Source organism: Passer montanus, unplaced genomic scaffold (assembly GCF_014805655.1).
Source record: "Passer montanus isolate IOZ18808 unplaced genomic scaffold, ASM1480565v1 scaffold12, whole genome shotgun sequence".
In the NCBI taxonomy this organism is placed as follows: domain Eukaryota; kingdom Metazoa; phylum Chordata; class Aves; order Passeriformes; family Passeridae; genus Passer; species Passer montanus.
The window spans coordinates 2,037,111-2,109,199 of record NW_024358722.1 but is presented as its reverse complement, the minus strand read 5'-3'; the positions used below and the strand labels follow the sequence as shown (position 1 = coordinate 2,109,199).

At 41.6% G+C, this 72,089-nt stretch overlaps 2 protein-coding genes across 4 annotated transcripts; one reads left to right on the top strand and one right to left on the bottom strand.

Annotated features, from left to right (window-relative positions):
- Positions 1-30,465: 30,465 nt before the first annotated feature.
- On the bottom strand, positions 30,466-68,015 carry ADSS2 (adenylosuccinate synthase 2). Of its 3 annotated transcripts, none has more exons than XM_039697756.1 (13): positions 67,604-67,937; positions 52,859-52,961; positions 50,335-50,403; positions 49,539-49,589; positions 47,160-47,226; positions 44,047-44,154; positions 43,705-43,786; positions 41,906-42,032; positions 38,972-39,126; positions 38,414-38,538; positions 37,363-37,460; positions 32,595-32,744; positions 30,466-31,784 (listed from the first exon to the last, which is right to left on the bottom strand). In XM_039697756.1, exons 1-13 carry the CDS (start codon positions 67,763-67,765, stop codon positions 31,732-31,734), a joined length of 1,350 nt encoding a protein of 449 aa, XP_039553690.1. In that variant the 5' UTR covers positions 67,766-67,937; the 3' UTR covers positions 30,466-31,731. The 3 variants fall into 3 exon arrangements, 2 of the variants coding, with proteins under 2 accessions (XP_039553690.1, XP_039553691.1); XM_039697757.1 differs by lacking the exon at positions 67,604-67,937 and adding an exon at positions 55,181-55,207; XR_005626374.1 differs by lacking the exon at positions 30,466-31,784 and adding an exon at positions 35,531-35,693 and having other exon boundaries at positions 32,614-32,744; positions 67,604-68,015.
- Positions 67,802-68,500, top strand: LOC120496870 (translation initiation factor IF-2-like). The gene is made up of 2 exons (XM_039697686.1): positions 67,802-67,889; positions 67,936-68,500. The coding sequence occupies exons 1-2, from the start codon at positions 67,802-67,804 to the stop codon at positions 68,484-68,486; spliced, it is 639 nt and encodes a 212-aa protein (XP_039553620.1). The 3' UTR covers positions 68,487-68,500.
- Positions 68,501-72,089: the final 3,589 nt, after the last annotated feature.

The following is a 72,089-nucleotide window of genomic DNA, read 5'->3' as shown; positions in this document are numbered from 1 at the left end:
GAGGGGAGCAGGATGGACAGCCTCGCAAAGCACAGACCCTCTGCTGTCACCAGGGACCCCTCCAGCAGGACTGTGCAAGCCTGGCTTGACAAAATACACAAAGCAGGATGGGGAGTGCATGTCTGTGGAAGGCCATCACAGTGAATAGGCCTGGAGACTGTGTGATCACAGCAGCAGCTGCCAGGGAGGTCTTTGGCCAAAGCCCTCATCACCCTGTGGAGCTCTGCAGCACCCTGGAGCCCTGCAGAGATGGAGCCAACATGGAGCTGGAAAATCAGACATCCTCATCATTGTCATCTTCTTGGGATGCAAATATCGCGTATGTTCATTCCCAAATGCACAAAAGGAATATTTACTGGTTGCAAAGCCCTTTTTGTATAATGTTTGATTGACAGTTTATAATTCCCATTGAGTGATACAGTGTTATTCAGATTGCCTGTGCTACTAATATGCTTTAAAAACCCCACATTAATTGTCTTTAACTATAACTTTGTATAATTTTGATCCATTCTTTTTTATTTTACCAATTCTGTGCTGCTTTTTGCCTCTTGGCAACATTCATTGCAACCCACTTCCCATTCTTCTGCTGATGTATGTAAGTCCATGTAACACAAACACTGAGATTCCCAGACATATCATGATCAATGTGGGAGTCATTAAAGTGGGAAGGAAACCATGACACCCAGCTCTTCTGCTGGCCATTCCTGAAGGCCACTCATGCTGACATCCAGTGTCCAGGGAAGACTCCACAGCACCTTGTCCCTTATAAGCTGGTTCCCATCTTCATTTATGTGTGTGTGCAAACATTCATATGTGCACAATTCACACATAACCCTCATAAACATATTTCTTTAGAAATATGTACACATAACTTCAGTTTTATTCCTTTCTAATTGGGTTGGGCATAACCTCTCAATCCTTTGAGTTTAGGGATTTGGGCATTTAAGAAAATATCTTTCAGCAATAACAATTAACATTTTTCTTGTTTTCTCTGCCAGGTTATTCAGCCCATAATCTCTATCAATGTAAGCACCAAATGTCCCTAATTAGTACTGGGTTTTAACTTTTCTTTTTGCACCAAAAAAATGAGGTCATGATTATCTGGTACTTAACCAACTGCCAACTTTTATTTCCATTATTCATTTCTCCATCTCTCAAGATGGCATCCAGTGGAGAACCCCTCTGGGAGCAGCAGGGCCACCTGACTTAGGAGAGGGTCTCTTCCCGTGCCTAGACTGCCCATCTCCACCACAGGCACTGCAGGAGAGGACCTGCAGAGGCTTCCCCTGCTCTCAGTCATGCTCAGCTGTGGCCATGCCAGTTCAGCAGTGTCTGTGGGGCTTCCAGCACTCACCTGGTTTGCAAGGCAGCAGCCACCATGTCCAGCCCTCGGGCCCTCCATGCCCTCCCTGGCAGAGTAATCTGGCCCTGAGGATCTTGGTGGGAAAGGTTTGCTGCCTTCCACAACTCCCCCAGCAAGGCTGCTTCCCTCGCTGTGAGGAGGGAGACTCCTCTCCCCTTTAATCCCTCGGCCACAAGTATCTGGGGGCTGCTGGGCAGCTGGCAGGCACCGCGCCGACACCTGTGTGCCAGATCTGTCCAGCTGTGCCCGTGACACGCCATCCATCTGCAGCACTTCTCACGTGCTGCTGCCAGTTCCTTTCCCTGGGGCCAGCTGGGAAGGGAGACGGGGTTGGTGGCAGGGAGGGAGCGACAGTGAAATTTTATAACAATGCTTTGCCTCCAGATTGATTCCCTCCTGTTGTCTCCTTGCACGGGGCAGGACTCACGGCTATTGTGACCCGAGGGTGCCAAGCCCAATGGGGCCAGGTGGTGCTGGCTGCTCCCTCCAGGGCCTGGGGCTGTGTCGTGGAACATTCCTGGTGGCTCCTTCCAGGTCAGCAAGGGTTTCCCAAATAGATAATGTGGCTGAGATCCCTGGTGCAGCTACCCAACACTTTGCATGGCTCAGGCACTCCAGGGATTCACTGTGTGTTTTGTTTTCTCTGCCTTGCCCTGCTTTATGCCCAGGACAGTCAAGGCCAGCAGCAAAACTTTTCCCCTGACTTTGCAAGGACCAGCTGTGGGCCCAGGACTCAGGGTAGGCAGCGCAGGAGAAGCAGACCACTGCTTTGAATTAATTTTGGAATCTCACATTCACTGGAAACTGAGACCTACATGATTTTCCTCATCTTCAAAGACTCGCAGGAAATGAAACAGTGCTTGAGCAGTAGTGGGCTCTTGGAGATTTGATGGAAAAGTTTTTTGTGACTGCATTGAGGGTCTCTGACCCACCACCTGGCATGCACAAGGCCTCTCTCTTGGCATGTGCCTCCCAGGGTGGCCACTCTCTGAATGTGCACCTCTCACTTGGGCACATGTCCAGGCAACTACAAAGGGCCCAGCAGAGAAAAGAGGATACTCCAGAAAAGTGCAAGATGTGGATAACTTGGTGCGAGCCAGGCAAGCAGTCACAGCGTGTACTGGCAGTGTCACCGTGGCCTTGCTTAACCCCTCTCGGAGCGAGGCTGGATGGTAATTAAAGGGATTCTTCTGGGTGCCAGTGAAGCTGGTGATGTTGCTGCTGATCTGCAGCAGTTCAGTGGAAGATTTAACAAAGAAAACACCCTCGGCTTCCTCACAGAGGGGTTCACCCGTCACTGCCATGACCTGCCCTCCCATCGCTCACCACACGCTGGGGCACAGCGAGGCGTTTGCAGGCACGAGGTCCCTGGAATGGACAGATGGGAGCAGCCAGAGCAGCTCTTAAGAACCTGCTTCTCCCCTGATGGGAATCCTCAAGTGCTTTTCCACAAACTCAGCCACCACCCAAAAATTCTGCATCCTGCTCCTGCTTTTCTTTGCAATCAAAAGGCAGGAAAATTCCTCCTCCTACCACCCCTGCCCTGAATGGAAAAGTTCCTTCCCCCATGTTCACTGCTGCACTTCCCAAATGCCTTTTGCTTTCTTGCTTTTCTTTAAATACTTGCCCCAGTTGTCTTGTGTGGGTCAAACATGAACTCACTGGTTCCTACGTCATCATGTTCCCAGCTCAGTGCATCCTTCTCCTCATTGTCATGCAGAGCATAATTTTCACCTGTATTGAAAATTCAATATTGGGAGCTTTTAATTCCAAAGATTTTGATTTTTCAATAAAAAAGTGAAAATGAATCTCGGCAGGATTGCAGCAGAAGCGTTGCAAATGAGCTGGTCACATAAGGCAGAGAGGGAAGAAAAACAAGGAGAAAGAGAAGGACAGAGTAAAGGATAGGAAGACACAGAGACTGCCCTTCCAGAAAAGAGCGTAAATAATTCACATGAAAAATATGACCAGCAGCAGTGATGAAGGTTTTTGGGCTGCTCTGCACAATCCAATGGAATACTGTGCTGCTTGCTTGCTTGCTTGCTGCCTTGTGAGTTGGCTGGACCATATCCCACTGCCTCTGCATCCCTGACCACACTGCTTCCTTCAGTGCTCATGTGCCAACAGCTCAGTTTAGGCCTCTCGTGTATCTGGGCCCCTCATATTTTGCAGTCATTCTATAGCATGTCTATAAGTCCTTGTCAATATTATCCTCATTAAATAGGATGGGACTTTTCTAACAGGGTTAATTGGATTGGTTAAAACAACAGAAAAGTGGTATTTTTAAAAAAATAGTCTAATAACCAAAGTTAAATATGGGTCTTCTTCCCCTATTATTTCTAATAAAATAGCTTATATTAAGTATTGTTATGTTTCTTTTTGGTCTTTATAACTGGAAATCTCAGTGGATAAAAGGGAAGGTGTTAATCCTTTGTTAGCCATGAATATATTTTTTTCCTAGTTCTAGTGCATTACTGGAGACTTGTCTCCTATCCAGATGAAAATCTGAAGTCTCATCTTTATGTGGACAAGCAGAAATCAGCTTGCACACAGCAAGGGTAAAACACAGCTTCCCATCTTTTGCCTCACCCTTTTGCAGATGGATCCCTGTTCCTGAGAGCTCTGCAGAGCCCCATCCCTTCCCCCAGACACCCACCCACCCCTCCATCTCTCCCTCCATTCATGCTTCCATCCGTCACTCCTCACTGCCTCTCCACAGAGTCACCTGGGCAGCGACTCCTGTGGGTGCCTCCCCCGGGCTCACATCCAAACTCCCTCTCTGCTGCTTGCAGATTCTTTCTGCATAACATCTCTGAGATATGGCCTTCCTTACCCATCTGTACAGCTAAAACTCTTGTCAAGACTCTCAGCATTTCACATCTCAATTACTGTAAAATCCTTCTCCTTGCTTGGCAAATGCAGCCTCATCCAGCGCTTCCTACTCCATCTCCCTGCCCAGCCACTACCGTACCCGCCAACCACAGCTTAAAATCATTTATGCTCAAAAGGATCACACACAAACACCTCCTGCAAGTTATTTTTCTTGCTGGCGATCACAAAACAACAGAGATGGCACACGCTCCCATCTGGATGTAATTTTACAGGTGCAGCCCTTGATGTTAGGAATGGCGAGCAGGAGCTGGCTCACACTTCTCACGTCACACCGAGATCAAATAAAGCACCTGGGGCCAAACTCGGCCGTGAAGTATCCCTGCCTTCAGTTCCTGCTGGGAATGCTGTGCGGGGCTGGCTGGGGCTCAGAAAGGCCCCATCCCGCAGTGGCACGTGCCATCCCCCAGCACTGACCTGTCTCCAGCCCTACACCCCCTTCTGCCTTTTGCCAAGCGGGAGTTGCTTCCCACGGATCAGCCCTTTCCCATACTGTGTGTTTCATACTTACAAGCCCCTTTGCTGTTGCTCTGTAGATTCTTATGTTCTCCTCCCTCATCCTCTCTTCCCTGAGCTACTTTTCTTCTTCCTTCTCCTCCTGCTGCTTCTCTCTTCCCCTCCACCTTGTGAGGAAGCCTGGAGCTGGCTCCCACATTTCACTCCTATTTATTTTCACGTCTGTGTGTCTTTTACTTGGTGTTTTCTATTATGAAGATGGCAGCAAACTGAGAGTTTAAACAATTTGGCTTTAGGTGCTTTAATGAAAAATTAACAGTTTAATACTGGCTTCACCTTCAAAAGAAGAACATTAATGTTTAATATTTAAACAATACATCTTCACAATAATTCCACCACATTTTACATAGAGAACCCACAGTAAATGCCTGGGGTAAAGCAATAAAAATCCAAAACTGTAACACTATTTACTGTTTTAACCATATCTTTCACAGTTTATACAATTCTCCTTTACAAAGAGAACAAAATCATTTTTTAATGACAACTCCCCCTGTCCTCTGCCACTGCAAAAGGTAAGAATATTAGATTTCAGATCACAGTCCTGGCTCCTTAAGCCTTTTTAAGACCAAGGATATGAAAATCTTATGCAAATGAGTTGCCCTTTAAATGTATCTTTAGGAAAAAAATGCAACAACACCTTACTGAAGAATGATTGAGTTGACATTTCATCTACAACACATGCTGTCCAGGTAGAGGTCTCAAAGAAAATCGTCAAATGATACAGAGTGGCTCCAGCACCCATACATTTGTGACATTTCCCCAGATGGCTGCACTAAAGGGATTTCTCACCTTAAAACTGAGCTCTGCCTTTTGCGGTGGTCAGAGCATCACCCCACGTGTGCCCAGACTTGCCACAGGACCTTTCCTGGAAAGGGCAAATCCATCGTGAGTGCCAGTACTTTGGGGCAGATGTTGGTGGTGACACCTGGCCTCAGGAGGAGCTGTGGGTTTGCTCTCTCTCCATTTCCCCTTCAGCTGAGGGACAAGACTTCTGTAAGCTCATTATTTATGAATAACCTACGCAGGGCTCTCCCTGATACCACATAAACAACTTGAGAAAAAAACACCTCGCAAAAGAGGAAACATCAATTACCTTGTGTTGCCTGGATGGGCTTCAAGATCCCTTTGCACATAAAATGAGAATGATTTCTTAAACTGAGAATATTTAATTGGAGAAAAGATTCTCACTTCAGTAAATCTTCATCTATAAAAAAGCATGATCCAGCTGGATAGCAAGAAAACAAATCACATGCACTGTAATACAGAGGAAAGCATCTACAATGCTTCCAGATGCGTATTACAGGAAAATAATAAAATAGCAGCCCTGGTAGGAGACATCATGTTTGAAGTAGATAAAGAAGAAAGCTCTGTTGACGTGAACCCAGAAATAAAGCAGAGGAGGAAAGCACTTAAATATAAAAAGTAATTAAAGAAGTTAAGTGTCTGCCTTGATCGTGCTTCCAGAAAGTTTCTGGGTCATCTGTCCATGCAGTTTTCCTGCTTCCAAATCTAAATTCTGTAGCATAACAACTATTAGACAGGAAGAGTTGGACAGTGAAACAGGATGCAGACAAGGCTTCTGAAGCCAAGAAAAGAAACATCTCCTGACAATGCTGATTAAAATGTCTCAGTGCATTCACCCAGCACACACAAGAAGGTAAATACATCATTAGAAAAAACACTGGAATGTGACTTGCTCGGGCACTGAGCTGGGACCCCTGCTTGCACGAACCCCCTGCTATCCCACATGCCATGAGGTCACGCATTAGGATGTTTTGATTCCCCAGGTAAAAGATGTTAAGATCAAGAAAGCTCTTCTAAAAGCTGCCATGTCCAGACAGTCATGGAGTATGTGTGCTGAAGGTTAATGTTGTTTTTTATCATCTGTCTTCCTGGAGCAGCTTGGAGAAGTGTTTGCATGAAGCCTAATAGCTTCCAGGTGTCACCCCCCAAAGTCCTGATGTCCCAACACAGCCAGAGTCTTCTTGCTGACGGCTCCCACACACCCTCAGTCTGTGAGGCTGCACAGAGGCAACACAGAGCCAGCCCCTTCCACTCCTGCTCCCTGCAGCATTACCCAACTGCCTTTTTGGTTCTGCAGCTCTCTGCGATACCTTTCAGTTTTCCACAAACTGGGAGCACTCCTTCCTGCTCTTCTCCCTGCGAACTGTGCCCTCCAGTCCCAGCAGGGCCGGTTTCCCTCCCCCAGGCAGGCTGATGGGCTCTGGCTGGGGGCCATTTTGGCGGGGTGGGAGGAAGCACCCTGCTCAGATCGCAATCAAGTGGAGAACACGCCGTCCTGTAATTATGCAGTTGTGCATGGCACAGCGCAGAGGGTCCTGCAATTCAAACTGCAGCTGCAATTCAAATCACAAGTAAAATGAGTAAATTTTTCAAGGGGAAACAGTGACACACAAGCCCTGGCTGCACGATGCCTAATTCCACTTTCCTTGGCTGCAATTTATTCCCCCAGCAATTGCTGCCCCATCTGTGAAGTCTTCACCAGGAGGAAGACCTCATGTTGAGGACCTCAGAAGGGCAATGTGGGGACACTGTAATGCTCAAGAAACTCGCCTCTGTGCTGGATGGCAGTTTTGTAACAGGCTCAGATTCTCGACGGTCTGTGTCGCGTTCAGCAGCAGTGTTACATGTGCAAGATAAAGCCTTGTAACTCAGCTTTCTCACTTGTTTCCAGAAATTTTCACTTGTGGCAAGTACTATGAGAGGGAGATGCTGCTTCCCTGCAGGGGCAGGTGATACCTGCTAGTTTAGGACGGTTTCCATTAGCATACGAGGCCAGGAAAATGTCAAACTAGGAAGGAGAAGAGGAATGGCCTCAGATGCACTCGCTGCACTACTCTGGTAGGAAAAGCATTTACTTCATTCAGTTGCTTGTCACAGCTTTTTTGTGTTGGAGCCATACACAACTATGCATTTAGAGCCAATTTTTGCACACTCTTGCAGGCCCTTCACCTTGGGGACAGGAACCTGGACTTGCTGTTGGTGCACAGCACAAATAAACAGGGTTTTATCCAAGAACTTCTTGCTGTTTTGTAAGTTTGCAAAGAGCTTCACATGAAAGCCTACATTGTTTTGAAGTGCTAGACATTTTCCTGCTCTAAAGTTTCTAACAGGGAACTTCTGCTTGGTTTTGGATTCAGGTCTTGTCGGTTCCTTGGCTGCCAAAATGACTTTTGTGAGGCAGATAAAACTTGGAATAGATCTGGTTCAACCTTTGCAGCCAGCTCCTACGCCTATGAAGTTTCTGAAACAAAACCCAGAGTCTCTGCGGGAAGGAAAAAAAAAAAAATTCCACCTCCAGCACTTTCGATTGTGGTTCAGCTCTCAGTCGGGTTTTATAGTTTGGTCTCGTCGCAGCCCTAAAATCGCCCGGCGAAGCCCCCTTTTGATCCGGCCACGGCTTTAATTCTTTTTCCCTTGGGAGCTGCGAGCCCCGGGCAGCGCGGGCAGGGGGGCGCGGCGCTGACAAAGGGCCGAGCGCGCCCGGGGCCGGCGGGAGCGGGAGCGGGAGCGGGAGCGGGGGCGGTGCGGCTGCTCCGCGGGCCCCGAGTCCCGGCACGGCCGCCGCGCTGCTCGGCGTCCCGCTCGGCACGGCGCGCCGGCGGGATCACCCGCACAACGCGGCACAAAGGAACAAGAAATAAAACCACCAAGGCGCGCTAACGCCCGGGGCGCTACTCGCTCCGAAAGCCCCGTTCAGCCCCGCTCCCTCCGCGCGGTGCCCGCTGCCCCGCTCCCGCGGGGGCTCCGGGCGGAGCGCTCGGAGCGGGCGGCCACGGCACGGCACGGCACGGCACGGCCGCGCTGCCCCCGTGCCCCGGCAGGCGGGGAGGAGCCCTCGCGTCCCCTGGGACGGGCTGCGGGGTCGCCCCTCCAGCTGTTCCCTCGCCTCGGGCGGGAAAGGACAGACAGAAGCAAGCAGTGAGTGCAGCCCCCGGGGGTGTGTGGCCGGCTTGGCCGAGCCCCGCCAGCACCCAGCGCTCCCGAGGGGTCTGGCACGGCAGTCGGGAGCCCAGGGCTTCTCTTCTTTTCTTACAGAACCGAACCTTTCGAGCCCCACTCGCGCAAGGGCAGCCTGGGTCGACCCCCGCACCCAGCTCTTTCCCGGGGGCGTGGAAGGCGTAGGGATGCCCGAGCTTGTGTGCTTTTCAGGGTGCAAGGGTGTTTTGCCAGGGTGCTTTTCGTGCTTTTTCTCTTCAGTCGTGCTTTTCTCTGCAGGGGCAGCAGGAGAGCTGGTGTTCGGGCAGCTGCTGTCACTTTGCAAAACTTTTTAACGTTCAGCCCGTGTCCAAAAATACAAAACATACTATTGAATGTGTACGTACAAATAAATACATATTATAAATAAATATTTTACATAAATATAAAATATACTTTGGTATGGGGACAGCTTTGGAGGCCTCTTGGCTTTTTCCCTCTGCAGTTCAATAACATCTTGGGTGCTTGTGGTCTGGTCTTCCCTGGCCCTTTGCCTGCCCCTGCCCCTGCTCCCTGCTGCATCCCCCTCCCTGGCCTCATCCCATGCCCACAGGGCTATGTGCAAAGCAGCAGAAGAGCAAAACCTGATGGGTTTCCCTCAAGGAAAACCCAAAAGTGGCCTTAAAGAGTAGAAAGTTGCATTTGTATAACTATGCACCTGAACTGCAGAGGTGATACTGTGGGAACCATCCCTTTCCCTCTCTCTGGCACCTTCATCACCCCACCATGCAGGAAAAGCACCTCACTTTTACAAAAGCACAGCCCAACACTCAGCCACAGCCAGCCTTGGTGTGGGGAATTGACACCACTTCCCACTGAGCCTTCACCAGCGAGCAGCCAGCACTTGTCAGGAAGGGTCAAGGCTTTGCATTTCTTCACTCCAGAAATGAGGAGATAGAGGGAGGACATGGTAATGAGGAAAGACAGAGGCAGCTTTTCACGCTGGCTGGAAGCAGAGAGGGAAGTGGCACTCGCAGTCGTCGGCAGGGAGAGTGTCACCCAGAGGGGTGCTGCTTCTTGGCTGAGCAAGCAGGCATTTACTGTGCTCACCCTTTTTCTGGGAAAGGGCTTTTAAACAAGACCTGGGGAGCAAATGTGCAGGTGCTCTTTGCAGAGGTTTCCCTGCCTTGGACAAGGATCAGCAGCAGTGTTTGGGCACCCACACATCCATGGATGGTTCCTGAACAAGTGAGCAAAGGGATTTATTTGGTGGTTGTCTTGAGGGACCTCAAAGTGTGTGCATCTTGAGATTTGGGAGCCTGAGGAAAGCAGCAGCCTGGTAAGAGTCCCCAGTAGTTTCTCAAAATATCCAGCAGAGCTGCAGAACCAGCAGCAAATGCAGGCCAGAGCTGGTGCACAGGCAGGTGTTCAGCATGCTGAGCCTCTGGGCTCTGCCACTCCGTATCTCTGCCCCTTCCATTCTCCCTACAGCCCAGACCCAGCCCCTGTTCCCTTTGCCTAGAATCTCTTCACCCAAAATGATTGCTTGCTGATCTCAGCCTGCAGGCAATGTTTGCCCTCCAAGGAAGTCATGCCCAAGCAGCTGTAGAGTACACTGTGAAATCACCACACCTATTTCTGGGTGTTTATGAGCTCTTTTACCTCTTTTGTCCTTCCTCTGCTGAAACATCCAGCTCTACGATAAAGCTATTTCTGATTCCTGCTCTGTGTATCCTCTTGTTTGAGTCCACCAAGACTCAGATGCTGATGTACAAATACACAACAATATTGTATTCCTTTTTTTATGTGAAAGAGAACTGGGAAAATCACCTACAATGAGGTCTGTTTTTCCACTATGCAAGGTAATGTCTGCCTTGCCCTGCGTTTTTTCTTGGAAGTCTGAATGGATGACAGAGTTTGTCAAATTGAGACAGAAGAGGAAAAAATCAGGTGAAAATTGATTTGCAGGGAAGTTACTTAATCATATTTTTGTACTTTTCATTGTGCCTTGAGCTTTTGTTTATATCTGCATATCTCATATATTTGGGAGTTGCTGAAGGTACATGGCAGCTCTATTGATGCATCAATTAAGGACCACAGTGACAAGTGCCATGCCCTCTGAGATGCCCAATGAGCTTTCCAAGACAAGAATCAATGTTCCTGGAAAATGAACCTCAAAAGGAAAACAAATGTTGTGACTGGGATACCTTTTTAAATTTTATCTAGAAAAATTAAAAAATGCTTTGCTCTTGTGGTCATATATCATGAGCAATGAAGCAAGGGTGAGCTTTTATTGTTTTCCACAAAAAGCTGCCTCCAAAACAGGGAGCAAGGGTGAGCTTTTATTGTTTTCCACAGAAAGCTGCCTCCAAAACAGGGAAAGAAGAGCTGAAAGACCAAAGTATGGAGGAGGAGGAGGAGGAGGAGAAGCAGAATTGTGCATGCCAATGCCATGGCATCCTGAGCAAGCTTCCCACAATTACACAGAACGATGCAGACACACACACGTGGCTGCCGCTGAGCCAAGTACGTCCTGAGTTATGCAGAGCCCTTGTGTCCTCCCTGCTGTGGAAGCTGTGCTGGACCCACTGTGCTCATGGCCTGAAAAACATCATCTTAAACACAAGGCAGCAAGACACCTCCTGGGGCTGAAACTTGCTGGAGGCTCTCTGGGGACAGGGACCTGTCAACCATCCTGAGGCAGCGCCCACCAGCTCCTGCCAGGTGGCCCTCAGGACCAGCAGCAGGCAAGCAGAGGGACCATGTGCAGGGACAAGCCTGTGCTATAGACCATTCCCAAATCAGCAGTGCCAAAAACTGCCAGTCTGGGAGGATGGGCTGGGACAAGTGCAGGAGGGGCATGGAATCCAGGAGAGGAGGAGATGGCTGAGGGTACTGCAGACCAGAGAATGCAGCCATGACATGATCTCCACACCAACACATGGCCCAGAAAGTTTGCGTGGGAGACTGGGTGAATCAGGAGAAGAAAATAAGTCACTGAAGGGCTGATCCATGCAAAGTTACTAACTGTGGCTCCATCCCTGTGCTGCCAAGCAGTGGGCACAGGGGAAGCATTGCAAGGCAGGTGCTTGCCACATGTCTGCTGGTATTGGAGGGACAGGCTGGACAGACCACTCTGCTCCAGCACAGCCTGCTCCTGTCTGGGCAGCACTGCACCTCACAAGGGCCAGCACCGTGGTCAAGGAGGAGCAGGGAAATGCCATCACTGGAGGTGAACAGAGCCAGACTGCAGGGGAGATAGCAGTGGGTGAGGCTCAGCCTGCGTCGTGAGGGAATGCTGGGCTCCTTGTTAGCTCCACGTTTTCCTTTCCTCTCCCTGCTGGTGTGAGAAAACGCACGCTGCATTTGTTCGGCTGCCAGGAATATGGCAGCTCAAGCACCATCTTGTTAGCTTTGCTGTGTGTCTTTTCCCACAGCATTGCTTTAAATAATGAAGGGAGTCATGATCCACCAGCTGGATTAGACGTTATGAACTTATCTGGCTCAAATCCAATGGTGATATATTTGGCCTCATTATTTTATGCACAAATGCCACAAAACAGCACAAGATTTTTTTTCCTAAATACTCTTTTTCTTTTAGCACTGACATTTCTCTTATTTGCATTAAGATTTGCAATGAACAGCCTGTGCCAGACCAAATTTGTCAGATACTTCTGCTTTTATGGATGGTTTGTTCCGGGAAATCAGGGTTGGAATTATATGCCCTGACCTCAGGGATAGGTCAGCAAGTACTCCCAGGATGGAGAACATCTTCTCACTTTCAGGGACCTGCTGTGGAAGAAATGGGGGTCTAACTGGTGACTGCCTCATGGTGCCATGGCCAGGACATCAGTTCAGGAAAATAGAAAATTGGGTCCTCATGTGATGGGGCTTTTAGCAAGCGTGTGAGCTGTAGAGGGAAGATAAAAACATTCAGCCTTCTTTATAAAGTACTCAGAGGCTTGCAATTAAATGTAGGTCTAGATATTTATTAAATGTAGGTCTAGATGGAAGAGGTGGGAAGTGCTGTTGCATGAACCATGCCCGTGCTGCTCCCAGCACAGGGACCCAACAACGCCCATGCAGGGTGACAGATGCAGTGGGCAGGGAAACAGACACACAAGACTTTCCATCCCCTGCTGTGGAAATCAGCCCCACATCACTGGGAGACAGAGACAGGGAAGGCTTTGCCAGGGAGGACAACTGACTGCCTGCAAAAGGCAGAGATACAAGATCAGAGGTCAGGGATGGATGAGAAATGCTTTGAGCACACAAAGATTAGAGGGCAGAAGCTTTCACTGTGGATGCTTTGAGCTTGTAACAATACAGATTCTACAGAGTCTGGCCCTACCTGAGAAGCATGAAATTGCTCCAGACCAGGCTCTTGATATTCTAGCAAAGTAAAATAAAAAATTCACAAAGAGATACCTTTGTAATTCTAGCAAAGTAAAATAAAAAATTCACAAAGAGATGCCAGCCACCTGGGATGTAAATGCCCATCAGCTTCAAAATTATGATTTCTTAGTGATAAAAGTTCAAGAAACGAGGGTGTTGTGTGGGATGCTTTACCTAGCCATCCTGGCAAGATCACGCTGTGTTACAATTCAATTCAGCCTTCAGGCAATGCACTCCCGCTCTGCTTCCAGAACCAGTCAATGTCTGCTCTGAGTATTTCATCTGACAATCCAGAGAAAACAGGAGATTAGAGAAGCAGAAACTTACAGCATTTGGGGGGGGGGGGGGGGGGGGGGGAAGAGTCTTTTTTCCCCCCTTTAGTTTTGTGTTTCATATAGTGTTAGTCCTGTGCATACCATTGTGCCAAGTCTGCTGTTTGAAGTAGCTTCTGAGAAGTTAAGACCAAGTTGGTGAGAATCTGGAAAAAACACGAACACAATGAACCTGAAAAACAAAATCAGGCTCTCCCTGTTTTGTTTTTCATTAAACAGAGAGAGGGAAGAGAGTGCTCCACGTATTCAGCCATTCAAGTGCCATGTACTCGGATACCGTCTGGGTGAGCCCAAGCATCGCTCTGCAAATATTGACAGTCTCTTCATTTAAGCAAGAGCCCTCAGAGTCTAATTTTAAGTGTTCATTTTGTCTATTCCTCAATAAAAGTCAGGCAATTAGGGGAAGAACAAGCCTGAGTGTGGTATCTCTTCCAGACATTTCCACCCCGTACTACGAAGCACCTACTCATGACACGGCTGCATCATTGCTATTGTCAGAACCAAGCCTCCTCCCCCAACAGCTCAGCTTCTACATGGATGTTTTAGTCTCTCATATGAATCAAATTATTTAAGGTGAAACCTAGAAGTGCATTAATATTTTTTTTAGCATACTCTGGGACATTTTACAACCTCATTAAAATGCCTGCTGAACTAAGGATTTCTTCTCAAGGTGGTAAGCGCCGTTCCCAGGCACTTCACAAACCAGAATGACACGTTTGGATCTTCTGAATTCGCAGTGGAAAAATTCCCAGCTCTGGAACAACATGCAGAAACTGGTTGATTTCCTACAGTTTAGTAACATTATTGGAAAACTCAGGGCAGGAAGGAGATAATGCCTCTTTCTTGCAATGTAATGAGGAAGTGGGATTTAGGAAGCTGGAGTGTATTTCCACCTGCACACACACACCCCCCACCTTGAATGTGCTCAGGACGTGGGTGTTAGTCCTGCAAAAAGCACCACTGGATGTTTAATGGCCACAGGTGGCTGGGATTTTGACTCCACATCATTTGCAGACAGTTCAATAAAAGAAAGGCCAGTGAGCTTTCTCTGCTGGGACAGTACCTAATCCCGTGGCTCCTGACGTAAATCTCAGGCCATCTGTGCATTGAGATGGCCCTCTCTCTTTTCCTGGGTTACAGAAATGAGATACAATAATTAGATCCTTTGAGCTGAAAGGACACAGGGCCATGCCTGCTCCTTGATGCAATGATATGAGGCGACAGGCAGAGGTTTCAGCAGCATTTTAAACCCGCCAGATAATCAATACGGAGGCCGAGGAGCAATGGTGGGGTTTACAGCTAAACAGACAAGGTGTCGCATCACGTTTGACCTATTTCACAGCATGAGCATCACTTCTGCCCCAGTTGTCTTTTAAAAGATATCAGAGGATACTGCTACCGCTGCAGAACCAGAGGTAAACATCACGGTCATCCAACAAGGTGTTCAGTGGGCTCCCTCAAGGGCTAAATTACCAATCCCCAGTGCAATATTTCTGTAATATTTCTTCAACACTGAAAACAAAAACAGTCCAATGGTTCAGTGGTTCAGGGCAGACTGTCAGCAGGCCTCTGTTTTCACATACCCACTGGTCCACCCAGTCACTATCCTAAGTGTGTTTAGGTCCCTCCCAGGCAGCCTCATCCCTATGGAAGGAAGGGGCATCATCTCCCATTCCCACCCTCCCACAGTCACTACAAGCTGACTATTGCCAAATTCAAGCCCCTGCCAATCTGCCAGACTGGAGTAGGCAGGCCCAGCAATGTAGGAGTGTAGTCATCTCAGTTTATCTTGTAAAATGGATCCTTGCTGCTGGAAGAACAAAGCCGTGCTGATGAGCAGGTATTTGTGTGTCGGGGTCCTGCCCCAAAGAGGGGCATTGGCTCACAAGCCTCCTGTCCCAGCACCTATGGAAGGTCAGTCCCAAATGCCATTACATGCCACAAGAAAGAAGTTACTAGGTCTGGAGACTCCAGCCATTATCCTGCAACTGTTGTGCTGGAGGTATAAGGCCGCCAGGTCAGTAAAGGTGTAGGCAATGAGGAACTCATCCAGGCTCCTCATATATGAGGATGAAGGCAAAAGCAGCCATCGGGGCATTTTTCCAGATTACCCCACTACCTGAATGGCTGGCACTAAAACTGGTCCCCAGTTTTCATGTTTCAATATATAGAAATACACAGATGATAGATGGTTCTTGTTCCCAATGAGGGCACAGATCTGCCTTGGTTGAAATCCAAGAGCGTGCAAGAGAAGGACCATCCCTGACCTGGCACAAAGTGCTTTTGACCACTGGGACTCCATGCACCAAGTAATTTCCTCCTTAGCAAGCTGATCTTACAGTGTGCTTCCAGAATCTCTTGCTGCAGGGCAAAGTTAAGGTCTGCACCAGGATATTTAGAAACAGAAGCAGCAATTTGTATCCCTCCTTTAACAAACAAAGCCTTCATTCATGCTAGATTGAAATATGAATTACATGGCTTGGATCCTCATCTGCCATCTAATGAATTCTTCTCCCAGTGCTACTGGCCAGGAAACAAGACATTTTGGATATATGCTGTTTCACCTCTGTATCTGATTCATAGCCACTGGGACTGGAAGTGCCTGAAGAGAATTTTCAGCCTCTCTGAGCCTCTTGCACGTGAAGAGAGGTGAAGGTGGCAGGAGAAGCCTCCTCCTTTCAGGTTTGCACACCTTTCCACCCTGCTCTCCAATGCTGACTGGGCACTGCCATTCAGTGCAGTTCAGGGCATCTCCTCATGTCCCGTAAACTCCATCCTGTCAATTGCAAAGTACACAAACACGTTTCAGTCCCTGAATGGAGAAACTCATGGGAATTTCAGATTCAGTTTGAAACTAATTACAAATAAATGCTGTTAGGCAGATGAGATTCTGCAGGTTGGATCTGCAACTGCATGTCCTGTTCCTGGGTTACCTCGTGTCTAATGTGCTCCCTTCAGCAATTTCTCCATTTTGTGCTGCAGAAGGCAGGTATCTGCTGCTTCAGTGCTTGTAAATCTCCTTTCCTTCATGGCACCTGCTAACTCTGCTCCTGAGGTGCTGCAGCTCTGGGTTTCTGTTTTCTTCTCAGGTACCCATTCAGACAAAGGAACCAAGCTGCAGGGACTGAACATCTTTGAGAGCATCACCTTCATCAAACTGGGCAGAAAGTTTGGAATTCCTGTGGAGGGAACTAACAGGATGATTGTCTTGGCCTTGTTTCCACATGAAACAAGGTTAAAGAAAAGCCCCACAGATACAAATTTATGGAAGCCTCTTTCAGCCTTAGAAGAATCCTTTTCCTGTCATCCCCAATGCAGCCAGCTGGCGCTCTCACCCTTCCTCTGCTCCTCACAGAAGTGTGCCAGACACCGAGACTATGACCCGTGTCTCTCAGCACTAAAATACTCTCAATGTTTGGACTTCCCTCCCAGCCACTGTGTGTCCCCAAGGGGACCATCATCTTATTTTACAGTAACAGACCAGTTCAACCTGGTTTTCAAGTTGCTTCTAGCTCCTGGGTCCTTTCCCCTTGCTGCCACGACCAGAAAGCCAGGCAGGTTTCTCTGGGGTGGGAGCTGACTTCTGCACCCTTTGTTTGCTTCTGCCTCACTGATCCCCCTCCAGCAGGGAGCCACTATCCCAGCATCTTTCCGTTCTGTGATAAGGGCAGCATATGTCTGGATTACATATCTGGATCAAAGATCCAAGCTGTATCTTTAGGAATCGCCAAGAAAAGAACACTCCTCGATCCAGCCCGTGTGTTGCTTCTCCTCCCTGGTGCCAGAGCGTGTGATTTGAAGGAGGCACCACCTCCTGCCTCCCGAGGAGAGCCCTGCGCCAAAGCTGCGCTCCTGCCCGAGAGCTGGGAGCCACACAGTGCTGCTCCTCTTCTTCTCGGGGGTCAGAGCCAGGCTGGCACCCTCCTTCGCTTTTGCTGCTCAGCTCAGCCCTTCCTGCAGCGGCGGGTGCTTGTCCCTGGCGGTGTGGGGGGAGCCAGAGCATCTCCAGGTGTGCCGGGGTGACTGTCCCACTGCAGAGCTCTGGGATGTTCTGCCTGGGTGAGCCCCTGAGTTTTCCCAGAGCCACTGTTTGTGTTAAACCACTTGCTCTGTTATCTTCCAGAGGGAATTTTTTTTTTTTCCCCAGATGAGGAACATTAATGCCATTAAAATAATAAGAGATTTGGAGCATCCCTCTGTTTATAGAGTGATATGCCACAGTGACAGGCACGATATAAATAGCTAAACACTGAAATAACCAAACACTTAGGCTGATGAAAAAACTCCAGCATTTTTCCCATTCCAAATTCTTTAGAGTAATCTGATTTGACCTCCAGCACAATGCATACTTTAATGATGCCTGAATAATGACTAGGCAAGGAATTAACTCCCACAGTGGGTTAATGCATTCACTTTCACCCAGAAGACCTAGGCTCAAATCCCAAATAAATCAAATGGATTTGTGATCTCATTCCAGTTCCTCACAGTCCTTTGTTCACACTCTGTGATCTGATAGCGGCAGCAGCCCCTGCCTGCCTCCTGCAGAGAGGGACCAGCCTTTGGGGAGCAGAGATGCTGTGCGTTGGGGCAGGTGCAGCAGCAAAAACCAGCAAGTCCCTCTGATCCAGGGATCTCAGCTACTGAGGCAGCAGGGACAGGGGTAGGGAGGGCTTCCACAGATCAGCAGTGTTGCCACACCACTTCCTGGGTATGGGACATGCACTGCTGTCAAGCACCTTGATGCTAAAAAAAACATTATTAACTTTTTTTTTAAGCATGACTGGTACTCAAATATGAAGTGCCTAAGTGTAACCAACCACAGGTTTGTCTCTCCAGGTTGACACACAGGAGAGTGAACATAATTCACATAGCCTCTGGCAGGGTCGAGGGAAGTCTTCAGTAGGTGCCTGTGCTGACAGTATTTATGCATCTTATGAAGATGGTAGTGTCAGCAGGGTGGGATGAAACCATGCACTTATCAAACAGAGAACATGGAGAAAAGATATTTTTCTGGTTCTGGTTTGCTGCATTACTTTTGTGATCATTGCTAAGGTCACTTGGATAACATTGGGTGGCATTTCCAAACCCTGTTACCAAAAGCCAGACTGCTGGCACCCATACTGGAGCCCACAAAATACAAAATACATCAGTGAAAGCTGAAGTTGTCTACAACTGTGAAAATTACATCACTCCTGCCTAGGCACTCCACCTTTGTTTTAAAAAAAAATTGAAAGGCTGCTTTGTTTTCTTCTGTTTTTTTTTTTAACTTCTCCTACTAAGGCTGTACCCAAGTCACAACCTGTTACACCACAGACAAGTCCCAAGGAAATAACTGAGTGAAAATATTCTTTTACCTTTCCAAAGGTGGGCAGCAAAACATGAAGATTGATGGAACAAAGGCAGCGTATCCATGCAAATGTAACTGGTATTGTAAACACTGTGAGGGTCGTGTGCTCCATCCCATAGAACACAGAGACACAAACATTAGTAGATTTCAGCATGGAAATCTAAAATGACTAAGTGTTTTAAGAGACTAACATGGACAAGTTTTAACAAGTTTAACTGTGCCTTTTTCTCCAAGAGCCATTGACTGCAGCACAGAGGCCCCCAGAGCGATGTGTAGAGAGTTTCTGAGAGATGAGTAGTGCCAGCCACTGAAATTCTGGTTACACCAGCAGCCATGGAGGTTGTGCCATCATTTAAATAGTGACAGGATGTCATCCTGTGTTTTCAAATTCTGGATGCATGTGTTAACAATCCAGTCTTTGTGATGATGCCCACTACTGAAACACTAAGAAAAGAGTTTAGGTTTCAGTTAGGAAACCAGAGGAATGCTGCTAGCACCAAGCAGGATTTCCTTCCTGTGCTGACTTGACAGCACACAGAGAGAGCAGCTGTATTTCACATGTGAGATATACAGGACAAACCAATGCAGCTGAATGATGAAGCCCCGATGATGTCTGCCAGCTTGAACAGGCGCAGTCCTCAGCCTTTGTCACATCAAGCCCATTTATTAGCAGTGGTGGGGGGGTGTGCAAGGAAGGCTCTTTTCAAGCTGTAGCTCAGCAATTAATTCTTCTGGGCTTAGCTCAGTAGTTGTGAGCTGTACCTGAGGCACAGATGCTCTGTGCTGACAGGAGTAAACTGAGGCACGGAGGGATAACATGGCCTCTCCTCCTGATCCCCAGGAGCAGTCACCTCTGGGAAGTGATTCCAGCAGGGCATCACCCTCTTCCTACCTCCTGAGCTCCTGTGGCTCTTGCCTGGGAAGTGCAGGGAAATCCATGCTGCATGTCCACATATGGAAAACCATATCCAAACCCACATCCACTCTGTCCCAGCTCACCACCCTAGCCAGCACAGCCAGTCACCAAGTGGATACAGGCAGGAAGCAGGAGCCGGTAACCACTGAGGTGGGCTGGAAAGGTGGCCAAACCCAAGTGGTTTGTGAGACCCGAGTGAAGCTGCCAACCCCTCTGACCGTCTGGGTACCTCAGCAGGGAAAACTCTGCCACGCTGGAAGCGCAGAGCAGCTCCCAGGAGGTGACCCACGGAGGCTGCAGCAGCAAAGGGTGCAGAGGCTTTTCAAACACGGCGCAGACCTGCGGAGCCCGGTGGGGTCAGCCCGGCCGAGCAGCCAGCGGGGACAGAGGGGACACAGGGGACACAGGCTGGCAGAGGTGCCGCTGCCGGCCCTCAGCGATGAGGCCAGCAAAGTGCAGGGCCAGAGACCAAGCGCAAACTCAGCACCCGCAGGGGCCGGGAGCCAGGAGAGGCTCCCGAAGCCTTCCTCTGCCGGGGGGGATTGCGGCGCTGGGCTCAGCCCGGCACCTCGGGGTACAAGCCCGGGGGTGGGTTTGCGGCAGGGCTTCCTGGAGCTCTCTGCCTGCCTGCCGAGGGTTTCCAGAGGCCAGCAGGGCCAGGCAGGCTGGCAGCCGGGGAGTCCCTGCCCTGCCCGGGCCCCGGGACCGGCGCCGCGCCCTCGGGAGCCGCGCACGCCGCTCTGTTTGCGCTCCCGCTGTTTACACACACGAATTTAAAGCATCTCCCCCGGTTTCTCCGCAAATTGCCGCATTCAGATGAAGTGGCAGCTGCTGTAATTAAGACACAGTTAATTACATATCCCCTTAATTGCAATGATAGGATTTTGTCAATTTGGTAAATAAGAATTGTTAGGTTTCTTCCGGCAAGCGCAGCCCGAGCAGGGCTCAGATGCGGCTGCCTTTGTCTGCGGGCCGGGCCGGGCCGGGCCGGGCTCAGGTGCCGCGGTGCCCCGCTCCGATGGGCTCCGGCCCCGGACAGCCCTTGCGGAGGAAGGTGTTGAGCCTGACATCCAATGCAAGAACGCTGCTGGGAAACTTCAGGGCAGGGCGGGTAAGGAGAGGCAGGAGAGGCAAATTTTCTCAATTCTTTTTCTTTCTTTAAGAAAAGGATAATGGAAAGGGGTTGGATTCCTGGAATCTCCCTGCTGCTGGGCACAGACCATGGCTGTCAGTACAAGTACTGTCACAACCTTTTAAATTCCAGCTCTGCCCCCAAGAATGACTACCAAAAAACCCCTCTGCCTACTTCTTTATTTACTGTGTCTATTTTTCTTCCTTATTGACTGTGCTGAATTTGAGAATTGTTCTTCTAACTCGTGGAGTCCAGGGCCAGCTCGAGCACATGCCCTCTGTCCCTGGCTCTGATATCCTGTGCAGCCCCACAGCTGGCAGGCTGCTCTCCCAGGGACAAGACTCCACCTGCACCAAGACTACCACGTTGATATAATTTTGTCTGAAAGGAGAAAACAGGAAGGGTTGCTAAATGCCAGGGCTGAATCTGACCATCAGCACCTGTTTCTGGATGAGGGCTGAACTGGGCTCCCACAGGAATGGACAGAGCCTGGAGGGAACAAAGCAGTGGGTGTGAAGAGACCCCATTCCTTCCTGCTCTGGAGGCTGCTTGGTGCCAAGGAGATGTATGTCCCTTTTGGAATTTCTTTTTAGTGGTTCAGTACACAGAGCTGTCATCCATATTAATTAATGAACTGTGGTCGACTGAGCAAGTATGTTCAGAGTGCTTGCACACAAAAAGAAAAAAATCATCTAACTACGGCCAATTATCTAAGATCACCCTAGACTTAGTAGTTAGCTATGATTAGCTTGAAATTAATGAAAATAGTATGTTCAGAGTGCTTGCACACAAAAAGAAAAAAATCATCTAACTACAGCCAATTATCTAAGATCACCCTAGTAGTTAGCTATGATTAGCTAGAAATTAATAAAAATATTGTTTATTTGCCTCCCAATTCTTCATCCAACAGGCAGACCCAACCTTTCCGCTCATGGGAAGCAGCAAGCACCACCTCTAGAGGAGCAAAGCAAACTGGTTTGGCACAAGGCTCAGCAACCACAAAGCAAAGATCAGGATATTTTTTTGACAGCATTGGCAAAACTGTTGGTATCAGCTCAAAGAGTGACATATTCAGACTTGTAGGATGTTTTCATAAGCCAGCAAAGGAATGTGGTTAGATGAAACTGCTTTGGAGTAGGTGCAGAATTGGTCAGGCAACAAACAGACAAACAAATCACACCTAGGAAGTGATTCACTTTCAAACAAGCAACTCAGTGAATGGGTCCTGTTTCATGCAATTCAAATTTTTAATCAGTGAAGTCAGCAATGGTAAAAAGAATGTCCTTAGCAAATGTGCAGGTGATGCAAAGCTGAAAGGAGCTAAAAGTACATTAGAAAGCAGGGTAAGAGTTCAAAATTATTTTAACAAATTAGATAAATGATCTGAGAAAAATAGGCCACAATGCACTAGGGCTATGGCAAGTTTCTACGTGTAAGAAAAAAAAAATCAATAAAGCAAATGTAAAATGGACTGGAATATGAATCAGCAAAACTATGACATTGAAAAGCTGGAAAACATCATACCACAATCCATAATTAGATTTCCTGATACAAGATACTTGATGTCATCCATCCCTTACACTCACATGCAAACATCAGTGGACAAACTGTGACCATTTTCAGGTCCCCAGGGACAGAAAAAAATAAACTAAACACACTGCCTTGGACATCTCTAAAAGTGACCTCCAAGCAGAGCCTCAGAGAATTGATTAGGCTGAGTTAAAAACTGGGACACAGCAAATACTCAAGAGTGCTGCAGGGAAAAAAGGGCAATCACCTGTCCTCTGTATCCATAGCAAACAGCCCACAGAACAGCAAAGTCTGAACTGGCTGAGGAGAAATCTAAATGGCTGGTAGGAGAAGTTCTCCAAGGGTGAAACACTGGAGCAATTTAACAGGGGTCTATGAGGTCTCAGTAAGGGTCTCTGTCACTAAAGGCAGAAATCCTCCTCCTATCCCAGAACCTCATGGTCTCTCCTGGCTCTAGGACTCTGTGTCTCAGAAGAAAGAAAAGCTCTTCCTTCTTCCCTGCCCCACCTTGTTTTTCCTGAGGTCTCAGTAAGGATCTCTGTCACTAAAGGCAGAAATCCTCCTCCTATCCCAGAACCTCATGGTCTCTCCTGGCTCTAGGACTCTGTCTCAGAAGAAAGCAAAGCTCTTCCTTCTTCCCTGCCTACCTTGTTTTTCCTGAGGTCTCCTATTCCAGTGCTGAGATGTAGGTCGTAGCTCATATGACAGAAGGGTGCATAAAAAAATCCAGACTCAAATTACACCAATGCTTCTAATTCCAGAAAGGTTAAAGAAAGCTTTACTTTCTGTCTACAGCTAGGAAGATGCCCTGCAGAGTATGTCCAGTAAGACATCAGAAAAAGATTTACCCTTTAAGAACCAACCCTGGGCTCCCTGCCATGTCAGATCTTTTTTATTTTCTCACCCTTTGATTTTCTTTAAACATCACCAGTTAGGAGATGCTCCTACACTCAGATCTAGGAGTAACTTGAGGAGAATGCAACCTGAGGACCAGCAGGTACTGCAGTCTAATTTAGCAAAGTGCAGCAGCACTCAGGATGGTGGCTCAGGTGTGCAGGGGCACAAGTTTCCAAGCGATTTGTTGACAGATCCTCTCCCCTGTCCAGTTCTCAGTCTCCCAAGACACCACTCCATTTTGTTGTGTATATAATCAACTGCAGCATTGCTCATAACTTGGCTCAAACAGCATTCCAAAATGCACTCACTAGGCTGGCACCTGTGAGAATGCTCCCCTTGCCCCTTGAAAAGCAGTAAGGAAAAGAGGAACTATCACAAAGCCAGCCTAAGCCAGCCTGGTGAGGCAGAGGGTCTTGCTCCCAGAAGCTTAGCAAGGCTGTGAGACTGCTCCCCTTGCCCCTTGAAAAGCAGTAAGGAAAAGAGGAACAATCACAAAGCCAGGCCTAGTGAGGCAGAGGGGTCTTGCTCCCAGAAGCTTAGCAAGGGAAAGGGAGCCCAAGCTGACAGCACACATGACTGTACTGCAAGATTTGCCTTTCCTGATCTTCATTCCATAATTTATCTAAGTCTGTAACCTACTGCATGGACCAGGAAAGGTAAACTCACATTGCAGCCTTGGTCTTCGCCCAGTCTGTAAGCAGAAATACCACCTACTTAAAAAGCTTTACTGGAATGGCCTTCCTTGGTTCTCAAAAGCAGTACAGACTTCATCCTGGAAAAAGAATTCTCTTTCAGTGTGTTAAATCCTTTGAAGTTCAAAACCAAGATTAGGCTATTTTTTAGTGGTTTATTATTATTTAGCAAAACAAGTAGATTACAGATGGTCCTGCAATTTTAATTGTATGGCTGTGGCATTTGGACATAGTGCTTCCCCTTGACTGCACGTGCTCCCTGCAGGTCCCCACATGAAGTATTTAACTTCTGCCTCAGGTTTCTCTCTTCCCAGTGGGGCTCTCTGTTAAGACTGGAGCCACTCTTGCTCACAGCATAATGAGTTTTTTTAATCCAGCACGTTTGAAAAGCTTCTGAGACTTGTAACTAAAGTTTTATGTGCAAAGTTACAAGAGAAAGATGTAACCCAAGCATTCTAATAGTAAATTTAAAAACTATTTCTGGATGTATATCCAGGGTGGAAGATAAATTCTGAAACAAGAGCCCTTGAGTTGTACACCAGGAGACAGGCAAGCCACCCAAAGTTTGGAAGAAACCTTGTAGATTCTGTAGTAGACACAGTCTACTGGCATCCTCTCAGGTAGCTGGGCTGGCAACCTGAATACATGATTCCAGCTGGAGGAAGGAAGATGCAACCTCCCCCTCTTCCCAAAGATGAGGGATGAGGAATGCTTCCCGCTGAAGCCACGCCAGGGTAAAACTGGAGAAGAATCACCCCCGGGGACGAGCTGGGGAGAGGAGAGGAATCTCTGTTGGTGCTGCTGACTATGATGAGGACAACAGTTGTGCAGAACTGGCTGACAGGGATATGGAAATGTTGGTAAATATAACAGTGATTCTCAACAGCTCATATTGTGTGTGAGTGTTGGAGTTGTCACTTTTGTATGTTGTATAGCTACATTTTCCAAGATTGACTGAAATTATCTAAAGCATGAAAATACATTCTTTTGTAGACTGGATTGGATAAGGAGTTTTTATATCGTGCTCTGCAACTAAGTGGAAGATGCAATGGTCTTAGTTTCAGAAAAAAAAATTGAACTGTGGATGTGTTCAAGGAGTTTCTAAGATGGTTGTGTCATGATACTATTCAAAACAATACTCCTACTTAAGATCTCTGGTGAGAACCAATTTTAACATCAAACTCCTGGAGCTGCAATATTAATTCACACTCCAGTGAAGTAGTTGCCATGGAATAGCCAAAACATAATTCACTGACTTTGATGGGCAACAAAACACAGAAAACATCTACTTTGTTTTCCAAATACTGGTGAGTCAGTGTTTTACACACAGCAGCCAAATTTCACTCCTCAGGAGGTAGAATAAATTATTACTTAATTGTGACAAGCAGACCATATCAGACCACGGATATAATGAATCAGCCTGTGAAGGAATTCTGCCTTGAGTCACAGAACAGCACATTTTTGTCCTGAAATAAAATACTCTTTAAATAAGTCAACTGGTTCCTGCAGTAGTTTCTACTCTTAAGACCTGCCACTAATAATGTGCAACTCATTCTAGAAACTCCCGTAGCTCTGCACAATTTAACCTTCTGTAGAACCTTTACTATAATAGGCAGACACTGTTTCTGTTCTTCCTGGGGGATTCCTAACAGGCATGCTATCCCACAGTGAATTTTGCTATCAAAATGGAGATTAATACATTCAAGCTGCATAAGCAAATTATTTTAGATTCAGCAGCAGCTCCTTAACAAAAGCACAAGCAAACAAAACACCCAAATATTTCACACCAATGCTTGTAGGAATTTGGCATGTTACACTCGGCAAAAGCTATAGGAATTTAGCAGATTCTGCACCAATTTTGCCACCAGCCTCCTAAACCACAGAGCACACAGTATTTGCACGGGTCAGGCTGTCAGCTGCATTAAAAAAATCTATTGAATATTCTCAGCATTTCAGAACAGTACTTTTTTGAGAAAAAAAAATAAAGTCTGCCCAGCTTTTATTTCTTATATGAAAAAAACCCCATTAATCTGCGCCCAGCTTTTATTTCTTATATGAAAAAAAAAAAAAACATTAATCTGTATAAACTCACATATTTTCAACAGAGGCAAGATTTTGCCTTGTTATCAGTATCATCCCCTTATTCATTTGTAGGCTCTGTACTGGGACAAAAATATTTCTTTTCCATGACTGTTATACAAAAAAATGTCCTTTCACCACAGCTTGTGTGGGCTTCTTGCTCTCTAGTCTGCTGCTTGTACCTTCACCTCACTATCCTCTATTTGCTTGCTTCATCAGCTCAGCTGTTCATCCTGGAAAGGAAGTCTGGTTTCTGTCATGGGAGCTAGGATGGCTCCACAAGTCACATGCATCCAGAGGAGCTCCAGGGTAAGTTTGTGCATCAAAGTAAACCCATGAGACCCGTGCAATAAGCCTTCCCCCTTTTATGCCTATTGTGGTCAACACTGCAACAACTTCTAGTGAATTTTTTATTACTTCGATCTACAAAAGGAACAGGAAAACCCAGGCAGAGGAAACCAAAGCTACATTCAAAAGTTTTTGACCATACCAGGAGTGCTGCATAGCCTGAATTTATCATATATTTGAGAATCCAGAATGGAAATTGCTGTAAAAAAATCTGGATTTTTCTTCTCCCCTATGAAAATTTGTTGTATTGCACATTGACTTCAAAGTGTTTGATGAGAAAAAAAGAAGTAAAATGTTGTAGGTCATTTATATTGGGTAGTCAAGGCTTTGACAATTCTTTTGATACTGAACTAATGCAGTTAGTTGCTCGACTGCAAGAGGCACAACCCTTATCAGGCTAATTACAAGTCAGATGGAGCCAATTGAACAATACTGAATTATTAAGGTCTTACTGTACATTCTCAGGCTGTTAATATCTATTAGATTACAGCTGCATTATACTGAGTGCTCATTTCAGCAGGAGATTAGAAAGTACATTTATAATTCTGGCTACCCTTTGGGTGGATCATGGTATTTACATACCATATGTCAGCATGAGATTACAGAATGATTTATGCTTTTTGCCCAGACCTTTCAGTACACTGCAACTGGCTTTGTAGTAAACCACAAAGCTGAAACACCATTCCATCCTGACTGACAATTCAGCTCTCAAGAAAAGATCACCAGTGACTGGTGCAATCATACTCCATTCAAAGCGACAACAGCTGAAACACCATTCCATCCTGACTGACAATTCAGCTCTCAAGAAAAGATCACTGGTGCAATCACACTTCATTCAAAGCGACAATTGACTCGCCCTTTTCTCAACACAACTGAGTGATCCATGCTGGTTTTCCTATCAGAGGGACACAGCAGATGAACTAGGGAGGTGTGCTTCGCTATTAACAAGCTAGTTTTGAGCTGCATGCAGGGGAAAAAAAGTGAATAGTCATTTCATGTTTTGGAGAAAAGAGCTGCCCCCCAAAGGCGTGACAACAACCAACACTCAGGTACCCCAGTTCCTTCTGTAAGAACCAGACCATCTTCTGTAACCACCAGACAAGAACTGTCAACCACAAAACCATCTGTACTTGGGCAATTGTTATGTAAAAATAGTTACTCAAATTGGTATTGGTAATTTCAGCAGTGTGCATCACAAGAGCTAAAGAGTAAGTACCTCGACGCATGTACAAATAGATTAATCAGTGAAAAAATCTAATGGAGTACACGAAAATACATTGCTTTGATACACTTGACTAGTGGTTCCAAAGTGGCAGTGAAGGGATTTATCACAGTGTTATCTGTCTAAAGCTGAATGGAAGATATTTCAATGTTTATCTATTACAAAGTACTTTAAAGATGACATGTCAAATGAATTGTTAAACTGTGATCAACAAAAAATGATCTAAAATTTTAAGTCAATAATGCATCAGCTGTGTGTACACAGGCATGCACAGCAGTCTGTACCTTAGCTTCAGTATGTAAAGCTGTCAAACACCAAAAGTAAATGTGTTTGATTGCTGTACCACCAGGTTTGTTAAGTTTCACTGTTTCAGAGACTATGAACAGTATGAGCAGGAGAAAAAACTCACCTGATTACATTGTCTTTCCTTCCAAGCTATTTTACCCTTTACTTTTTCTAAACCAGTCACACCTTTGATTATGTTTCAGTAAGAGAGCTGGCTATGACAGCAAAAGGAAACTATCATCTTTTATTAGAAAGCAGATTTCCAGCATGATGCAGACGAAAGCACGGTGACATCAACATCACATTGCCCCTTCATCTGAAGGTTTTGTCAATTAGCTGCATGTCAAAACCCAATTACATGTGGAACACAAATGGAAAGGCTAAGCAGCAGAAGTATCCCCCACTTTCCCTTATTTAGTTAGTGAAGGGGGCTCACTAATCTGTAGGGACATAAGGACTATTAAATGCTGCAGTATAGCACAAGCCTGGGAGATTGAGACTCATAAATATTTCAGTGGCAGCAAGAACAGAGTGAGATCAAAATACCTTGTCTGTCATCAGCCTTGTCTGGTCTAACAGGTATCTGTGCCTCCTGTAAACATCCCATTAGCAGGAGGGGACACTTGGAGGAGAATCAATTTCAGCTACTATCCTATGCTGCCATCCTCTCCCCTTACATGGCAGTGACTGAAGAGCCTTCAGAGAGAGCACAGAGGAAGGGACCCAGAAATAGACACTTGTCAAAGTATGAAGGTTTTTCTTTTTACCACAGCTTATTACTAGCCTGTGACAGATAACAAAAAGCCTTTTTCCAATGAGTGGGGCAATTCCTTTGAGAATTAGTTCAATTCCTTTCTTGACTAATGAATATGGGGGGAGGCAGAAGACAGATTTTCATCTAGAGATAAAAAACAATGTATGTCTTCAAAGCCATTTACCTTTGCTCCTGCTGGACACAGAGCTGAAGGTGAAGTATTAGGCTGCTGCTCTCTTCTTCCTTCTTGCTTCCACAGTTGAACATGAAGTTTGAAAAAATCCCTGTAACTTACAGTATTTTGTTCCTACCATACTCAGGTTGGTGACAACATCCCATCTATCTCCCCATCTGTTCAAGTGAATTAAGGGGGAGAAAAGGTAGCACTGGAGGAGGAAATTTGGTTGAATGTAACCGTTCTTTGACAACAGGAGAGTGTGCATCAGTCTAAGAATTCACTCATGGAAAACTTCGGCAAAACTAGCATGCAGGGACAACATAAAACACTTTACAGATGCCAAGTTTAACCACCTGAAACTAAGAAATTCTTTGTTCCAGGTCATGAGAGTAAATACCAACAGTAAATACACCAACAGATCCTAGACCACATATATCCTGGACCAGTACTGGTAGGAGAATGTTCTCAACTTTCCAGGCCTGCCCTTGAATGGAAAACTCAAAGAAATATCTCAGCTGAATTTAAAAGACAGCAAAATCATATAGATCAGTATTGCATCCAAGGCAATTCTATTTTGTTTCTTTCAAAATACTGCACAAATACTTTGTATCATTTTAGACTACTGCTGTATTGCCCAGAAATACTGCTGCATCTGGGAATATGAATTCCTTCACTGAAAAACAATGGTAGTTTGTACAGTGGGGTTGCACCAGTGGAAAAACTGAAACCTTGAAGGTCTCTGCTTGGCAGAAGTGAAACAGCTCCATAGATGTGTTTTATTTATTCACTGACTGTAGAAGGAAAAGTGCCCTCATTTATTTATTTATTCACTTTTTGAACCAGCTAGGCCCACAGTCTTTGGCTGGTAGTTTCACTGACAGTACAAATTGCATTGGTGCCTCCTACAGCTATAAGGGAACAAGAATACTTAGTAATTATTACCTATTGTTCACATTGCAACATCAATTCCCTCTACTGCCTATAAAAAAGTCACCTTTTTCCTTCTAAACAAACACTGGAATTTACATTTCACACAGTTCTAGCCCTCCTTCTCTCCATCTGGGAACCAGGAAAATGTTTTCAACTCAAGATGTCCTTTAGCTAGGGAGGGATGGCATGGTTCTCTCCTGAACTGCAAGGCTGACAGCAAAACTAGAGCTTCATCTTCTCCAGGAAAAAAAAAAAAAACGTTGCTTGCTTTTCAATGCTGATAAGAATGAACTTCGCATGCAATGCTGATACAAAGGTTTCTCACTGTATTTGCCAATTTTCTAGCATTCTGTGGTGTTCACTCTTTCCTCACATTACACAACTTTCAGACCCCAGTAACTGTCACATGCAAGCAATTAAATAGAAAATGTTCCTTAAAAATCAGTAGTTCTATCCTTCAACCCTCCTGTCTCTCCTCTTACAATAAGCAATTTTATTTTGTGTCAATTTAGAATATAAAAATTGTGCTAACCACCTCAGCAGCAGCACAGTCCAACAAATTATTCCATTTCAGGTAACATGTGGTTACTCAAGACAAACAAAAAGGCCTCGTATCTTTTATTTTGCATTAGAATTTTCTTATATTCATTCATATATTCTTAATATGCAGCCAAAATCTACTAAACTAAATCTAGAACTGTTGCCCCATGCTGATACAAAGTTGGGTTTAGAAAACAAAGTAAGCTTTATTTGAAGTGAAAAAGAAGCACATGAACACTGTAGCACAATGTGTAAAAAAGAGAGTAATTTGCAGTAATCTGGAAAGGGAAAATGTAATTACTGGGTTGTTGCAAAAAGAAATCAGATTCTTTGGAATAGATAATAATGGTTATAAATTTAGCTAGTTCTGGAACATTTCCACATTTCTCAACAATAATCCAAAATATGTCAGATGTCTTGAGGTGAACACTTGGTATTTACCCCACACCCAAAGCAAATACATGGATACATTAAATGTTATTTTTATAGCATCTTCAACTTATAAATACAGAAGTGTCTGCACTTTGGCAATCCTCCAGAGGATCTTCAATTGACTCTGAAGAAAGGAATTTAAAAGGGTATCAAAATGTTAGACATCTCACAAAATATAAATATAACCCCTCTTAATTAGGAGAACAGTTTAAGATACACGCCTTGTTAGCAGAGAAGCACAGAGTTTAAAATGCCAGGAAAAGAAAGAGTAACGTTATAAAATATTTAACTCAAAATCAGAACAGTTCTTTAATAATTGCAAATGAACTTTTTACAATATCAGTTTTCTAACTTTCTGGGCACACTTCCTGGTAAACACTTGAGTATCCTCTACGAGTTACAAAGAGTAAGTTTCCTGTGTTATACAGCTAAAAAAACCCGGACATTCATAACAACTTGGCATCACATCTTCTTTTAAAAAAGAGATCACACAATAATTTAGACAGCATTTATAGCATTATAAAATCAGACTCCCCCTCTTTAATCACTCACAAGACCAGTCATTAAGAATACAACAGCTTTAGGAATACAAATAATGAGGATGTAAAACTATTTGTGCAAAACTGCATTATTTTTACTGTCTAAAATTTCAGGGAAGTAACACCGCCAAAAGCAGAGAGAGGATAACAAAGACAAACAGTCATGAAAGCAATGCTACCTTAGATTTTCAAACAGGAATTACATTATGAAGTAAATATTAGGTAAAGAAAAAAAATCTGATGGCACCTTGAACAACAATGACAAGTGTCCTGGTAATTGCAGTTGAACAGGAATTGATACAGGTTCATGTTAAGAGTCTCTTTCAGGAGTAGCAATTGATCTGGGGGTATCAACTCTAGCATTTCTTCCCATGCAAAAATCTATCTTTCCAACATCTTTGCTTTGCGGGCTACTAATGCATTTAAGAATGAGCAGTCTTTTGAGGAGTGTGCTTTCTTCCATGCATCTGAAATCTTTAAAACAGCTGGATCATTGATTCCCTGGATTTCCCTACTCCAATCCATTTAACTGCAGGAGAGAAAAAGCAAACTTCTATTGTAAGTAATACAAAGCAAGAGTGGATTGTATCTTAAGATACAAACTCATCTTCTTAAGCACCACTTTTTGAAGAAAACAGCATATACTATTCACACATTAAGAAATTATAACTTTGTCTATTGTTATCAAAGAATACACTTTCAAGCAGGTATTCTTGAAACTGCCATAATAAATTAATCACTTTTACAGATTATAAAATATAGGATAATTAGAATCTATCAGAAAAGTAAAAATTTGCATCCTCTCCAAACTCCCAGCTTTGGATGGAACCACAAGATCACCTTTATTAGGGAGTATCAAGAAATGTATCAGTTCAGGAATATATCTATGTATATACTCTCATATATAGTTCAATTCTCAATATATACTCTCATATATACTCATATATATATATACACACCCATGTATATACTCTCAATATACACTCTCATATATAATTCATCATACTAATTAATAACCCATAGTCCCACTGAGTTTATGATAATAGCAAAACTAAACCCTGATTGTAACCAGTCTAAAAGACACTTGAGCAAGTTATGAAAAAAAAAATCTTAATTGAACAGGACCTATAGTATAAGCTAGATAAGCTTCTGAAAATTGAGTTCAACAACTAAATAAAAAGTAGTAATACCATAATCACCAGTGGCACCAGCTACATCACAGTAAGCACAGGTAGAAACTAGTTTTCAGTATTTTGAACGTTCATTAATACAAAATATCAAACAGATTTCATGGAGCAGGAATAACCCAGAGAAGAAGAAGAAAGTCTGTTCTACTCACCAGGAACACCCAACACCATTTCTATAAAACGAACATAATTTTGTGCATTTACAGGCAGCTCATCAAACGTCCTGGCATTTGATATGTCCGTAACCCATCCTGGGAGTGTCTCATACTGAACCTCTACTTTGTTTAAGACTTCATGGTTGGCTGAGAAGCAAACAGAAACAAAAATTTTGTCAAAGGATACTGTATATTCTCTACCATGAAACACTAATGAGGTGTAACCTCTTACACAAAGAGGTTTGCTCCTAAGGTAATGCAAGCACTGCAGCCACTGAAGTGTTGGGGGTTTTGTTAATATAAGCATAAGGGGAAAAAAATCCAGTAATATCAGGACTCAGACTTTAGGAATTCCAGTGCTCAGTCACATGCACATACTTTGCTGAAACCACAATCTTTTCAGTTCAGAAAACAACTTTTCAGGGAAATAATTCCCCAAAATGTTGGGGTTTTTTTGGTTTTTTGTTGTTTGTTTTTTTTCTGAACAAATACTGAGAACCAGATCCGTCTTCATAAGGGAATTGTGAAAGCAAAATTAAGAACCAGCTTGTAAGTACCAAGCAGCTAAAACATATTTTAAAATGGCATAGGAGTGTACCTTTTACTAAACAAAGTCGTAAGATGTAGTTAAGACTTAACAGACCTCTGATACCCACAGACCCTTTGCCCCAAAACTCTGCAATGACTTTATCAACCAGTGTGGAGTCCCACAGGATGTATGAACAGTAACTGTTCCCACTACTTCTCAGAAGAGAAGCAATATTTTGTCCTTCATTTAGTAACTTTGTACAATGTCTTGCGTTAACTATGAATCCTGTGATGATTTCTAGTACTGAAAAACATGCTAGACATACTGTTCTGGAACTGAATCACTCCAGTAATTATCTGAACACTAAGTCTTGGAATGACACAGGACAGCAAAACAAAGGGCTTAAATCTGAAAATGATCAAAATATATTGATTTAAAAATGGGAGGAGTCAGGCATTCCTTCTTGACTTCATGAAGAAGAGGGCATAGTAATTAATTTATGTAGGCTCTGTGTCAGTTCCAGTCACTCCTGCCAGGACAGCTAGTCAGCCTGGGAAAGGGTTTGAGTTGCAAGAGATACAGTAGAGGTGCAAATAGAAAACAAATCCCCTCCAGCATGTGTGTAGCCAACAAACTCAAGCTCAGCACATTGAACAATTTGTCCTAATGCAGGGAACAGTTCGATAGCAGCAGAGCTGTAAGGACAGCCTTCATGGACTAGGATTTTGAGAAAGGCTGAAAGAAGACTGCTGCGCTGTCCTGAAAGTCTATAATGGCAAAGAAATGTGCAAAGTTTTGGAACAAGGTGTTCCCAGTTTAAAGGAATCCTGAGCTAATACTCATGGCATTGAGAACAAACAGACACATTAAGGATGTTTGGTTGCAGAAGCCAAGGATAAGCACTTTACTGTCAGAAGTATCAACTGAGGTGTTGCCTGCTGTGCAGGTGATCTGTACAACAGGACAGACACACCAAAGCGCACAACCACAAAATTATCTCCTGGCAGTACAGACAGTTCCTAGCCTCCCTCTTCCTGAAGAGGAAAGTGAATGAACACCTCATCCTGGATGTCCATGGGCCTTTTTCTTTGAAGCCTCTCTGATGAGGTTAGAAGACAGCTGAAAGCATTTGGTATTGAACAGTCTAATATTGACTACAATCTTCCATTAGCCTGTATTCCTTACCTCCCCCTAAGAGAGAAGAAAAAGAAGGGATGCATCTTTTGATGTTTCAAATGATTCTTTAATTTTGTCCCAGCAGGTGTGAAAAAGATCATGTGTGGTAAAGAAAAGCCACAAACTGAGCTCAGGGCAGCACCAGATCTAGTCACCATCTAGATTTCTCTCAGCTTTTCACTGAGCTTTCCCCTCAGCGGGTTTTAGGGTTTCCAGAATATTCCTTAAGTGCTTAACTATATAATAGACAGAGCAAATAAATGATATCATAATTTGAAGAGTGCTGTGATGCTACTTCCAACACAGAAAAAATATCTCAGATTTGGGACCTTGAAACCTTTGTAAAAGAAAGATCCTCCAGCAATTTCCAGAAATTGAACATGAAAAGAGTCATGCAGTTCAGATCAAAGGTGCATCCACAATAGTGTGCCAGCTCTTTAACCTACTGCAAACGCCCAGGGGAAAAGTGCAATGAAAAAAAAACAAAACAAAACAAAAAAACCCAAAAAAACCAGAAACCAAAAACCAAGCATGAAAGTAAAACTTGTCCAAAGTAATCTCCCAATTTCGTAAGCATCTGTGTTTTCAAAGTCTCCTGAGCTAGAGGTTATGTCTCTCTGTGCCGAAATCAACTATGTCTGAACTCGGACAGGAGGCATTAGAGAACTAGAAAATAGCTTTCACATTCTTTTTAAACTAATTGTCTCAAAGCTAGCAGGAGGTTCTGTCCTCCATAAACTCCTATCACTGGCCAGCAAAAGACTACAGCCTCAGCAACACCAACTGAAGGCAGCCATAAATCCACAAGACATTTTAGGTTCCTCCTAAAGAGGCAATTATGAAATGCACACAGAAAGCTAAGCTAAAAAATCCTGAGTGAGACTCATATGACTCTCCAATCCAGGTGGAAAAAGGAACAATATATGAAACATGGCACACTTTTCTGAGATGGTGGGTACTGTGTGTGATTCTAATTTAGAGACAGTCATTTCACAAGAAGGGTAAATCATGAACATCTCCAAGAGAGTGGGAGGGTAGGAAGGGGAGAGGGAAAGAAAAAGTTTGCCAGTGAGAGCTTCCCAGACTAGTTTTCTTCTAAATTAAATTCCAATGTCAGTGGCATGTTTGGAAAAAAAAAAAAAAAACCTGTACAAGCACACAGCATGCAGAAATGTAGACATCAGAAACAGTCTAACGGTCTGCAAAACACAAAGTGGGAATAAATTACCTTTTGTTTTTTATGCCAGAGGCAGGGGTTAACTGCAGCATGTGTGCTGAAAATGCTGCCAAATGTTGAGGAGTATAGCAAAGAGAAGTGTGGAACATAGAGGCACTGTGAGAGACAGCATCTTCCAGCTTACCAGAAGTTCAGCTCAAACTCCTTCCTGACGCTTTAAGGAAGACAGCATGTCAACAGCTTCTACTAAAGTTCTACCAGAATTCTTAATTGTTCATGCAGTAAAGAAAAATACAGGCAGGAGAGCCACATTGTGCTGCTATGATTGACTGTCAGCTGGGAACAAAGTCTGCTCCCTCAGGAGTTGTATCTAACAAGATTCTGGCCCTGAGACATATAATGAATGAAAAAAACCCACAAATTACTGACATCTTAGTACTGTACAACATGGCCACCTGCTTATGTCATCTTTAAGGACGGACTGCCAGAAAAGGTTTTCCTGGCTTGAGCACAAGATCATACAACGGGCTACAGCAAAAGCATTTACTGAGTAGTTCTCAGTTCAAACGTGCAACCTCCATTATGTCCAAAAGCCATTTCAAGTAAACACTAATGTCCCTAATGTTTTGATATGAGTGGCAATCAAGCATTATCTGAGTTTTAAAAAGGGAAAAGTGTTCCCTGGTTTAATGCAAGACGAGTACTAAATTTCCTGAATCGAAGTCATTCAACATGCATTCAGACTGGAACTAGCACTTTCGTTTCAAGATTCTGGACAGCAAATCAGTTAGAAAGCTCCCACAAGCACATGGAGAAATAAAATATTTTTTTTAATTCCTTATTAATTACTCTGAACAGATATGTGCCATTTTCAAGGACTAGTGGCAGATCATCCTTTACACACAATTACATCTTTGTACTACATAAATCCTGCTGTGAGTTGTATCCAATTACTATAGTTGATCTCCTCACCCACAAAAGTTCTCTGGTGATGATGGTATCACATGAAAAATTGTAACCTGTGACCAGCCTCTAGCCCTTGGGTACCAATTATAATGAAAATGGGCATATATGTGCACATTATGAAAATCAAGCAGCCCAGTCTTTAGTCCTGTTTTACGCTCTTCCTTTTTTTCTGCAGTATGTCTAACTATCACAAACTGAACACGACACATTATCTATAAAAACACTGGCTTGTGATATTTGAATATTTTAACATGCAGGTGCAGTCTTCAAGTAAAAATGACCACTGTCCTCCTCAGGAACTACAGTTTCTATCATGCTAAGCTGATGTACATTGGTCATGCATCAGAAAATAGTCTTGTTTTCACCTAAACTAGTTGTTAGTTTCTTACCCCACCTCTTGTCCCTCTTTTACACTGTGTAGCTTTTGTAGGTTTTTGGCTGCTCCATGAATCATTAAAGGGAAGTGAACTTTTAGAAATGTAACAGAAGGAAAGAAAAAAGTTGGCTTTTCAACAGGACCAGTTCTCTTATGGGGTTCACTGCATGCTTAAATGAAGAGCTGGCCTGCTAATAATGTGCATCAATAGTAGTGGGAACAAGATAACGGAGTTTAGAGTATGAAACAAGATTCCAATTTAGCTTGAAGGTGATGCAGGCTGTATAAAATAAAAGGGACAAGCAGTAACATATATAGGTCTCTGAATCTTTCTAGTAGACAAAATTGAGTATTTGGTACAGGTATCTTTAGGGTACAGATACTGATATGGTAAAAGATATGTCTGGTGTATCTGGAAGACATTAATGGCTTGATGCTAAAGATATTGCTCTTTTAAGTTTTAAAAGTAGAAGTCGAAGGTATTTAAAAGTATCACATTACATTTCACCAAAATCTACAATTTTTAAATAAGCAGTCTTACCAGGAAAATGAGGTATGATTTCACCATCTAGTTTGTATGCAACACCAACTTTGATTTCTGGAAATACATCCAAGATATCCAATTTGGTAAGTGCCAATCTATAAAGAAACATTACTCTGGTTAAACAACTTCAACAACCCTTGAATCTTATCACATTGTTAAAAAAAAAAGAATCAAACAAAACTGATTCCTGCAACTAATTTAATTTCTTTAGGAAAATATCTCATATGGCACTAACCTGTTAGCTGGTCTGACTTAAAAAAAACACCCCAAACAAAAAACAACCAACCACTGAAACAAGACAACAGCAACAAAAAAGGATTAAATACAGTTTTTCTTGCATCCTTTGATCTAGTACTACATGAAAATGCCAAGAAAATCAAAGAACAGGTATTCTCCAATTGAATGAATTTGTCTATGGCTTTAAGTGTCATAATTTTAATTGGTGAGGGTGCTGCCAAGATACCTAACCATTTAGGGGATAACCATTTAAGATGACTGTTTCATTGCGTGATGCTGTTGGTGTCTGTTCCTGTCCTCTGCGGCAGAATAATAATCAAACACTGGCTACAAATATCTGGCCACATCTTATTTAAAACAAAACCCACAAAGAACAAGAAAAACAGAAGTATTTAAACAAAATATGCATTTACACTATCTGATCTGCTAGAAATTTTATACCAGTTTGTTTCAGGCATCTATCTTTCATTTCGACTAACATCCATCCAAAGATATATCTGTATTTTTAATACTTACACATACTAATGGAGATACTGATGCCTTCCCACCTATCTTATTTTGAAGACAAACTAACAAAAGAAATCTCCATAAAGAAAAGAGAGAAAAATCTACATCTATGAAAATATCAAATGTAAAAATATTTAATGATAGGAGAAATGAGGAAAAGCTGATTTATCAAAATATCAAAACAATCAACAGATCAATATTAACAGTGTAAATGTTACAAACTGGTACATATACAATTTACAGTAATCTACAGCATTTCATGATTTTCTATCAAGCTGCCAGCAAAGCTCAGCAAACTACTCACGCAGTAAATCCATTAATCATATAGACATATCGGAGTGAGACAAGGTCCAGCCAGCCACATCTTCTCTTCCTACCAGTGGTAACACCAAACTCTTTGCCTCTCTGTTGCAGCAATTCTCCAATTTCCTAACAAAGAGTAAGACACACCAGCCTGTAGGTTTCTTTGATTTGCAACACATGATGCAGGTGTTTACTTAACATTTTACAACATATTGCAAATTACCTTTTAAGTCCTTCCCCCAGTTTTTCAAAATGCTGTCCACTTGGATGAAGACAGCAATACAAAATGTTCTTTCTAATTCAAGAGAACAATTTTTAGGCAAACTTCACAAAATCTGTTCCTGTTCTAACCTTCTATTCCACAGAAATGTCTAAGAAAATTGCAATCATGTTTGGCAGTCCTGAAATCTCAGTCTAGAATCAGGAGATTGAGACATCCAAACACACTGTCACTTACATACTTGCTCTTAACCATTGTTAACACTGACTTAATAAAATTCAGAGAAGATACACCAAGTCATTTCACCCAGCAGGTCACACCTGAGGCTGTAATACTCACATTATCCTGTTCTGTAGGAAAGGCACCAATTCCAACTCTGGTTGTGTAGGCTTTCACAACCCCGTACACTTCCCCGACGTTCTGCGGAGGCATGCCCAGACCTGTGCACACACCTCCAACTGTGCAGTTTGATGAAGTCACAAAAGGATATGTGCCTATTAAAAACCAAAGTATTTGGTTTAGAAAATTATTAAAACACTGGGTTTAAACTGGTTTTTAAAAAAAGTCTAACCTGGTGAGAAATAGTACTTGCACTGCACTTACCTAGATTTTACAACACTCAAAATCAAAACACACAATAAATGTATTTTACAGTCAAGAACACATTTGGTAATGTGTAATACTCTTAGCTCTCTATGTACATTGTCTGATCCACCTTCATTGGAAAAGGTAAAAATCTTACTACTTACTTCAACTGGTAAAAGTGGACTACATGACAATTCTGAATGATCATACAGGTAAAAAATTGGAGTAGGGCACCAGAAAAACATGCCTTGCTTTCTTACACTAAATATACTCACTAACTGACCAATGCAAAAATTTGAAGGGAGACTCCTGAGAAAACAGTATTAAAAGGTTAGAGAATAGAGATTTACTATTTTTAATTTTTGGAGGAAAAATAAAACACAAACTCTACAAACCTATCAACTCTACAAACATAAGGATAAGAAATTGCAATGAAATACAGAATTCTGTAAAGAACAACTTTGTTTGCATAATCAAATTTTAAAATTTCATTAAAAAAAGAAGATTCCTGGAATACAGTCTAGAAGTACAAGTCTGTCTCTAGTTAAATATTCAGCTGTTATTTAAAATGCAGCCTGGACTGCAAAGACAAGAGTTAAACATCTCAAAATCTCAAAAACAGATTTTGAAAACATTTTTTTATTAAGTATTGGCAAATGAAACAGAGCACGTCAGTCCTCAGCTGAATTCAGCCACTATAACTGCACAGAAGCAAGATAATTCTACCTGTTGTGTCAGACTTTTTTGTATGTCTTTTGATATGAATCAGTGATAGGTAAGAGAGGAACAACCAAGACAAAAGGAACTAAAAGCAACACAGTTCTTTCAGCAATACAGATATTAAAGTCAAAAATCCTTCAGAGACTGATCAGTGAGGTTTCACAGATTAGCTTCAGGTATCTCAAATCACTCCAGAGATAGACCCAGGCTTACAGGTGATATGTAACAGCAGTTTGCAAGCTGTTAATTAATCAGTTTTTCATCTTAGAACACATTAGTAAAACTTTTCTTAGTACTGACAGGTGAATATAGCTAGTGGATGTCAGAAACAGAGACAATGAACAGTTCTTACTCACTTTCACCTCTCAAATGGATATATTTACATTGCTTTGTCATTAGTCTGTGCTTACAAACATAGAACATCACACATCCCCACACCTGCCCCACCATTCCCAGACATGTGAGCTTCATTATAGCCTCCAGGAAAGTGGGATGGATTGCAAGCCTGGGGATTTACTATCCTCACAGCCAATAGACACACATTCACAAAACTCACTTCAATATCAAGACTTCTATGCAACAAAGCACAGACAACAGCCTCATTCAGAATGCTTAATAATCAAATTGGCAACGCCAAAACTTTTGACTAGGGCTTGTCTATTGTTTACACAAGTGTCCAACTCACTGAAGGTATCTACCTATGGAGAGCAGATTTTCTTGTGTGTTTGGGTCTCACATCAGAGGCAGGAAAAAAATCAAACTAATCTGAACAACTCTGTATGTATTACAGACACGCCTGATGTGTTTCAGACTGCCTGCACCTTCTATTTACATGAAATCCAAAATACTCACCATTTACAAGAAAACAACCCCACTTGATACTTTTTTGCAAATGTCTCCATTTTGCATCAAAGATTTCCCTGTGACAAGTATACCTAAAGACTTCTTTCCTCTTTTTTTTTTTTTGTCTTGTAAAAAACCGATGTGTCTTCTAATATTCAATTATGAGAAAGTTTGGTGCTTGTACTTACAGAGACTAATCTAAGACACATCTTGCTCTTAAAATAAGAGGCTTTCAGACTGAGTATGTTTGAAAATGCCCAATACCACAACTCATATTGGTTGAAAGCTGAGTGCATGCCAGTTTCATAATTGTTTGACAGCAGTCCTTACAGGCTTCAATTTTAGGTGTTAGCATCTTCCTAACAATAAAAATTATGCTACTACAAGGCTAGTGAGACTGAAGTAAAATGTGACAAAATGCAGAAGCCATTCACATAGGCTGCTTGTGCTTACACAGAGCAGCAGATTATCTGTCGTTGCAACGTAATAACCAACATAATCATCCCATTAAAAAAAAAGCTGCTCCTACTACCTAGAATCTTCTAATTTATTAGTGAACTTACAGTGTTTTAAGAAAAAACTGCATAATTTTGAATAACGAATAGATTGGGATAATCTTTTCAGTCTTGCCTCATTAGCAATCCAGATTATCAACACTTTTCCCAACAATGTGAAACAACGGAAAACTAAGTGTTATATAAAGAATTTTTTAAAAAAAGCAAGCTGATTTTTCAAAAGTCAAGAAGTATTTTGCATATACACTTTGCCTCTTAAAGCTCTCCAATTTTATTCTCAAGTGATTTCCACAGATGTAAAAAATTGTGGGTGATTTAATTTAAAATTTAGAGATGCTGAAGTAATAGCTACACTCTAAAAGGAGCCACTTGATCTTTAATGTCGTTCAAATTATTACTCTTGGGAGAGTCTACAGCTTTCTGAAATAATTTAATTACCACACCCACTTACCCAGCCCTGTATTATTTGCTAGTCAAAGAGAGTGCTGTTCTTCCAAAACAAAACCACTTCTGCCATTAGAATAGCTTATCACAGGAGAGTTTGTATTTAATGTTCCTTTTTCACAATGCAAGTGTATATCAACATGTGTCTCAAAAAGACCATACCTACCAAAATCTATGTCCAGCAGTGCTGCATTTGCACCTTCAACTAAGATCTTCTTTGGTGGTCCATGTAAAGCCTCATACATGAAATAAACACCATCCCTTACCATTGGTTTTACTTTTTCCATGTAGCCCTGAATAACACAAAAGACTATTGTATAGTATAACTTCATTATGATAAAGGCAACAAGAGCAGAATTGCTATTGTTCCCTCATAACAATGCTCATATTCCTTTCAAAGAGGAAAAGCAAACCAAGAAATGTTAAATATGCCATAATGTGAACAAAGGAAGGAAGAATGTGAAACTCATATTTACACAACAGGTATGTACACTCTTCCTAGAAGGAAAGAAATGGGGAAGGATGAGGAGGAAAGAAAAATCCAAACTTCTGGAATACTTTAGAAACATTCAAGCATGAGTATTATCATTGTACTATATTTGGTCTTTCATTTCCAAGTGTTCAAAATGTCTCCTCCAAAACCTGCATGTAGGGAGTTCAACTTCTGGCAATCTGGAGCTAACAAATGCACACAATTGTGAGCTATAATTTTTAAGTAAAAGTGAAGTTATTTATTGGAATTCATCATCAAATGCCTCAATGTCACTGAGTAGCTGGATGCAAGAAGCCAATAATCTTCAGATTATCACTTGGTACACAGCCTTTCTCCATGAGAACACATGGAAGTTCTCATTTTAACAATTTACTCCCCGTGAAATGTAACACTTTGTCTTTCAGAATGGAATCAAGTGCATTAGCATAAGACAAGTAATTTTCCTCAAGCTACAAATATGTGTTGTGTTTCCACCTTAACAAGGAGCTTCAGATATTCCGTAATCCTGAATTGCATTAAGTAAACTATAAAGCATTATGATGTAATTAACTGTAACTGGTTTCTAGACCTACAAATTAATAAAACACATGTCAACAGGACTTACTTAAAGTAAAACATACAGAAGTGCTAAGAACTCCACGTACTCTACTCTAGAGCTGTAAAAATTAAAGGTAGAGGAAGGATGATTTCTTTGGCCTGATTTTCTTGAAGAATTATCACATAGTTGTGTGTGCCCTCCCTATTCCCCATACACCTCAGTGGTTTTAAACAATGTCACATTTGGTTGTTATTTCAAGGGTTAATAAAAATCTCATACGGGTAAGTTTCTATAAAAAGCACAAATAAAAAGGTTGGGTTGAACAGTAAGACACCTCACAACATTTTCACATAACTTGGATGCTCTGCAAATAAAACCTAATACCAGAGAAGAAACTCTCAACTGTCCTAATCTCAGGGAAAACATCAAATCAGAATTCATAATTAACCACAAGACTAGTTTGCTGGCAATCAGGCTTCATTAGTTCTGCTGCTATCAATTTCCATTTTTCTACGCTGCTAGACAGTATTTAAAATACTTAGGAAAACTATTTACTTCAGTTCTTAACTTTCTGAGACAAGGGCTTAACATTCTGCTTTACAACGAAACATACTTCTCACCACTACAATCCTGGTTTTTCTCATAGACCGTATGTTTGAGCGAGTAGAAGTAAGTCAAGAAGAAATCACCCTATACAAGCCTTTTTCTTAAAATTCACAGTATCTCTCTTGAAACTAAGTTTTGAAATGTTGCATAAAACAGGGCGAAGAGTATCCTTAAGGATAGCAGCAGACTCTGCAACACTGATACAGATGGTTTCCCATGACACAGTCTAACTCCTCACACAAGCACAAGCATCAGTCACACCAAGGGATTTGCATATCAGTAACTGCACACAGTGATTGTACAATCAAAGAGACAGAAGCAGGCTTACCTTCAGCTTTTCCAATTCCCCTTCAATATCTATTTTTAAGGTAGGATATATTGCTTTGTACTGATTGGCTAACACTTTAAACCTGAAAGGCAAAAATGCTTCACTGAGGTTTCTGTTTGTTTTCTTCCCATCAACCCTCGATTTTTCATGGCTACATATCTGCAGTTATTTGGTAACTTAACAATTTCAAACAATGAATTATGATAATATTCATGATTGTATAATTTAATAAAATTACGTATAATTTTTTAAAAGAACTTTTAATTAAGAAAATTCACAGGAACAAAATGTAATTGCTTACACAGCGTACTATCCAGAAATTGAATAGTGTACAGTAATTACCTCTCAGAAAAGTCATCAAAATCAGAAACAAGATCGCACATTCTGAGTCCACTTCGAGCTGCCTTTGAAGAATATACTGGACCAATTCCTTTTTTGGTAGTTCCCAGACTTTGAAAAGATAATAATAAAAGTTATTGATATAAAGGTGTTTTTTCTTTAAACCTATTCCATCCTTAGCATAAAATGAAACACTGTTAACTGTGAGCATTTAACCTTGTTTTAAGCATTTAAAACAAAAGATATTTTTAGGATGCAACCTAGTGTCAGAATATCTCTTGTTTACACAAGCAGTATGTTAAATATGTTAATCTTTTACATCTTCTGGTTTTAAACCAATAATTTTTTGTACTTTAGTGAATGCTTACATATTTATTTGCACACAATTCTAAACCTCTATACTTAAGGAACCAAATGTCAAGAAAACATCCTTCACTATTATGAACTGAAACTAAACAAACATCTTCCTAAAACACTGTCCAGAAGACCTAAAGAAAGTCCTCCCTAAAGCAACAACATAAAGAGTATGGATTTTATGTTTGTGTATAAGAAATATTTCATTCTAAATGCCTCATTTGGAACCAGGAAAACAGAAGACACTGCCAAACATCCAAAAGTGGCAGAGACACTCAAAATGCTCTCTCTATATTAAGAGTCCAGGTATGGATTTTCCACTGTTGCTGATTCTGAAAAACTGAATTCTTTTTCTTACCCTTACCTGCCCACTCTCCCTGAAAAGCCTTTTCCAGCTTAAGTCCTGATGATATAATATAAAACTTGCTTGCACTGACTTTACTGTGAGAGAAGTGCAGCTACTTCAGAGAATGTCTTCTGCCAGAGTCATACTAAGTAGCTATCAAAATGGAGCCAAACTGCACTCACCACAGACAGATTATCAAATATCTTCCCCATCATGCTCAATACATTAAGTAACTTTTTAAGGAGAAGTGAACAGGTCTGCAACATTTTCAAAAGTGCGTTACACGTTGCTAAGCTTAATTGTGCTTTTAGTTTTAACTGATTTGGTTTGGGTTCTTCCCCCACCTCCATCAGACACAGACTCTTCTTCAGTTATAAATTCTGCGTATGCAGAGTGTCCCATAGTTCTTCAAACTGCCTGAAGGTACCATACCATAATTCAATTCAAGAGGGCCTCCAGGTAAAGTAGGAGGCACAGGTCATATCCAAACTTTATGTTACTGAGTATCACTTGATATGTGAGTGAACAGAAATACAGTTCATAGTAAGTATATAACTCCTTAGCAGTTTGGATTTGATTCAAAAATACCTTGAGAAAAAACCTGAATTCTTCCAATTAGACTCAATACCAAGTAATCTCAGGAAGTGAGGTGTACCTCCAGTCCAAAAACAAAACAACATTCTAATGAACTTTGCACCATACTGTATCCTTTAACCGGACCAGGTCACTGTGGCTTAAACAACTGACCCTAGCCTCCACCCAATTCACACTCTCCACAGACAGCAGGGTTGGTTTCCATTTATTTTGTTTCATTAAGACATACCAATTAATAAAAAAGTTGTCAGAAGACTGTACTTACAGAAGCTAAAACAACTGTATAAGCAGAATACACTGTATTAGATTTTTAGATTAGATTGTATTAGGCTTTTCTATAACCTTTCTGCAAGGGAAGCTACAGGATGAGCCTTACTGGTGATGGTTTTCGAGCTACATTTGACCAGGCAAAATCACTCAATTAAAAGAAAAAATAAACTTACCATTTAGAATGTTTAAAGTCCTAGGCACAAGAGAATTTTAACACCAACTGTGTTATGTAGTCAAATGTGCAGTAAGACATGCTAGCAGACTACTTCAATTCCTTGCCCCCAACAAACAAGAGATCATCTTTTGATGATCCATGATAGCCAGTTCTTAGCCAGCCTGTAGTACTACTCTCCCCATTCCAGTTGTTTAGCTTCAAAATTTAATTTTAACAAGCTTGAAAACTGTCTGTTGTAGAATATCAAGAACTCCACAGAAAAAATACATACAGCATTTCTAAGAGTGACTTTAGGGTTTTTTGCTTTGAACATAACTTTGTTCCTGAGATTTTTTTTAAAGCAAATTAATTGGGCTTTCCCTGACAATCTTTAACACTTATCAATAGAGTGGTACCTTCCCTCAAGTAACTGATGTAACTGACAATGTTTATAACTGCAAATATTGTCATATAGCAATTTTAGCTTGTGCTCCACAAATACTGAAGAACAGCTGATACACACTGATAATAGCTGATAATGGCTCATTAAAATAAGAATATTTTCCCATCTCTATCTATATGTTCTGTTTGCTTTTTAAACCCTAAACCATCAGGTAACAAGGGAGCCAGTACAGTGCAGACAAGTGTGAAAATGACTCCTTGTAAAAATCACTGACAAATCATCACTCAGTGGCAACCTGCATGAAGCAAGATACACCCAAATCAGACACTTTCTTAGAGCTTATTATCATGGATCAAACATTTTTCAGATGAGTATGTCTCAATTACTTTTCATCCATGTAATCTCTCTTTTTGGAAGTTCTTCTCTGTTTACTGGTATCTGAGGAATCTATAGCCCTACACTGCTTCCCAGCTGTAGATCGGTCACTGTTAATTCTGCCAGCTTTTTCCCCATCCCCAAGAACTAGTGAGCTACTTGGAAAGCACAAGCTAAAAACATAGCAAGAGAGTTTCTGAAAGTTTTGAAAGCTTCAGAAAGTCAGCAGCATTCTGTAGGAGACAATGTGGACATCAACATGCACCTCTGAGTTTCAGTTATTCAGAGATGCCAAAGGGGTTCTTCAATATTCATAAAGAGAAATGCATTGATACAGAAACAAATACCTCCAGTAAACAATTAAAGCATTAGGAAGCAGAAACTAGCAAATGAACAACTAGAAACCTTTTCAGAAGGCAAAATATAAAGACAGAGCCCTTTAATTAAGCATATAACCTTTCATTGGAAGATAAAGTGTAAGAAATAATCCCTGCATAGTCCACATTTGAGAGTCACATGGACAATTTTTTTAACCCACTGACCAAGCAAAACAGAGATTCAATGAATTAAGTCTTGTTTGTACAAAGTCATCCCATGTCTGACAAAATAGAACTACCTACTTCTTTCCTGCTTGTTCTTGCCTCTGTTGTTCTTGGATGCCATCAGCAGCTTGGTGAAAATCAAACACTAAGAAAATAAAATAACTTAAGTTGCAAATTTGTGTGAAACAAATTATATCAGCAATAATTTCTTCAGACCAACTCTATTTACCAACGTGGAAAATAAATCTATACACTGAAGAAAGGCAAATAAAATTACAGGAGTTTTTTCTTCCCTTTTACATTTTTTCACAGGGAAGAGTTCTAAGTTTTTTCAGAGACTTTCAGAGAAGTGTTTATTTTGTAGAATATTTGCAAAGTGAGTATGCATGTCCCACAGAATAACTAAGCAATTTTGGCTTTGTAGTGGCCCCAAAGAATATATGGATAAATAAAGGAAAAAATGCAGCTAAAAAAACCCCTGGAAATAGAATATAGTAAAAAAAGGTCATACTGCTAAAATTTAGGTGAGACCTGAAAGTTAACAGTCTCACCCATTCTACAGATGTCTTAAACAATTTTGGGTTTTGGGATACATCAATTAAAACACATTTGAAAATACAAAAGCTCCTACCAATGTCTGTTATGGAAACAGAAGTCAACTTCATAAGCCCCAGTTATGTTTTTAAGCATTATATTGTTATTAATGACAAAAATTATGCAAAGTATCAATATCAATGCCTTGTATCAATACTCTGTCTACCATAAAAGAAACAAAAAACCAAAACAGAACAACAACAAAACTCAAAAGACACACATACATCTATCCCCCCACCCAATCATCTTACAGGACTCATGTCAAATACAAAGACTGGTGGGCTGGTACCCAGCTTATAGGCTAACACAATTAATTTAACTGGTTTTCTTAAGCACAATTTCCTGAAAGTTAAAAACTATCTAAATACACACTGCACAGGAAAGACTCATGTAATAAATACATTAATCTCTCCAGAACAAGAGTGGTTTTCCTGTTTGCCTTACTGATTTGGCTTTGTGTTCATTTCCAAGCATTCCTGTATTTTAAAGAATTACATCATGCCCAGCAGTGTGAACTTACTTACCTTTGGCTGATCTGTTGTTACAGACTAATCATTCATAGATCAATACCCATTTTAGAGAAGACATTTTTATAATGGTAACAGACTTTCAAATTGTCTTCAAAATTTTCTAAATAGGGGCATTATGAAAGCTCATTTCTGTGAAGAGGTTGAATGATTATGAGTGACAATCAGCAACTGGTCCTTTTTACTCACAATCTGTTTAATTATGAAAAATTCACAGCACTGCCATTGCAATACAATCACCACAGAACAGTTTTTCTGGTAATCAAGCAATTTCCAAATAATTCACCTACAGAATTATCAGAAAAGATACTGGTAACTTAGAAACAATTATTCAACTATTTCGAACTCATTAGTTACTCCAAAAAAAAACATATTTACTCTGAAATAACTGTCAATAAATTCACTCACTAAGCTATTCCAGATTGGTGTAAAAAAACAAAACAAAACAAACCCAAAGAAAGTGAAACCAAAAGCAAAACTGTTTTTCCCCTGTGTTGCAAGCTTTTATTTTATAAAGTCCTAAACAATTTGCATCTTCAGAAAATTACTACCAGAGGCAGCAATAATGTTATAATATCTAAAGAGCTAATCTATAGGATGAATTTATGTCATAAAGATCTAGTAGGAGTGGTACAGGAAGAGTTTCTAAAGCTCTGTGTTGGTGGATTGGACTCACTACTATTTTACTTCAGGCTTTGAACTGCAGCGTGTCTCAAGCACAGGCTGGATTCAGCGCTTCACTGATGAGCTCCTCTCGAGGAGGGCAGCCATTCTCTTCATCCCTACAGACTCCTTCCCATAATTTCTCCTTTAGAAAGCATGTGACAATTTCCTTGGTAGGGAGAACATTAGTTTCAAGTCTGACCCAGTCACCTGATTTCCCAGCAGAACCATTACTGTGAGCAGCACCACTTTTACACCAAAAGGGGAGTGAATCCTTAGTCAAGTCACTTCTGAGTGCTTTCTGACTGTTCCATGCTTCTGACTTAGAAAGTGAACCTGCTTTCCTGTCAAGGTGCTGCTTATGGAATAGGATTTTTTAAAAAAATCACTAGAACATAAACTTGTGAGGGTTCTGAGTGAAAAAAAAATTTTCTAGGACCTTCAATAAACCAAAGCAACCCAGGGAGACCTAACCCAAAGAAAAGTACCTATACAAAGAGATGGCTAAAAATTATCACAATTTTACTGCCTCAGAAAGTCCATAACAAGCAAAAATTAACAACAACAAAAACCACAAACAAACAAAACTAAACAAACAAATAATAATAAAAAAAACAACACACAAAAAACCAAACCCAAAAAACACCAGTAAAAACCATAAACAGGAACTTACCAATATGAGCCCTGTCAGAAATTATTAGTCTCTTTTCCCAGCCTTCCAGTCCTTTAAAGGCAAAATGAAATAGTTTAAATTATGTTTTGTATAGCATTTTTGTCTCCTGATGTATAAAGTATAAATACTTTTCATGCTTAGTCTTCAGCCAATCTATTTTAAGACTGAGCAATCACATTACAGAGAAAAAAAAAGTAATTTCAGTAATTAAAACTTGGCATAAATCTATAAAGCTGAGAAAATCAGACTTATTCTTAAGCAGAATTCAAGCTACTAGCTCCTCAATTTTAGCAAATAATTAGTAGCTCTTTTGGTTCTGAATAATCTAGACCATTGATTTTCCCCATTTCTAGGAGCCTGCTGCCAAGCATGGCTATAGACATAACATGAAGTATCCAAAAATTGAGTTCTGAATCAAGAAGTGATTACCATAGCACCTGTTTAAATTAACATGGTCATCAATGTGTACACCAATAATCTAAGAAGTAAAATTACACTGAACAGGTTAACACACTTAAAAAAGCCATTTTACTTCTTAAATTCATTTTTTAAGCAAAGAACAATGTCTACAGACAATTCTGATTTAGATTATATTCTGAAACTGTACAGAGATTCCTTTTATCTGCCTTCCCATGTGGGCTCTGACACTTACAGCAAGACTACTCTCAGAAAGCAACAGCTGAAAGGAGTTGTGGGAAAATATGTTGTATCTAACCTGTACAGAGGTATCCTCCATCTAAAACATTTGAGGAGTGTGCCACAAACTATTTTAAAAGCAGCATCTTCAAATTCTCACCTTTTCCTTTCTTTAAGTTTTTTTCAGCTTCTTCAAAGAGTCCTGGCAAATGAATTACAACACCATTTCCTAAAGAAAATAATTATAAAAAATTTCATTAATTAAGTTGAGCATGGAAAAAATATTTCAAAAGTTCAAAGATACTTCATATATTTTGTGCAGAGTATTTTATTTAATTCTTTAACTTACTGCAATTTTGATTCTTAGGAATTTGTCTAAGCCAGATTTGCTCCTAAAGTATGCATTTCTACCTACATGCATTGAATCTTCCTAATAAATGCAATAAACTTTCAATTCAGACCAGTGCAAACAGCAACAGAATCGTAGAACGCTCTGAAATCCAACTTCCTCTTCCTCATATCTAAAATTAACTTCCCTCTTTGTACTTCATTTTAATAAGCTTATTGTTTTCTAAAAGCTTTGCACATTTCTATCACCACTATAAACACTTGCATCCTTGCAGGCACTTCTTTGCTGTAAACAGACACAGAATATTCTGCACATAGAGGTGGGGCTGTTAAGAGACTAGCAAAAACAAGAGAGGAAAAAGCCCTGTCAAAGCAAGCTCACCTTCCTACAGCTGTCACATGGCTCAGGAAAAGACTTCTACTTCCTACAATTAACCAGCATCACTGAGTGCCTAGGAAGGAGCATTCTCACAGCAAAACTGAACCATCTGAAGGCCATACCAAACTCAGTAGATTCAAAGCTACCAGTAGAACATCTAGCTGAAGAAGGGATCTGCCATCCAAAACTATTTGCATATCACTTAATTTCACAGATAAAAACACAGATAAAAACATTCTACACATCCAAACCCAAGTATTTTAAGACTTCTTCACTATTACCTTCATGATGCAGTCCAAAACAATAGGAATACTCTATTATACTATTCCAATCACTTTGGCCTTATCCTTTTTTTTTAACATGTATGCTCTTTCAGAGGAATCCTAAGCCTTTTTTTAACCCCAAAAGAGATTTTATACATAAGGCATAGCTAAAAGAATCCAGAAAAAACTTCAGAACAGGCAAGACCAAAAGACAGAAGATACAGGCAAGAGGGTTTGCAAAAAGGTCTGTTCCAACTACTGTATTGTTCGAGGATGGGGGCCTTCCTATTCAACCAAGCCTGCCAAAGAACACAAGGCAAATGGACATCCTTGTTTTACTGTTTTCAAGTAACAACCTTAAGAAACATACTACAGCAACATCAAAAGAGAATAGAACTAGTATCATCTACCTCAGCCCTCAAAACTAGGAACAGTTAACATCCCAACTTCCCATCATCAACAGGAATCTATTTCCCTGCCCACTGGCTCCATTTCTGTAGAAGGATTAGGCAGGACAAATTAATCCATAACTATGTCATTATCAAGTCACAATGTAACAGCTAAAAAGGGGCAATTAACCACCAAATCCCATCAAGTACAGATTTACTGCTGACAGAGTATACAGTCACTACCAGCTGGACTGCTTATGAATCAAGTAACTTGTGACAGAGGCTCTTCAGCTGCTCTTTAGCAAACTGTCAATGACCACTTGCTCTTGGCATATATACCAAACTGAAAGGCAAGACTGCAGGCTCAAAGCAATGAGATGCAGGAAGAAGCGACAGGAAGAGCACAGCAACAGAATCCTGACTTGGAGAAGTACACTGTGTAAGGAACAGGAGCTCTGGGTATCAAAGGAGCAACATGGAAGCGTTGCTTTACTGACCCAGAGACCCAACCTGTTTGGTGAAACAGCACTCAAGCACAAACATAGTTATAACTGTGTGTACACGTTTTATGTTTATATTCATTTTTAGAAGGAAATTCTATGGGCTACACCACATTACTAAATAGGTTGGCCATCCAAGCAATCCAAGGAAAAAAACCCCAACCACATAGGATTGGAAAACAGGATTCCAAGAAGGGAGAGTGGTAAGGGGGGTAAAAGTAGTTTTTTAGGGACAGCAGACTAGATAGCCTAAACCCCTGTTCACAAAACAAACAGATCACAGATCCTGCTATCACCTAGCACTGCCACTGCCCTAAACCTTCCCATGCACTCTCCTGAGAGCACTTCTTGGTAAGAACTCAACGTGTGGAAGTCTTTTAGAGTTAAGCATTCATTTCACAATCCAATGGAAAAGGGAGAGAAGACCTATGGTTCAAAAAGTACTGGTAAGTACTTAACAGGGCTAAAGATTAAATGAGAGTGGGGTATTCTGAGAATAAGAGATATAAATGGTAGAGAAAATAAAAGCGAATGGGAGAATGAAGATACACTGGGCAGCTAGCTGTTTACACTGGTAGGATAGATAAGAACACAGGTGAACTATCCAAGACAAAAGAAATTTCTGTAATCCCAACTTCACAAATGAGTAAGGGCAGTATTAGGAAGTCAGTAAACAATCTAGGCCTAAGAAAAACTGAAGAAAAAGAATCCCGATCCTGTATGTTCTTAGATACATTTTGTTATTTTAATGTGTCAGAAGTCTGTAACTACAGTACTATCTGTTTTTTAGAGATGTCCCACTTACCAATGAATGCAGTGACTTTTGGATTGATGATCCCACTTGGCAGAAGATGGAAGTCATACTCCACAGCATCCACAACAACTGTATGCCCTGCATTATTGCCTCCCTGAGTGCGGGGAGGAGGGAGAAAAAAAGTGTTAATAGTTTTTGACATTAGAGACAAAGGAACACACAGTATAGAGATCGAGTAAATTGGTTCCACAGTTTTAATATCTGTTACTGACAAAAGAGCGTTCAGATATTTCCCAGAAAATCAGCCAAACTTGTTCTGTCGAACTGGACAATTTCAACATCAGTATTACCTGCCATATAGACTTTGGACAGTCTTTTGGTTCATCAAAGGTACAAAATTGTGGAATGAGATTAAACTATTTCTAAAATCATCAGATATAAATATTCTAGAACATGCAAATATTTCTAAAAGCCATCATCAATTTTATTAGTTTTCTGTTACAGTTATGGAAAGTAAAGTATTGAGAGTGGAGTTGCAACCTTAGCAAAGTAAAAAAAAAAAAACAACCAAATCCCCAGTTAAACTAGGAGTATAAAATCATATAGTTATTAGTATAGGTAAGTGTCATCATCTGGCAACACACCGGCTTGTTGTTCTGAATTTTGGGTTCAGACCTTTGAGTGTTTTTCTTTGAATAGTAACCAGTGAAACTACCTAATTCATTCTATACCTCCTTCCTGATAAGAGAAGTTATGTAACAGTACTAGTAATTTATGTTAATGCATGTTATGTTAAACATGCTTTTAAGGGTAAATCTAAAGACAACTAAAACAACTGTGTTTTCCTAAGTTACCAGAAACCATTTACATCCAACTAACACTTTAAACATTTCTAGCTCTTTTCATTACAACAAAGAGAGCATTAACGGATTCATTAAACTCTGAAATCCATCTAAAATACTAAAAGAAGCTTGTGACCAAGTCTTAAAGACGGTCAAGAAAGGCTTATGAAACTAAAAAGATTACAAAACAGTTACCAAATATCCCCAGTTCTTGTTTGCTGTACTTTTGAAAATAAGCTTATACTCTCTTGTGACCCAGTGATTTGTGCAAGACAAGGTTACATACAAAATGGTTCTGTTTGTCATAACCACAGGAACATCCTTTAAAGGCTCCTCACACCAGAAGTTAAACAAACTGCTTCACAGAAAGAAAACCTTAAAGAAAGACTTTTAAGCTGAGACACCTTTCAGCACAAGACAAACTGAAGAAAGGTATTCTATGAAAAGAAAATAAACTATAAGAATTATTAACCCATGAAATTATAAATCTGAAATATTTCAGAGTATTTTATCACAGATGGACTTTTCTAACCAATGGACTCAACAGCTAGTCACTACTTTTGTAACATTTACAAAGCATGAATCCAATACATAAAGCTGTATCTGACAATACAAATAAAGAGTAGTTGTAGATATCAAACATTTGTGTCAGTACACAGTCACACATGCCACAGGTACAAGGCTAATCTCACTGAAGTCAGCAATGAAAATTTTGTCATTTCAGCATTATTTATTTGAGGACTTGCAACCACTACATCTCCTCTAAAAAGACAGAAAACTTACAAACCTTCACCCAACAAAGGAAATGCCTGAGTTTAATAAAAGTTCAAATAAAAAAATTTTTAAAACATACTGCAGATTTTTTTCTATGCAGTGAACATTACCTTGAAGTAGTTGTAAAGATTTTTGGATGCTGATTTTCACTGCAAGTGATCTGACTCAACCAGACCACGATAATTTTTCAATTCACAACAAATGAAACATGTTGAATGAAGACATAAAGCAGGCTTTTCAAATTTGCTCTTTTAAGAAAGTAATAAATGCTCAGGAATAAACTTCCTGTTCCTGTTTGCATTCTTCTACTCAACAGCTTTAAGGAAGGTTATTTAGCAGTCTACCACTCCACAACTGTGTGTTTGATTTAAAAGGATGTTAACTAGATACATTAACAGACAGATAATTTACAATTATTTTAAGGTTATTTAGCAGTCTACCACTCCACAACTGTGTGTTTGATTTAAATAGATACATTAACAGATAGATAATTTACAATTATTTATGAAATGCAATGCTGATACTCCTGAGCTACTGCAAGTTACTCCAAAAGTAGACAATATTTTAAGAACTATTAAGTTATATAAAATGCACTAGGTATTTTTTGTAATGAAAGACACTAGTTTTCTACTCAGTGTTTGAGAAGCTAAGCAAAATCTTGCTTGGCAAAGAAGCACAGTTATGCGCTAAAGTATCATTTATAGTCAAGAACTTGTGCTGAAAGTAATGTGCAGAAAGCTGTGAAAGTGATAGTTACCTTCTTCCACATCAGATTCCTTTCTCTTAGATTCACTGCTAATATCAGCCTAGACTTTAACATAAGCACAGAAGTGCTTTAAATGAAAAGTCAATAGATAGGTCTGAGTACAACACTGAAGTATTAGTAATTTACAAACGGGAAGACAAGTCCAAAGTCTCCCACAGCAGTATAAACAAACTGGACTAACCCATAAATAACACTAACATTAGTGAGTAACTATTCATTTGAAATTCTCTACTAGCTGGACAATTTCATGTTTTGCTTCTCAATTTATTTTTAAAAAAATAAACATTCTCTTGTGTCATGAATGTCAAAAAAAGAGAAAGAAAAACTGGCCACTGTAGAAATTAGATCATGATCAACAATAAATTCCCAGTGTCCAAAAGCTTGCCAAGTTACTAGTGCCATTGAGACATGGCAACCTAAAGTTCAGCAGTCACATGTGCGTGAACAAGGTGTTCAGCACGCAGCCTCTGACTCTGCTGCTCATCAGAGTGCAACTGCTGACTTCAGGCGGTGTCAAGATTTCATCTTTGCACTGCTGAGTGATGCCAATGGTGTTGGCTCCATGCTCACTGAAAAATATCCCATGGCTGACATAATGAAAATGGCATTTTACCTTCTAAACCTTGACTGTTCATGCAACAGAGCTCATGCTTCATCTAGAAGCAAACTAGTGGTATTTATTCTGCATGTTTACTGTGCGCAGCTCTACTTTAAGGGATTTTGCAGAGACTAAAGTAGAAAACATTTGACAAATCACCATCTTAAGCCATAGGAATACCTCAAGGTTTCCAAAAGCATATTTCAGATTAGACTCAAATTCGAATCTCAGAAATTATTGATTATAATATTATGATGCCCACAATGTGAAAAGATTCAATCCCAAAAGTGTTATTGATAGAAGCTTCTGGTAGAATATCAAGTCAGTCCCCACACTGCTCTTGATGTCATTCTATCAAAATGAGTCATTTTGAAAAGTATTTTTAATTTCAAACCCTATTTTAAGAGAGCATTAAAGTAACAGAATGTCATTAATTCGATTTTCAAAATTCTTCTGCTTATTTACAGGTAAGCTCTACCCTAACTGCAGAAGTGCAAGCATACGGTTACACAGTATGAGTTGTAATATTTTAAAATAATGGTTTACACTGTATACTTTACAGTGAACTTGCAGTGAAGTGTACACATGTTGTGTGCTCAGACATTGCTCAACATGGGTTTGGTAAACAATTCTAATTACAGAAACCTGAACTCAGCGTTCTAGTGGTGGTGAGGTGAAGGGGAGGGTTGTTTTTAGGTTATGGGGCTTGAATTTGTTTTGGGTTGTTTTTTCTCTTCTCCAGATACTGATGTTAATGCAGGCAACTACTGCCTCTGAGCATAATTTAAGCTTTAAACTGATGAAGTCACTCCTGGCTTCTGTGCTTTCCATCTGGAATTCTCACTCCTCCTCCCTCATCCAACTAAACCAAATGGGACCAGCTAGGTCAGTCAAACTAACACTCCTCTGATTCACATGTTTGAACATCAATAATTGAGAACTAACTGTGGAAATTATTTTCACTATTACTTAAAGTTCATGCTCAAATGATATTCAATACCTTACATAAAGCTTTTGCCAGAGGGAAATTAAAATATACAAGTCATTTCAGTCAAAATATACAGTCATTGATGCTGGCAATACTCCTTAGCGAACTAAATAAAAAATCAGTTTACCACATCTCAGTAATCTTCTAAGTACCCAAACTACAGGACTTCTCTCCCACACGTGTGAAAAACACGTGTGTGCCTCCACAGGCAGTGGACAAATGTGCAGCAAGCCCAAAGGATGCTCTTGCTCAGGCTGGAATGCACTACACACATGTAGCAGTGGCATCTTTTGCCTTTCTCCTGCACAGGATTTCCTGTGGCTGAGCCAACAATGTGCCATGGCCAAGATATTCAGCCCTTAAGGCAAGGCAACTCTGGGTTCAGCCACCAACAGACCAACTGCACAAAAGGACTGACGGGGCTGAAAGATGACTTCTTATACATGAGAGAGGTAAGACCCCAGCAGCACACTGACCTAAACGTCTTCACTGGGATGCTTTCTTCCCATTCTGCAGAACAGCAGCAGAGCGAGCCTTTTTCATCACAGAAAAATGAGTATATAGAAACAGAACAAAGAACAGAACATAAAACCAATTCTAAATTCTCTGGCAACAAAACAGCAACCCAAAACAAAGAGCGGTAAGAACCAGCAACAACCAATAACAGCATGCTCCTGTCAAGGGGCTAACTCAGGACTACACCTCAAGTCCCAAGCATACTTCACTTAAATACAGTGCCATTTACTTGTACATCTCTATCAAGACACAGCATTGCAGTCTAAGCATACTTTAAGGTTTCTAAAATTGGATTTTCAGAAGTCAGCAACCTTCTTAGCGCTAATTTCAGTTAAAAGCATTTGGTTTGTTTGTCTTCCTTCCTTCCATTATTTTTTCTCCTTGTATCTTTCAGCACAGTACTTGGAACAGCTCTCTCTGCTCCCAAACGATTTTCAGAGACCAAAGAATCAGTGCTTTCAGCAGCCCACAGCTTTATCAAATTACAATGTAAAATCCAGCTCAAAAGGGTGCCAGTTGGATTGGAATGAAAACATCTCCTTCCATTTATTGGGAGACACAGCCTGAAAATGATCATGAATAACAAGCATGAACTTTTGCTGTGTGTCCCAACATGACATGAAGCAAGTCCAGAGGAGGGCCGTGAAGAAGGTGAGGGCTGGAGCACCTCTTCTGTGAAAACACGTTCAGAGAGCTGGAATTGTTCAGCCTGGTGAAGAGAAGGCTCTGGTGCAACCTCACTGCAGCCTTCCAGTACCCAAGGACCTACAAGAGACCTGGAGAGGGGCTTTTTACAAGAGTATGTAGTGACAGGACAAGGGGGAATGGCTTTTAACTGAAAGAAGGCAGGCTGAGATTAGATATTAGAAAGAACGTCTTTACTCTGGGGGTGGTGAGACACTGCAACAGGTTGTCCAGAGAAGTGGTGGATACCCCATCCTTCCATTAAAAGTGCCTAAAGCTGGGCTGGATGGAGCTCTGAGCAACTCAGTCTAGTGAAAGGTGTTCCTGCCCATAGAAGAAGAAAGGGACTGGAACTAAATGATATTCCAAGTACCTTCCAACTAAAACCATTCCACAATCCTGTGATTTCAGTACAAGGATTTAGTCCAAGGACTTAGTCTGATGTTCTGATGGATGAACAATTTAAAATCCTATTAAGAGATAGTAGCTTTTTTTCTCCTTACATAATCTTGACACTATTAAATTACAATATTATTATAAAGTATTTCAAGGGAAATAGGGAAAGTAAGATCAGGTACGTGATCGCTACTTAATCTGCAATATTTAAACAAAACCTGTGTAGGATAACTGAACATATAAACTCTTAAAGGGCTTTATTCCAGTTTTACTAGTATGCTTAAATCACTTCCTTGAAAAAGCATATAATCCCTGACCACTAGCTAGTAATCTTGAAATATCCAAGTTATTCAACGTGTAGAAGAGCTAAATTTACAGGAGACAGAAAGGTGCCCACTAATACACAAATTATCACACTACTACTGTTAAGACTGACAGCAATCCTTGTAACAAAACCTCATACCTACCTGCTTTTTATAAACATAATTCCATTAAACATTCCCTACAAAACACTATTTTTGAAATATTTTACCCTGGTAAGCTGCTCAGATATATTTTCTTAATGTAACCAAAAGGTTACATTAAGAAATGTAACCCAAGCAACGTGTAGAAGAGCTAAATTTACAGGAGACAGAAAGGTGCCCACTAATACACAAATTATCACACTACTACTGTTAAGATTGACAGCAATCCTTGTAACAAAACCTCATACCTACCTGCTTTTTATAAACATAATTCCATTAAACATTCCCTACAAAACACTATTTTTGAAATATTTTACCCTGGTAAGCTGCTCAGATATATTTTCTTAATGTAACCAAAAAAACCCAAAGTTTTTTTGCTTACTTTAGTTTGTCAAAGATTAATTAGCCCAAAAATCCTTCTCGGTGTAAGCACCACACCCAAGAATCTGCATATTCAATTCAGATAGGTTGGTCAGTACCACACACAGAACAAGATACCATTCTGAAACATACCTATCCTGGCAAACATGAACAGAATCAGTGACATGCACACAGAGGGGTCATAAGATAGCAAAGACAGCTGCAAGCATTGCTCTTCTGGGAGCTGTCTGATAAACATTCTTTGAAAACACCCTTTTTACACAAGAGTGTTGAGCACCTGAAAATACTAATTTGAAAGGGGAAAAAAAGTCATTATCTGCTGGCTGACATTTTACTAGAAACAAGCTTGAAACATTAATAAATCAAACAAGTGACTTCTGCTAGACAAAGCCACTATCAAAGCACCAGCAAGCAACACTCACCACAAACACTACACTTGGGCACCTGACACAAACAACAGTTACACAACACTGTGCCCTTGTCTAGACAGCATCACTGGAAAAACCACTGAAGACTAATGAATAGCATCAAAGAGGACACACCTTAAACATACTGATTGAACAGTTTCTAGTTTGACATCTACGGTAATTTTAAGGGTCATCAGTTCAGCACTTCCCCTGGCTGTGCAAAATTACTTACTTTCTTTTGCTTTCTATAGCTTTTAAATACTATGACTGCCAACATTTTGGGTAAAGAACAGAACTAGTAAAAATGTTAACATAATGCAAGCACCTGACTGCTATTTTACATTTTTTTCCTTATAGCTCTGAAGACTGAAAAAGTTTTTAAAAGTGTAGCTATTACAGAGTCATACTTTGGACCCACACTGGTAAACTCCTAAGGATGTATGAGCAGCTTCAAGGAGAAGTCTTCTCACTTTGAACCTTCCCAAAGCTCTTTAGATTGCTACATTCTGTCCAGGCACAATAGCTTTCTAATCACATATACAGTATGGAGAAGAAGCATTGATAAGAATGTTGAACAGCAATTTTTCTTCTGGAATTGCATTGTTGTACTAATGAAAATCCCCTAAGGAACATTACATTCATATATTAAGCTGATTCACTGGACAAGAAAGAACCAGCTTTTTTAATGGAGTTCTGTAGGAGTTTTGATAATTTAATAAAGTTAATCTGACAAAACAGTAATGATCTATGCTGGTCTTCAGAAAGGTGAACTGATGACTATTTAATCAACATTTTTGCAACATGACCTCAACTCCCAGGATTAAAGAGAGATGCTCTTTTAAAACCAAAATATTATTTTCTTACTGAATTAAAATAGCACAAGGAAGTTTATCAGATAAGACTTCAAGTTTGCAGTGCATAACCAGCCATTACCAAAACTCAGTTTATGGAACTGGATGTTACAAGCTCTGGTATATTTTATGTGGAATGTCTGTTAACATAGGAGCTCATGTGAAGCTGAGTGAAACCAACAACTCAGAAAACATGGAATCTCACTTCCCAAAAAGACCAAAATTTATACAAAGCCCTGCTCAAGTGCTTACAGAGATATCCTCCTAAACAGGAACACTTTTTTTCTGGTCAGTTTGATTAGAGAAGTGCCTTGCTCCTCAGTTTGCAGCCAGTCTCACTGGTTTGCTAAAAATGCATGCAAGGGACATCACCACTTGTCCTTCCAGTTTAAGGGATAAGAATTTGCAGTTCTTCCAGTTCCCTGGCACATGGGACTCTTTCAGGAAAAATATACATACTTAGTATATCCATCATTCACTGAAAGACAGTCCCTTTCAGTTTTAAATTCATTCTAGCTTAAAACTTTGGAGTTTTCCCTTCCTTCTTCTTTTCTTCTGCAAACAAATGTGCCAAAAATCTAACAGGAGACATGAATGGACCAATATAGATATTCAGCAAAAACAAAAAGGAAAGCAGAATTCTTGTTCATAAACTGAAAGCAAAAAGTATGACTCCGCATTATAAGAGGAAAAAAATCCAGCAAAACATTCCTTGTTCTGGAAAACCTTTGTGTAGAGCACAAAGAGCAAGAATGCGTGTGTGCCATGTGTGTTACCCAAATATTACATGTTCACATATGTAAATAGAAGACGCAAGTAAGAAATCACTGCAGGAACACAAACATAGTGCATGTAAAATTAAGACAGAGGAACAACAGCACATCTTTCTCCATTTTAGATCTACACATGTTGAAAACAGGTATTTTATTCCCAGAGCACGTCTTTGTTAGTCAAAAGCAGACTGGATGTTAGCATACACACCAGAACAGTTAAATCCCTTCTGAACATACCAAGACAGTTCAAACCCCCTTGCCTACAGCAGTCCCACCATAGCTGCTAAGACTGGTCTGCATTACTACAACTTTACTTAGCAGTGGAGGTACTTAGGGAAAAAAAGACTGGAGCAAAGCAGATTGAAATTGTAATTAACAGCATATTGTGAAATGGCTCTCTAAACTGGTACTAAATACAAGAGTATTCAGAGCAGTTTTGAAATACTGACATGTGCATTTAAGAGAACTATCTACCCAAAAAGTCTATGATGACAATCACTGCCTTTTCTTATGACATGATCATGCCAAGTTGTCTATCTCAAAAATATGATGCCTCAGGGAAGAGCAAAGAAGTCTTTCAAGTTATTTCCTCTAGAATAAAAATTAGTTGTCTACTTTAAAGAGATGTTATCTCATGCAATGTTAAGGAAGAAGCCATACACTCCTTTCAACTCTCTCCATCAGATGTGTGTGTGCATAATTTTTTCTACAGTTTACTTTTATTGCTACCACATTCCAGCATTCATTTTTAGCTCAGGGCAACCACTGTTGTTTCTGAGCTAGCTATCCAAGAGACTGCCAAGTTGGGCAAGAAGCAAGTCAATGTTGCTTTGGCATCATATGCTTGTAAACATTTTCATTTAACTCTTAGATGAAAAGTCAAAAACATACCAAGAAAGCTGGATACTGCCATTACTTAGAAGAAACATGTGAAAGGCTGCTTCTTGCCACAATCAGATTCTGAGAATGCTGAGTACACCTTCAAAAAATTCATCAGTCTAATGAGGAGACACATCCGAACCCCATGATGTGTCCCAAGTAGGCACAGCTTTGCAATTACTATGCTATTCACTTCTCATTTCAAGACATATTGTCAAAAATATATTTTTACCTTAAGACTGCAAACCATCCCCCTTTAAAAATTAACAAATTACTAAAGCAAAATAAACAATTTAAAAAACAACAAGGTTTTGATATTAATTCATTTTCTCCTATTCTCATATATTTTGTGAATTATTTCTCGCTCTCTCCCCTTTCCAGCCCCACTGAATAAACAGCTAACAAACCCTAGTGCATAATCTACTACTGAATTTCAGTATAAACAGCAGCCAGCAGTTAGCTATTTTCTTCATTTACAAATCCATTCATGTTTGCAAGATCTAAACATAGTTCAAGGAGCCATCATGTTACAGACTTCATAAAGGTTTCTCAAACTTTGGCTAGACTTCAGAAATTTCTGAATGTGTAGTACAAGCGTTGTTATATCAAGAATGTGGTTTGAGGCAGAATGTAACAAAATAAGAACACTGTGTTTTACACATTCACCTGTTTTCTCCTAACAAATAAAACATTAACTTTACTAAAGTCTATTAATCTTAAGAAACTCCATCCATTTCTCTCTACTGACAGAATCAGCTCTGAGGAATACTATGGAAAGGAGTTATTCAGTAAGACTCTTTAGAGACGGTTCTGACTTTGTTTTACCTGACCTGCAAAACTTTATTCTGCTGCAATGCCTATACATGCTAGGTAGGAAACAGGAGTCATTACAGAAGTCCAGAATAAAGACCAATCTATCCCTAAGACATAAAAGAGATCAAGTGAGGCAATGCAGATAAGGAACAAGAAAAACATTCAAAGCACAGACATGTCCAGCACTGCATTGCTTCAATGCACAAAACCCCACCAATGTCTGCTGCAGTCACAACAATATTCAAGAAAGGACATGAACAACAAAAAGTTACTTTGGGAAAACTTACAGAAAACACATTCCAAATGTGTGAAGTAGTACAGTAGAAATAAAAAAATGCATGTGAAATCTTAATGAACTGCTACAGAGTATTGCATCTCAGTTAACAAATACATACATTAAGCTCCTGTAGTAGCAGGGAACAGTAAGATGGAAAGAGCATTAAGAAATCAGTAGATCAAGGTATAATTTGCTCTTTAGTGCTTTTAAGGCCTTCTTTGTTAATAGTGCAAACTTTATGAGCTGGAAAATCGCATTTAAACTGTTCTTCTGTTTAAAATAATGTAGACATTGTGTGATTGTTTACAGTACCAAGAGATCACCTACCCGAGATGCTCTAAAGTAGGTCTGTAAGCACAGGACTCTGATGGGGTGGACCAAAGACATCATTTTAGTGACTCTTTGCTCACCAGAACACACCACTGGCAGGCACACTGCCAAAAGCTACAAGGTCCAGCAGTGCCCTCACCACGTAAAGAAAGCTCTAGCTAAGCATCACCTATGGAACGCCTGAACAGCTAAAAAATGAGTACCAACAACTACAGCTATTGATTCTGGTACTCCTAATTCTGCATGGCTTGCAGACTTTAAGCTCTAGACTTAAATATTTTTCAAATGAGATTATTCAGAAAAAAACAGGGGGCTTGGGAAATGGAACATTTTTTAAATTCCCATTTTTTAAAAAGGAGTAGCCATATAGATTAGTGAAGGTATCAGGCAGCATTAGTGTGAGGACTTCAGTCAGCAGCTGATGGATGGTAACCATTATCAATCACTTACCAGCTGATTGATGGCGAATGGTAACCCCAAGGATCTGCAACTGAAAACTTCTCTAGATGTTGCCCTACAGTTGTCACATAATCAAGTGATTAGCAGTGGCACTGCTGTACACACTGCCGCTGGGCAGAAGAGGAAAAGGGAGCTTCTGTGAATTACATTCTCTGACTAAATCAACTACCTCCAATAGTAAGAAAAGGAAGTGACCAAAAACTTACTGATGAAATCAGTGAAAGAGAACAGAATCAGTGCAGATATTACGTTTTTTGCTGCATGGTAAACCCTTGTAGATTGGGTGGAGGGGTGCTGCTAATGTAAGAGATACACAGCATCTTTTAGTACTGTATTTGTTTTGAGAATAATATTATCTAAAATAACGTGCTTGCATTAATTTCCCATTTCTATCACTCCCACTAACAAATGAAACTCTGGTAATTCATTCCCTAACTTGGCTGCACTCTGTAATGGTAGGAAGTTCTTAATCAGAACAAGAAATGTTTTCCTTTAACTTTCCATTATCTGTGGAATTTACAAAACACATGTAACCTTAAAAATTGCCCGGTTTGCTGGCATCAAGGCTAACTGCTTACTAAGAGAAAATTACACTAATCAAATCATACAAAACCAAAGTTTCTCTGGCAATTATTCCTGAATCTCAAATCAATTCTTGCTCTATTTTACTGTCTGAACTATGATTTATGTGATAGCATGTAAACAGACTTTGTTTTTTAATACACTGAAGACAAGATACATGTTTAAGTGCAAAGTCTCAGCAATGTATTCGTTTTATCAATAGTATAATTTTACCAGAAACCTGAAAGAGATAAATCAAGAACAATCCCGATTTTACAGTGGAAAAACAACTACATACTTTACCTGTCATATACACACGTTTGTATTAATTGTATCTGAACCCTGTGCAATCATAGTTGCCAGTGCAGTTTCAACTACATACAGGCAGCCCCCAGACATATCTTTATTTTAGCCTAGCTTCTTCTAACAGTTGTTTTTGAAACTATAATAAATTAAATTTTTTTAATTCTGAAGCTGTCTTCTGAAAAGAAAATACCATTCTCCTCCTCTGAGCACAAGACTGCTTTTCACGACCTCTAAACCAAAGATAAAATACTCTAGAGGGTGCTATTTAGAAGAGTCATAATGCAACTTATTTCCTGACACACTCCTTCAGCTAGCTGCACCCAAGTAAACACGTGGTTCCAAATGCCACAGTTGGTTGATCAAATTGGAGTCATCAGCACACAAGAAGCATGGCCACAAATTTCAGTGTGCAACTTCTCGCAATGCCTCTACAGGCATTGTAAAACGAAGTGATAAGTCACGTCTCGCTTCTGGGATGGGACCATTTTCATGCTCTGCATCTGCCCAGAACAAAGGACAGTGAGAAGAAGCCTGGAGTGTTTCACTGCAAGTACAGCACAAGTTTCCAAGACATCTCAGACCTGCTACACCAACTTTCCTAGGCCTCCAACACTTGTACTAATAAATTTTTCACAAGAGCACTCTGGAAATATTTGACGTCATCCACGGGCATTCTAGCAGCTCTGAGGCATGATGAACAGAAAGAACCATCCTGGAATAAGTAAGAGTATAACAGTGAAACAAGAATCAGCAGCTCCAATTACAGAAAGCTGATATTAGCAAGCACCAGACCAAGTGTGTGACTGTCTTTCTTTCTGGACCTGCACCACTACAAAAAGCACAAGAATCACACTGATTTATCAGCACTAACTAAAAGTTCACAAATGCGCTTTTATACATAGCAAGAATATTCAATAATACTAAATTATTTTATTTTATCAGTGCCACTGAAGGAGAATATTCCTATTTGCTCCTCTCATTCTGAGAAATCATCTAGAGGGTGCTATTTATTCTGGTCCCTCTCTTCTCACCAAGGTCCTTTGAGCCAATAAAATCCAGTTTTATTTACTAGAACAGTAGAAAGTAAATCCAACAAGTACCAGTTTCCTGCCACTCTGATGAGTTAAATCAACTTACAGAAGTGTTCAACTGCCAGAGCTAGAGCATGGGTGGAGACTCGGGGAGCACAGCCATTTACAGGAACGCAAGAAAGGAGGAAGAAAAACTTCCTTCATCAGGAGCAACGAGCTGCTAAAAATGGCAGAAGTTCACGGCTTGGGATATGGCCATGAAATTCGAGCTTGAGATAACATCAGAATTTTTCCCTTTTCATCCTTTACACAGCTGATTCAAAACAAGTAACAAGCACATAAAACCATGTGCACACAGAAATTCACTGTTTGCCTCTCTTGTCTCTCCTCCAAAATTTAGTATTAAACATACACATTCACCTAGGCGCCCTTCAAGTTTCAAGAACAAAGTCGTAAAGGACGAACTGAGTCACTCTGTTCTATGACCCACAAAGCCAGGCAGTCATACCACAGCACCACATCAGATTTCATTATTTTAAAAATTAAAAAAAAAAAAAGAAAATACCAAACCAAAAAAACCAGAGAAATGGATAAATAATTCATTTGTGAAAAGAGCTATTTAAGAATATATGTTTACTTCAAAATTTAATTCTCTGAAGTTCAAGGTATTGACTTGCCAGCTTTGCAAGTGACTTGTTTTTGAAAACACCAGTTTATGTGCACTTCTCATTGGATAACAACCGTTCAGCGCTTGCACGCTTTGGGGAATGGTGCGGGCTTCCAAAATATGTTTATTTAAGATCAAATTTAATTTGCGCACTCAACAAAAGCACACAGATAACAACACTCACGTGAAACCTGAACATACTACAGGCATTGTATGCTGCTGCATCTCTCAACTTTAAGAAAAAGTGTAGCTTTAGCTCACTGTGTTGTGCTCTACAGAATTACTGCACTAGAGATGCTACATCTCCTCAGATCTGTGTTTTAACGTATTTTGCTTCCAGGCCAGATTCGCTTTTTTTTTTTTTGCTTTTTTGGCTGGAATAAGGCCTCCGTAGAGAGGAAAAAAATATATAAATACATAAACAGGTAAATGTGGGATCCCACTGACACAAGAACGATCTTGGAGCGAGGGCAGGCTTTAGCATGGTTTTAGCTGCAGACGGCCGAGTTGTGGCGGACTACACGGATGCCCCACGTGCATCCTACAACTGGCGGGCGGTTTCGCGCCGCTGCCGCCGCCGCGGCCCGGGCGGGCTCCGGCCGCCGCTGCCGGGCGGGATCCCGGCCCCACGGCGATGCTGCCGGAGCCGCCGAGCGCGGCCCCTTCCCGGCGCCCCCCGGACACAAAGAGCGGGAGGCCTGAGGGGGAGGGAGGACGCGACCCCAGGCGCATTCCTCCTGCCGGGGGCCAGCTCTGGGCGGCGAGGAGGGCGCCTTCCTCTTCCTCCTCTTCCCGCGGCGCCGGGACAAAGGAGGCGCGGGAGGGCTGCGGAGCCCGGCACGGGGCTCTCACTGGGGCAGGCTCCGCTGCCCCGCAGCCCCCGCCGCCCCCGGCCCAGCGGCTCCCCGGGCACTCGGGGTAGAACCGGGGCGGTTGGAGGCGCCCGGCGGGGCCGGTGGCGGGGCTGCCCTCCTCAAGGTGACACTCGCGGCCTCCCCCGCGCCCCGGCCGCCTCCCTCCTCCTCCTCCTCACCTGGCACCTGCAGACGATGTCGGCGTCCTGCGCCAGCAGATCCACCACCTTGCCCTTGCCCTCGTCGCCCCACTGGGCGCCCAGCACGACGGTGACCCTGTTGCCGGGGCGGCGGGCGGCGCACTCGCCGTTGGGGATGCCGGGGCCGCCGTGCTCCGCCATGGCTCGCGCTGCCCGCTCCGGCGCCGCTCCAGGCACATGCGGCAGCGCGCGGCAGCCGCTCCGCTCCCCCCGCCTCCGCCTCCTCCTTCCCCTCCCCGCCAGGCGGGCGGGCGCTACCGCCGCTGTCGCGTCCAGGTGCCGCCGCCTATCGGCCTGACCTGCCCCGCCAGTCCCCGCCAGCCCGACCCCTGCCCTCGGCCGAAGCTCGCCGCCCGTACGCGTGGAAAACCGGAACGGCGACCGCCGCTCCCGGCCGCTCTTTTCCCTGCCGCTCCCCCACTACGCCTCCCAGTTCCGACTACGTTACCCAGCGCGCCGCGCGGCCTCCCCCACGCGGGACGCCGCGGGGAGCCGGGCGCGGAGCATGGTGGGGCGCGTAGTCCCCGCGGGCCGCACCTGCAGCAGGACGGCGCCTGGGCGGTTGCCCCAGGCGGCGGGAGGCCGAGGCACGGGGCGGGCGCGGCCATGGCGGGCGGGCGGCGGGGCCGGGATGGCGCCCGTGGGAAGAGGGCGCCGGGGCGGCGATGCCGTGCCCGTCGCGCAGACCTGGCTGCGGCTCCCGTTCCCCCCGGGGCTCCAGCGCCGCGGTAGCTGCGGCTGCTGCCGCGGGTGTCAGAGCTGCACGCGTGTGTGCAGTGTGTCACAGCGCTGCCTGCGCGCTTGGGCTTGCTGCACTAACGATCACAGGACTGTAAATTCAAGTTGGGGGAACGAAGGCTGAGTATAAGAGGCCATTTTCTCCAGAGACACCGGAACATGGCCCCTGGCTTATTCATCAGAAAAAAAACCCAATAATGGAAAAAACCGTAGCAGAGAAACGCCTTCACCATGCACACTCAGAAGTGGAACTGATGTCTCAGTGGCTGTTTTCATTCCTTCCTCCTTCATAGAACCAACAACCCCGAGGGAAGATTTTTTTTTCCTTTATTTTTTTCTTTCTTTTCCTGTAAAGTAGCTGTTAAAAAGGCAGAAAAATCGTAACGATGTAATAATTATTGCCAAGACAGTTACTCAAAGACCTGAGTCACTGGGCAGGCACAGTCTGGCATGCTGTAATCTTTGATTTTAGTGGCTTCTTTGCTCCTTCAGATTTACTCCAGCTGAGGATCTGTAAAAGCCACTGGAGAAAAGTTTAACTGTGTCTTGTAAAGCTAGAGAGGTATGTAACGCACAATTAAATACAATATTGACAAAGAACTTTTTTTTTTTTAAACAACTGGAAATACATAAATCGTAAATGTCAGTGCTAACATGCTATGACAAAGTAGTCAATTCCGAATCAATTCAGAACGAAGACACTGAGCAACTGCAAACTATGGGAAGCAATTGTGTGTATACAATTCAGGGAGCATAATGCCTTAAAGAAACCTTATAGTCCATATTTAGTCTGCTTTTGCTAAAATATATATATATATATAAAGTCATGACTTCTGTATCCCTGCACAGAGCTTGTGGGAAGTCACTAAAAGCCACATGGAGCTGCTGAAGTAATTTTTCTCCCGTCTTCTTGACAACATGTCAAACTTTGCTCTAGTACAGTCACTTCTGAGGCCATAGATCATCCCATGACTCCTCAAGCAACAGTCAAGATTGTTTCAGGATATGATTTTCCAGTATAGCTGAATCATATTAACACTTCACTGTTGCCAAAACAAATATTACCTTGGATCTCAAAATAAATTGGAGTTCATAGTGTCCTAGTAATGGGGTGTTAGTGTAATGTCACCTTCCTAAGAATCTCAGACACAGGAATCTGTTGTTCTGCTATTTTTATTTGGTGTAGGAGAGCTCTGAGATTATGTTTTGGTATGGTTTCTTGTTAGGGAAGATAACGATAGACACTTCACTGCCAGAAAACCTGTAAATATTTAATAAAGATCAAGTTCATCAATACTGGTTGGTACTGCAAGGTTTAGAATTTTTATGTAATATATATGGTATTATGTGGGTCCATCATCCATCCCCCATTCCTTGCAAACTAAATGGAGGTTTTCATTCCAATACTAAAATATACCAAATATTCCTTATTGGCACAATTCACTAACTGTATTTATAGTATAGATCTAAAACCTGGTAACTTTTGACCAAAGCACAAACACAACTGGTGCCTAATGCCCTTTATTAAAAACAGGCACTGCACTTGTTGTGGCACATCTGGTGTAAGCAAGAAAACCAGCACGAACATGAAATGCTACTGCACTGGGCTTTTCCTCTAACATACATGGACTGCATTTGCTTTTTGCCTGCCTTGGTCAAGCTGAACCTGCTCTGGGAGTGGTCAGGTGGGCATTTAGAGGTGTCACAAAACAGCAAGAGTTTATGTTAAGGAATGAAGGAATGTGACTGCCTTTTTGGAGTTAGCAAGATGGTATGTGGGATTGTCTTTGTAAAACTGAACCCATGGAAGAAGAGTACACTGGTAAAGCTGTGTTGTCTTCTGGACTGTTTGCAGTGTTATTGTCTGGATACAAAGAACTGAGGCAGTTACATTTATCACAAATTTTACACTATTTCGGGTACATCCAGGCTTTTCATCTGACTCCATTTCCTGCCTCCCAATAAATGCAAGAGACTCAGGAATATTTGATAAACACTAAACAGAAGCGGTGTGAGATCTGCATTTAATTCAGATGTTTTAAAGATACATATGAAACGGTTACATCTCTGTGTTTTCAATTATACTGATGAAGTATCCCACACATTCTGATTATGCATTTAAAAAATTGCATACCAAGTAGTTTAGGGGAGAACTTCAGTAGTTCAGAAAATCTAGAGTGAGCGTGAATGAAGGGAAAGTGCTGTGACAAGGAAGGAAGAAGGCCAGCTGGACTGTTAGTTCATGACTGATGGGTCAGAGTGTGCTCTTTCTTTCTCCTTAATGATACTTCTTAATTGTGTTGAAGGACTACTGAGTGATAATACCTTTCTGATACAGTTTCTCCTGCTGTAAGCAATTTCTGAGTCTCAGGAAAGATACAGATTGAAGAAATGACCCTCGGCAATGAAAATGTCAGGGCACATGGCCTATGGTAGGAGTTTGCTTTTAAAATTGGTTCTGCCTGTGACAATGATGTAACACACGGATATTTTACAGGGAGGTCTTATCTACACTGTAACAGTGGTTGCAGAAAAGTAGTCTGTGGGCCATGTGGGCCATGGTTAGCTAATCTGCATGTGTCATATAGAACAGTGTTAAAGAATAAAATTTTGACATTTTCCACTAAACATCCTGTAAAAGTTAGTTTTACTTACTGATTATGTACAGCATCTTTAGAGCATTTTCGTATTTTAAGCTGATGTTAAGATGTACAGTGACTCACAAAAAATATTAGGTGTTGAAAACGTCAAAGTCAAAAAAAGCCCAAGAATCACTGTGCCAAACACGGCTGGCATCTGTAGTACTTCAAACTCTCCAGAATGCTGTCAGCTTAGCTTAGGAGGAAGAGAAATCATTATACAGTCAGGACATACATAATTTTATTTGAACAGTGTGCTAATGTAATTGATCCCTGCTTGTTGCCTGTTATTACTATTTTTAAATTAGTTTTTCCATTTAAAATTTCCCTTAATTATTTTTGTTCCATTCATTAATCTTTTTTTATCATGATACAAATGAGATAAAGAACATTACAAAGTAATGTTTTTGTATGTTTTCACAAATTATATATCTGGATGCACTAGCAAGAGTTCCTAGGTCTGTTTTTTTGTTAGAATAGTTCCCTTATCTGGGTCATTGCAAAAGTATCAGCTCAAGGGAGGGGAACACAGTAGCCCCAGTTTACACAGGCTTAATCTGTTTGAGAACAGCACCCTGAGTTCACAATCTCTTGAAAGTGCAACTAGGGCTGTGGGTAAGAGCTACTGCATCAACAGAAATTCAGTTTGGTTGTTAAATACAGGTTAGAATAAAGTTTTGTCTTTGTTAACTGGAAACCCATATACCCAAGTCTTGAAAACCCTTAATTTCTTCTACTACTAATCCTATCTGATGTTTTGGGCCATGATGGTATGAGACTAAGCAGGTGGATGGGGCAAAGTGTGACCTTAAAGGTGATCAAGATGTGTCAGCCTCTGGAATGACCCATTCGGCATTCTCAGAGAGCTCGGGGCTGGGAAATGTGCCCTGCCAGCTGCCTGTCACTCAGGGGCTTGTTTATGGAGCTGTTGAGAGACAGTCATCCTGTAGTTCCTCAGTGTCACTGATACTGCACAGTAGCCAGGTTGTCTCACATTCATGTGAGAAAAACTTGAGCCAAAATCTTTACGAATATTTTACATGCTTTTTTTGTTTTTAATATATTTGGTCCAGTGTGCTTATAAATGA

Bases quoted from the DNA above. Each gene is read 5' to 3' on its own strand.
- LOC120496870 (XM_039697686.1), top strand. From the start codon at position 67,802: ATGCGGCAGCGCGCGGCAGCCGCTCCGCTCCCCCCGCCTCCGCCTCCT. The intron at 67,890-67,935 runs GTCGCGTCCAGG...CTGCCCCGCCAG, and splicing joins GGGCGGGCGCTACCGCCGCT to TCCCCGCCAGCCCGACCCCT.
- ADSS2 (XM_039697756.1), bottom strand. From the start codon at position 67,765: ATGGCGGAGCACGGCGGCCCCGGCATCCCCAACGGCGAGTGCGCCGCC. The intron at 43,787-44,046 runs GTAATTACTGTA...TTTGCCTTTCAG, and splicing joins TTTGATGACTTTTCTGAGAG to GTTTAAAGTGTTAGCCAATC. The intron at 38,539-38,971 runs GTGAGTATTACA...ACTCTTTGTTAG, and splicing joins TTCCTACAGAACAGGATAAT to GAAATTGGAGAATTGCTGCA.